We start from the raw sequence: 72,089 nt of genomic DNA on the forward strand, positions 1-72,089 counted from the left end.
ATACAAATAATTGATAATCCATCACAAATAGAGATTATTAGTATTATAGTTTACTATGAACCTAATTTCACTGAAATATAAATGATTTTGGAATGATAAGAATATGCAGCAATTTTTTACATCTGGGATAAGGACCTCAATCTTGTGCTCATTAAAATTAATGGGGCTTTCGGTGTTGATTTCAGTGGAAGCAGGACTTCAACAGTAATTGGGGGCTTCTGTGGAATTTGTGTGTGGGCAGTGGCAATACAAGTGATTTTTTGTGCGTCTATATTTTTATGAAGGTGAACATTTACCAGTTGCTGGATGCATAATGTGCAATGATTAATGACAAATGATTCAATATCATCCACCATCAATAGCAGGCAGTGCAAGATGTTGCTAATTTGCAACCCGCACACACACTGCAGGTACCCATCATCCAAGAGAGACAGATGAATTTTCTGACCTTTCCTTTAAACCGATCAGATGTACTTTGCATTCCCAATAAGCTTTTCTCTCTTGCTAGATTACTCACTTGTATCTCTGTGTGCAAAATGATTTCACACCTTGTAAGATTAATTCTCTGCTCCTGATTGGCTTGATTAAGTTCAGCAAACTGTGCTAAATGTGGCAAAACAGCCATGACACACAGACAACTTCACCTCCCAAAAGCAAGGTCAAAAAGGCAAAGTTACAGATTGCTGCCATTGTGAATTGCAGGGGGTTGGAACTGTTTTCTGCAAAACTAACAAACATCTGCTGTGTTTTGGAATACTGTCTATGATTTAAAAATCTATTTCTACAACTGCCAGATTCTTTAGTTATTGGCAGCAAATTTTGATTGATTAGCTACAAATGTACAACATTTTCTTCTCTGGGTAGTTTTCGTCTGGCTAAACGTTGAACCCAGATGGTGATATGATGTTTTTTGATTATGCACTGAAACTCCTGCGATTTTGAGATAGGTCTGATACAGACACACTGTAAAATTAAGGACCTGATGATACAAACCTATACTCATTCAGTGATACTATTTACCTGAGTAAAGACTACTCCTGCAGTTAAAGCTTTATACAGGCTACTGCGAGTACATCAGACCTGTCCCCTGCTCTCTGCTCTGACTTCCTATAGAATTTCAAAGTGAGTTCAAGGTCTCAGTCCTTATCTTCAAAGTGCTCTGTAGCTGGGCCTAGGATATTTAAAAGACAATCTAAAGCTCTGAAGACTGTGGTTGACAGCTGTGCGTCCCTGGCACAATGGAACTCTCAAAGGTAAGAGTAAAACTTGTCTGTTCAGGACACAAAACCTTCTCTGAGCATGGCCTGAGACTGTGGAATGAACTCCTCCAAGAACTAATGACCACACAAACCTCACCGCTTTCTGCTCCAGGTGCCAGGCACATTTCTTTGCCCTGCCTACTCTAACATAAACACAGAGCAATGGGAACATTAATACACCCCTCCCGCAACAAAGCTACCCAAAGAAGACACTCCACCACACATGCTTCTCCGTCTGGGGACAGGATGAGAGAACAAAGTACATGTGACAGATATGTAGTGACCTTGCTTGGCACGACTGGAGGGCGCTCCGATAGTATGGTGATGAGTGCTCTATAAGAACTTACATCATGATGATGGAGTCTCACATTGGTGTCAACGTATAAGAATTCAGCAAACAATAGAGGTGAACACATATGTGAGAGGTCAGACCAATGTGAGAACCACCAAAATGGTGACACGTGGGACAGCCAACGCTGTTCATGACCAGTGCAGGCTGTTGTATCCTTGCTTGCATTGTTCTGGTTTTTCCCACAAGCTGTTAATACACCTTGCTTCACATGGTTAACATGTTAACATGCAACATGGCCAATCTACTACCGCCTTGGTCTGTGTTGGCTGTTGCTTCCCAACTGCTAGAGTCAATCTGATATGCTTTCAAATTTGACTTTAGTGTGCCTTTCTGTTGTCTGTACTGACCACCATGAGAATGGGTGCCTTGCTTTAGCTGACCTAAAATATGGCCTTGGGTGTTCTTAGGTCAGCCACATGTCCAGACCAACACAGCTGAGCTTTCATGAACATACTTTGAATGCCAGGCATCAGACAATGAGTATGGATTTCAATGTTGGGAATTTTGTTCCCCCATTTGAACATCCAAACAGACCGAAGCCGGTGTGTATGAAACTGATCAAACTTCCTAATGTGGCAGCAATATGTTGTCCATGTCTCACAACCATATAGAAGCATCGTAAGCATGTCTTCCAAAGGGTGCTAATGACAGACTTAAACTCCTTTGCAAGAATTTATATAGAAGAGAATATGTAATCCAACCCTAAATGTGATTTTTCTAGCATGTTTTATGATGCAAACATCTGAGACTTTACAAAGCAAGTCAAAACACATCCAAAAAAGTCAGTTCACGTTATTTTTATCAGGGTCCAAAATATTTGTTAACGTGACTGCCAGACTCTCAGATAATATGGATTTGCACTAAAATTATACAATAAACTGTTTCACATATTACCAGAGTATTTGTGTCATGCCGGGCCTGATCCAACGCTGATGTTGGATCAAATTGAAGTGGGTAGTGGTCGTCTTTCATTAATTTCAATGAGTGTTGCAATGGGAACTCAATGCATTCATGAGATGTATGTGTTTGTTAGAAATCCTATACATGTGCGCTGGACTTTAACACAAATATCAGCATTTATTCATGTACATATTTGTTTACAAGCATAACCCATAAAATGATTTCATCTTGCTGACAACTTGGTTCTGATGTCTGTTGTTAATTTGGGATAATTATAAATAGGGAGCGTCAAACACTGTAGGTTGACATTGGACATTTCTAAATCTGTCTATTGCCATTTCAGTTAAAGGTAAGGTAAATATTCCATTAAGTTGTTGTCATGAAACATTGCTCTTGGATCCCCTGCCCCCCGTGAAAAAATTAGGATCCACTGGTCTAAGTCCCATACATAGATACAATATATATACAATATGTATCGTAATTGACAATCCCTGTTCCAAAGAGTTTACAATGTAAATAGGCAAGGCAGGGAGGGAAAGTTGCAGTTGCAGTTGCAGAGAGGAGAAGTGACATACCCAAGGTCATACAGCAGGTCAGTGGCAGAGGTGGGAACAGAATCCAGTTTTCCTGACTCAATCCGATTCACTGGACCTCATCATCTCTCTAATCTAGATCCATCATTAGTGTCTTTCACAGAGGGCAAAGTTTTTTGTTGCCTGTTGACATTCCCTACAGCAGTAACATTGATCCCATTGGTGTGTAACTAGAAATATGCCAAATGTTGGCACTGACCTTCAGGCCTGTTCAAACTGAGCCTTTGGTCTGAGGCTTGGTGTGATTGTGAACTTCAGCCCCCAGCTCAGTGAACGTAGGCTGAGGATGTTCAGGGAGCAGGAAAGGTGACAAATACCCCCTGTCTGAGAGCTGACCTCCTTGCCACGCTGCCTCCCAGGCTCCCCAGCTAGTTCTAGGAGCCCTGGTGAGAGCTAAAGCCCGGATCCTGCGATCCATTTTGGGCGGATAGATCTCTGCACTTGTGGGGAGACCCACTGATTTCAGTAGGGTTCCATGTGGGTGGAAGGGTCTATTCACATAGAACAACTTGCAGAATTGGGGCCAAAGGTAGAAGGAAAGGTGTCCTTTTGGATTTATTATGGGAGATAGGGTGGGTATGCAGGATGAAGGGGCCAGGCGAATGGGGGCATGGGGTTCCTTTATAGATTCAAGTTACTTTAACTCAAGCCTTCAAACGAATCTACAAAGAATCATTTGCTCCCAACTCCAGGCAACCAACTGTATGGTGAACATCACACAACCCCCTTTACTCAGCCCCCCGAATAGCTTCCAGTCTCAGTTCAAAAATCAAAGTAACTGCGACAAACCAAACAGCTTTAACACACTGTATTTGGTGCATAAATTAACATAAAATGAATATCTGACGACTTAAAAACATTAATCAGATTGGGAGCCAGCAAAAAAGAGCCGAGCAGAATTCATAAGTGTTCTCTGAACCTCCTGCCTCCAGTCGCGCTTCCTGCTTCCTTGCACTGATAGATCGCTGTCCTTCCTGCAGGTTTGGAAAATCAGTCCATTAACAATTAAAGTAATGGCTAGCCCATTATTTATCTCACACACTTTTTGATGCACTGACCAAGAAAATGTGATGAAAACATGCCCAGATGTGTCCCACTCTGTTTTGAGCTCACCCCTTTTGATGTCTGCTTCTGAGTCCAGAGACCAGTGAGTCTAAGAGTTGCTATTAAGTCCTAAATCATTATTATTTATATTCTAGTATCTTTTGAGGCCCCAGGGGATCAGAGTCTCATAGCGCAGGGGACTGTAAATGCATAGTGAGAGACAGCACCCACACCAAACATCATACACAAGACAAACAAAGGATGGGAGGGGAAGGCAACTGACCAAGGTCAGTGGCAGAATCCTGCTCCTTATGTGAGTGCCCATACCACCCTGCTGTCCCTGGTTTAGGATCAAAGTAAAACTAAGGGCTGATCCCACAAGATCCTAATCCTGCCCATAGATCTGAGTGGCAAACCCCTGCAGCTTGCCCAACTCCAGCTGCGGTATCTTCCACTGAAGTCAGGTTGTAAGATGGTGCTCTCAGTTGTTGTGCAGCATTGAAATGCCAAATTTACAAGCATCTACTGACCACTTGCTCCTAATGCTTTGGTTGTTTTCAAAAGGACAGTATTCTGCTGGGGCCAGATTTTTTAGAGGGTACTTTTGCGCATTTTGGGGGTTGCCTTAGGCAACCCCAGCTGGCCAGTCATGTGTACATGTGCAAACAGGTGCTATTGTTAATCTGGTCCCAGAGATCCTGGCCTGTGTTACAAAAACCTGAACTGGAATAAAAATAATTAAAAAAATCCACAAACCAAACAACAGCAACAAAAAACCCCAGTATACTGTACTTCCCCCTTGTTATGCTGCTTCCGGTTCTTGGGCACTAGCACAGGGCATAATATTTGAATCACAAGGAAACACTGCAGGGGAATGTTAATTTGTTAAAAAGAAAAAATAACCCAGTTTCCATTTGAGTTTTAAAAAAGAACCATGGGGACATTTCCATTGGTCTCATGCTTTGTATAAGCTTTTTTCTTTGCAAAATCCATTTTGGGCCCACTTTGGTCTCCCGCTCTCCCCTCAATGTCTGGTAGATTTTTCGGCCCATCTCAAACTCTGTTGTATTTCTTTAAGGTGGCCATCCCAATAAGAGTACATCATGTGGCTTTGTCTGGCGCTGAGCTCCAGCTCTGGTCTGTGGTTTGCTGGCAGAGAGATGCATTGACACTATGCGAAGGGAGGGGTAAGGAGGTTGGATTGCAGTGCAGTGGCAGCGTGACTGGCCAACAGGAGACTGCTTCCCCAAGTTTGCTTCGCTCTGCAACTGGTGGAGAGGTGATGTAAGCAGAGCTTAGCTGGACCCACTAGAAGGCTTTCAGACTGGGGTGGACAGTTATACATGGGAATGAAGGGGAGGGAAAAAAGCCCCTCAGGTGTTTTACACACTGGGAGAAATCACAGTCCAACTGGGCTAGACTGGAACTGCAAGCCAGTCCCTCTGCACCGGGAGACCTAGAACTGCAGACAGCCCTGGAGCAGCTTTGGTTAGCAGATCCGCTCTGCTCAGCTCACACCTCTCCTCACCTCCCCGAGCTTAGAAACGTGTGCATGGGTGTGAGATTTTCCCCTGTCAAAATATCTTCCTTCTCTGTGAGAACCACATTCAAATGCCTGCTAAAGCAGCAGCAGCATCTCACAATCAGGGAGACAGAAGGCTGGGAGAGCTCTCCTGCATTTGCTTTGTTTTTCTTTTGTCATCTGGATTTAATTGATGGACCAGAGCACTGCTGAAGCCAAAGGGGGGAAGATCTAGTTTCCTAACAGAAGGGAAAGGAAGTGTGTGCATTGAGGTAAGGCGCAAGCATCCTTATTTAACTTTACCTAGTGCAAGATTCCAGCTGAATTATTTCTGTTACGCTAGGACTGCATGCAAGGGCAGCTTGGGGCTCCCATAGCAATGAACGGAGACGACAGACAGCAGCTGAAAATGGGCATGCAAACAACAATGTATTTTCTGTATGTCGTCTCACCTGCCAGAATACAGAGGTGTTCATCTAGTCAGTTCTGCAGCAAAAAAGCAGGCAGGGCAAGACAGATGCTATGTGTGTGTGTGTGTGTGTGTGTGTGTGTGTGTGCAAAGGGACTGATGCTACAGTAGATAGGGACATACAGTACCCCCAAATGAGTGCAATGTTTTTGTGTGTTGTATCTCTACATTTGTGTGTGTGACACAGAACCATACATAAGATGACTGTGCCTATCTTGCAGAGGCAGGGCTCTGCTTGCTTGACCATATCTATTTCCCTAAGGGTTTGCCCCCGGTGTATGGTTATTGCTGGTCTAGACATTTATTGATTGTTATTAATCCCATTTTCATTATTGCTCTGTTGGTGCCCCAGGTCTTTGCCACAGGCTGGATAGGTTCAGGATGGATCCTCTCTTTCCTGCTCATATTTTGGAAGATCCTGATCTGAGGAAACTGCTGAATGACTCCTCAATCCTCAACCTGAGCTTCCCCAGTAACTGGTTTAACAATGGCACAGGGGACAGCTTCCTGCCGTTGGGCATCAAGATCACCATCGTGGTCGTCTACTCCATCGTGTGCATAGTGGGGCTGGTGGGCAACTGCTCGGTCATGTATGTTATTGTCAGGTAGGCAATGCACACATCTCACTAACTCCCTTCCCCTCACTATTCTTCCTGAGAGTGGGGAATGAGCAGAGGGCAGTGGGGTAACTTTAGACTGCAAGTGGAAGTGAACTGATGCCCTGGGTGATAGAGACCATGTTTGAAACTCTTGCACTTCTCCAAGTTCTTTCCTTTGCATTTTAGCTAAGGAGTCCCCCCACCCCCAATGGTTCCTCAGGGATGATGAAGGTTTTCAGCCACGGTTCATATTAAACAACCCTCTGGTGCCTCCTAAAGGAAGCAGAGTTAACCCAGAGAACAGAACAGAGAGATAAAATATATTTCAAAAGGTGGACTCTGCAAATTGTGTAAGGCGCTGCACTGGCTGTCAGCAGGCAGAGCAAGGATTTGGAAATAATCAGCTGGCAGTCTGTGAAGGTCTCTTGGGGACCACGGGCACCCCCGTTTCACACCGCAGCTCCTGTGCCATGTTAGGGTTTGGATTTAGACTGGAGAGGGAGTCTAATCCCTTCCTTTGGTTCTATGCAAAAGGGAAATGAATTGCTTGGGCGGCCTCATATCTCTGTAGGGTACAAATCTTAAAGTTCCGAGTGTCACTATTTTTAAAAACGCCATAGAAATAGAATGCACCACAATGTTCCAGAGATGAGGGCAGCATCTCTAACTGCAGATGAACGTCCGGCTCTAGATAAATTGAATGAATTTTCTACAGTCTTTCTACAGAAAGACCTTTGTGTATGTGCGGGGGGGGGGGGGGGAGAGCAATGAGCAGATGTTGTCCCCACCAGGGTCCATCTCCCTGTGTTTAGTGACATGTTTCTGGTCTTTAATATTTAATGTATCAATAGTTTTGATGATTCTGTATGTAGAGAAACTCAAAAAGTAAAAACTCTCATTTTCTTCCATGATTTAAACTACCTTGACCCATGAATCCGGAGCAAATCGTTTCCTGTAAAGTAAAATAAAACTTTGCATCAAGAGGGGGCATCCCCTCTGTTGATAAAACCAATGGGTCACTTTTGACTCAGGTCACTGCTTATTTAGGGCTGGACTGTGACCCCCTTTCTATTGGAAATGGAGTCACTCGGGTGAGTAACTGCTCACTAATGTGAGGGGGTTCACAGTCTGGCCTTGAATTTGGAGCTTTAAATGTTGGAGTTATTTTATACTTGTCTGAGCACATCAGGATGGATAATGTTTTTTGAAGTAAAATAAAGGGTTGCATGATTATATTTTCTTTATTCTGGGCCTGATGCTGCATCTCTCATTCATGCTGAGAAGCCCTTACTCTTGTGAGTAATCCCAATGGGACTACTGTGAGTAAGTGCTGCTCAGCAGGAAGAAGGTTCGCAGAACCTGGCCCAAAATATCACAGCCATTCAAATGAGTCTGGATCTTTGAGAACAGGGCAAAGGCTTGCTTTTTCTGAGTAGGCAGCCTTTCAGTGCTCTTACGGCAGGGAAGTTGGTGGATGGAAGGAGGCGATCATGATAAAACCCCCTGGACGGGAGGGGCTGACCCTGGAGAGTGTGGAGACATGGGGGCCATGCTGCAGCAGCTGCACCATGTTTACTTGGTCTGTTGCGAGGGGATCAGTGTTCAGCTAATCTTTGTCTTTCTGATCCATTTATGTTGTTGTTAGTATTATTATTCAATACCATCTGTTTAGCACCAGAGTTAGGCATGATGCTTTTTGATAGCCAATCAGGCAAGGCCTTCTGCATCCCTCCCCATTCTCCTCGTGCAAGCCCCAGGATCAAGAAGTCTCTGCATTTTCAGGAGCATAGGATTGCTCCTGCGATGCCCCTCCTGGGTCTAATCCACTCCAATTGGTATAGGGAGGAGATAGGGCTAGGGCTGTGGTCCCTCTTCCTTTCCACCCTGACTGGGTGCGGAGAGGGGCATAGACTGTAGCATGCCAAGAGCAGTCCCCGCACTGGGAAGGGCTGTGCCTCCGAGGGCTTCCCCAGGGGTTGTTTGGCTGCACACCTCATCCAGTGCAGGCTGGGGCCGTCATTGCATGACCTGTCTGCAAATGAAGACCTACATCCACTGACATATTAAATACTGCGCATGACTGAGCGGAGGGTGCCGGGAGAGGAACTGTTGGGTGACAGAAATGGGAATGGGGGCAAGTTTTGGGAGAGCTTCTGAAGTTAGAATGAAGAGAACCCTGTAACTCTCGGACTGTCATTTCAAAATGGGGCACATGGGTGTTCTTCCCCCCCCCCCCAGTGTACTCGTCTGTTGCCTCTGCAGAGAGCCTGCATGTAGTCCAGTTGGGGTTGCAGAGGCCCCAAGTGGTCTGGCTCAGAAGAGGAGCATGGGGGTGGGGCAAGCCAGGGCCATTAGATGTGTCTTAATGCGCTCGGGGCTGCAGCCAATATTCCAGTCTAAGAGCATCGACCGAAGGCAGCCTGCAGGTTGCGGGGAGTGGTTTCTGTCCCATGGAGTTCCCCACACAAAGTCAGACTGTTGATGAAATTTGGTCTCAGTAACATTCAGAAGGAGACGTGCCTACAGAACTGCATGGTGTGCAAATGGATAGAGTCATTTCACATAACTCCGCACTCTGGCTAACAGCAGGAGCAAATGGAAGTAGGCAATTTGATGCTTGTTTACTGCACTGTGGTTGTGATATTGTGCAGCTGGCCACATTTTGCCTGCACTGCTGAGTAACTGGAGAAGGGTCCCATACGGTTTCTGTGCCACGCCTTGGCTAACACTACCATGCACTCGGCCAAGCTAAGTGCTGGATCGAAATGGCTTCACAGGTGATTTGTTTGATTTGTTTTTTAGGCCCTTGAAAGCTGTATTCCTTCCCTGCTGAAATGGATCCCTTCCCCACCACCCCCGCCTGAGAACTGCCTAGGAAGTTTAAATCCTTCTCCCAGTGAAAAATATGTGTAGGAATGTTTTATGACTCCAGATATTAACCCCCGCCCTGGATCTGAACAGCCTTGAACTCTAGGGAGCTGGAGAAGGGGTTTCAAAATCCACATCCAAAGAGCCCCGATTTTGATAAATAGCCAATCCCAAACCCCGGATCTTAACACTCCTGCAGTTTAAAGATTCAGAATCCAGATGCAGCATTTTGGGGTCCTTCAGGGAAACCTGAGCTCCAATATGGGGTGAGGAGGGTCTGTGTGCAGGGCACAGGAGGGGTGAACTGGCTAAACCGGTTGACGAAGGGACACATGTCGTGCTCCCACAAAAAAGAACATGGGAGGCTTTTATACATAGATCCCTCCAGCTCAGGCACCCTACAGACTCAGGTTGCACTAAAGCTGGATGAAAATAAAAGCATTTTTATTTATTTATATATTTATTAACATATTTATTTCCATAAAAGCATTTTTTCAGTGAAAAGTGGGGGTTTAGATTAAATAAAAAAATTTCACAGAAAATATTTGCTTTACTTGATCATTTATCTTTGTGTGTGTGTGTGTGTGTGTGTGTGTGTGTGTGTGTGTGTGTAAAACTAAAAATGTTTCCAGTTTTGGTCCAAAAAATGCAGTTTTTGGCATCTGAAAACTGAAAATATTTTGGCTTCTAGGTTTTTGAAAAAAAAATACAGCTGAAATTTTCAGTGGAATCCCTGCAACTTCACCCATTTTTCTGACCAGCTCCAGTTTGTACCACATAAATAGCCTCTTCCAGAGCATCTTCACTCTTGCAATTTTAAAAAAAAGTATATTTCAACGACCCTTTCTTTTAGGGTGATTAAAAACAAACATACAAACAACCCCATGCCCCCCCCAGTATTGTGAGTTGTGATTTGTCTGTAGAGTTCCTGGCACAGTGGATCTCCGATCTGTGGTTAGGGATTGTAGGTGTTACCGTGATGGAAATAATAAGACTGAGTTTTCAATGGAAAGGTCTCCTGTCCTATCAGACATGGATGTCGCTACACTCCTCTTCCATTAAGAAGCTTGTGTTTAACTAAAGCAAAGTGTCATCTCATATTTGTGTCTTAGGGAAATGTGAGCAACAGATGCTAATTCTCTCTGCTTGCTAATAGAGCAATTCATGCCTAATGTAAATTGAAATGTATGAAAATTTGGGGGGAAACAACCCATTCTAGTTTCGACCGTCACATAAAGGAAAAGGAGAAGGCAGAGGAGATTATGCTAGTCCTGGTCAGCACCATCCCTGTGCCCTGGCAGGTAATAAATATATATTGGCTGGATTGAAAGGAGTGTTACGAGGACAACCAGGAACGTCATTCATTCATTCATCTCTCACAGGCAGTGTAGGCAGAAGAACATCAGCCTGAAACATAAACAGGCTAGGCCACATTTTCAAAATGGTGGCCATCATTTTGCTCCTGAAGTTTGCTCTGTGGATCCAAGATTGCAGGTGCAAATTTTTCAGAGGCAAAGTGCACCTACAGAAAGACAGGCGAGCCTCAGCATGATGCATTTAAAAGAGCATGCTGATGTTTTCCCTGTTTAGGGGGGTGTGGAAAAACAGAGGCAGGATATTTTGACCAGTAGTGACCCTTCCATCTTCACTGAATACAAGACCATGAACACTAGAAAAGGGAGCAGTACCCCAAATCTCCCCAGAGGTCCATGGAATAGTTTCATGGAATTTTCATGGCTTGCCCGCATTTGTGTTTTCATAGTTATTTGCATCTGGCTAGTGGGTGATGATGTTTGTTCTGAGGAGGTAGCATGTAAGTAAATGTAAGTCTGAAAATAGTGTATATACACACTGTATATATTCCATCCTTAACCCCTCCCTGAGGATTGGCTTTAACTCAAAAAATAGTGATACAAACCTCAGTTTCCTCCCTAAGCTTGATTATTCCTAGGGTTTCCTTATAGCTCCCTTTCTGTCTCCAATCCCTGCTTCCCGCTGTCTCTAGAAATGCTCCAGTCTCATTTATATCCTAGTTGGATATGTCTCAGCACTATGATTCAGCCGTAAGTACTCAACATCTTTGTACAGGGTTCAAGCACTAGGCATGAGAGTGACTGGAAGCAGCCCTGCATCCCTATGAAGACTCTCAAATCTGCCACTTTCCTGCAGTATTGTTCACACCCACTAAACAGACAGACAATTGCACCAAATAAACAATTTCTGCCACCTGTGATGTTTACAGGGTGTTTGTTCTTGAAGCTGTTTATTTCTCATACTTCCATCCTTTGTACTAAACTGATAAGCGGTTTGCTGTCACCTCTGACAAGAGCTTTCAAATGGAACACATCTTTAACTCCCTCGCACTCACTCTTTCTAGGTACAGCAGCCACTCAAGATTGCTTCATGATCTGCTGACACTAAACTTCCAGCAAGGCCAATAACAACTTTGTGCACAAACACTGCCCCTTACTGAGACTTGCAAAGAACATCTTAGCCAAAGTTGCAGAGATTTTGCTTATGTTAGGAGAGCAATAGGGAGAATTTAAATGTGATCATGATTTGTGGCTATGTAATCTATCTATTTCACAAGGTCTTAGCCATGAATCATAACAAAGACTCACAGAACATAGAAATGAGCAATACATCAATGAGTCCATCTCCCTCTCATCCAGGATTGTTCTTTACAATCCAATGTTTTCCTTGGTTTAGTTTTAAATGTTCCAAGAGATGGAGCTTCTAGCTCTTCCCTTATGAGATTTCCCCACAGCATTATGTATATCTCCCGTCTCTGAAATTTTCTGCTGTATCTTTTAAGCAACATTCTTCCCTCTTCCTTTGAAAGTTTCTTCTACCTTCCCACCTAGACAGATGCAAACCTGGCCATTCTTTGCTGAGATTTTCCTATATTATCATCTGGTTTTCCAAGGAATGACCCTGACAAGGTTTCTTGAATAGTGTGTGTATTGTGGAAACCATAAATCAGTCTGCACATTTGCCTGCAGTGCTGCTGTCTCCAATTTATCCTTTTCATTCGACATCTACTGGTATTCCAGGATCCTGATTCTAAATGAATAATAATGGATAGTGTCCAGTTGAAGAATTCTTCCTTGTCAACTGGGTAAATAAAACTGCTTCTATCGTGTCTGGTCACGAATCTATCCCACTTTCTCAGGCCTCATCATGTCTCTTTGGTTTTTCAACAAGCACCTTAGCCAGTAGTGTTAGACAGAAGGAAAGTTTTGCAGTACATTCACTTGCTCTGCTGGTCAGACAAAGAAGGCCACTCGAGTCAACACAAGGGATGAACTCGGCTTAGCATTTACAAACTCTGGAAGCTGGCCATTTGTCTGTAAAGAGTTATGGTGACAAATTAGCTTAAAGCAAAAGGCAAGCAGAGGTTTGGCTCTGTACCATTTCCTAAGATAGCTAATGGCTGTGATGACACAAGAAAAGTGATTCACCTTGGGACAGAAGAGAATGTCAATGCTTATTAGCTTCAGGACTTGACTCTTGACTTTAATAGGTTGAAATTTGGGTGCTTGCTAATGGAGCCGGGATTCAGCTTTCAATAACCTTTGCGTGAGCTCCCACTCACAGTCTTTCTGTTTATGGAGAACAGAAAGGCAGATAAGAGCCTAGTCAATTATAACAATATATTTTGCCCAAACTCTACTCTTTTGCAGAAGCAAGCTCTTTGTTCTAGTGCTCATGTTCAAGCCGACACAGCCAAATTTTATGAGATTATTCTGCTTGCATTTCTCCTTGAAATTTCGAGTGACTGAAGCTTCTCTGCTCTATCTTATAATGCACACAAGTGTTTCCCTGTATGAACTTTGTGGGTGACATGTTTACAGGGAAGGAAAGTTGAACTGCACAGGGGCAGCAGAATCATCCAGCAATGTCTAAATAAGGCCAACAAGAACCAGCAACTCATCCACAAGAAGCTCATAGATGGTGATGGCCTAGTTGGCAAGAGATCATGCATGAAAAAGCATGACCTGAATCTTGGTCTCTGCTTATTGATGTCCCTCAGATAAGGCCATTGGAAAGAACACTAAAGCAGATAAAAAGTCAAATGTATAGTCCAAGTGATGAGAGAACCTGTTTCCACATGGCTCCCCTTTTCTGGTCACAGTCCACCCAATAGCTATCCCTGTGGAGAAACACCCCAGGAAAGTAATAGGAACAGCCACTCACACTTTCTGTCCACCTGTTCTTACCTCAAATCTGGCGAATAACACTGATATGCAGGCACTGTCAAACCACTGACAGCTTGAAATGTGATCACCTTATCTTGAGGTGTTTGGGGATCACATGGGATAAGAAGAGTGGGGTTTGTACCCTCACAATGACTCACATTGAGTCACAAACCAATGCCCATTTTCAGTGCAATGCTTAGACCTTAATATAGCACTTTTCACCCCTGTATATGAAAGCACTTTACAAGAAGAGGAATAAATATCATTAGCTACATATAGGGGAAACTGAGGCACCAGCAGGTGAAGTGACTTGCCCAAGGTCACACAGGAAGTCTGTGGCAGAGCTCAGAATAGAACCCTGATGTCCTGCCTCTCAATTTGATAATTGTGCTACTGGATCCAAGGGGTTACTTGGTCTTAAAGGTGCATAGTAGACTTTTGTAAATCATGTGGTACCTGAGGAATAATATATACCAGGGAGTTACCACAGACCCCCTGCCACTCCACATCTCCCATGAAAGGAACCCAGATCCACTGTATCATGAGCCAGAGAATACTTCTTGCCCATTTTTCAGTTATTAGTGGAACACAGAGACTCTAATGCTCACATTTCAGCAATGTTAAGGCTACAGGGTGGTTTGCTGTTTCTCTCTTGAGGGGAGATGAGGATGAATTTCCTGAGATACAGAAGGAAGATTCTAAAACTTCTTGGTGTTTCTGAAATGACCTGGAGCCATTTAAAAAAAATCCCAAAGCTTCCTCTGGGTTTTACTTTCCGTCGTATGGCTCACCCTCTTATATTTGGAGTGACTGAAAAGGTGAGGTGATTAATTTGTTGGTATTGTAATCATATGACTGTCCAATACACTTCTACTGCTGAGCTGTACTAATTGGAGAAGACTGAAAAGAGCTCTCCGTAGGAGTTCTATTTCCTTTACAGCAAAGGGCTATTGTTTTAAGTTGGCTGCCTCTTGCTGCTTCATATTACTAACCATTGTTTGAGTTTCCTGCAAATTCAGATAATTTCTCCCCCACCTCCAGCCCCTCCGTCTCCTTAGTGCCTTTAAGGTGTTACTTATGCATGTGTTTTCCCTACAGTTTCCAATGAATTTGAAGCAGATAGTTGGGGAGCAGCAGAAGGAAAGGGTTATCTGAGAAGGGAAAAGTCGGCACATTAAACTCGCCTGAATTCTTCTATTTCCCAGTAGTTTGATTAAAGGGGGGGAAAAAAAACCCGGTTTCTAATGATGCTTCCAAAGCAAGAAGATTCAGAAACAACATCCAGCCTCTGTGACCTCCTATTGCCTATTACTCCCAGACACCCATATGTGCATGTAACCCACTGGTGAGTGCATGTTATGAATCCCCCTATGTGCCAGGCCAGAGGCTATGAGTTGTAACTGTTCTAGCTCTGGAGGTTCCAAGGTCAGTCCCCCATGTTTTGACCAAGAGGGTGACCATCACATGTGCCTATTTAACCATGGGGCTTTAGGCACAAGTACCTGTGCCATTTTTAACTTCCACAACTCCAGGAATATGCAGATGGGTTAGGACTTGTAGCCTTGAATGTTGATCTCCTTCCAGAGCTCTTTTCTTTCCATGCAGCTCCTATTTCACACACACCCTCTGAGTAAAGACATTTGACTGGACTCCTTGAATTCTTCCACCAGTTTGTTCATACTTTGCTCTTCCTTCTGTGGTGAATTGGACTCCTTTGCAGCCCAGTCAACTCAATAGCGCATTCATGGCCTTTCAATTCTACTTACTTATTCATCTCAAGGGCAGATTTAAAAAAGTATTTAGGCACCTAAAAATACATGTAGACATTGACTTTTATTTACAGCTTTAGATACCTAAACACTTAAAAATCTGGCCCTCAGTCCCTAACGCAGGAATCAGGATCAGAGGCCCATTGTGAGAAATTATAACATTTCAATTACATGACGTCTTACGGGAAGGCTCCCTAATGGGAATGGTTTAACAAGCTATACTTCATGGAGTATAAAGTAACACAAATCCAGTGGACATGAATGAACCCTTTGAGACCTTCTGTCTCTGTGTCCTTTGCTTTCCTTTTCCCTTTGCAAGAGGCAATTGGTGCAGATTGGATAGAAATGAAATTCATATTGAGTGGTCAGTACTGTGTGGAGTAATCAAAAGTTATTATATCATAAAGAGAGCAGAAGAACAAGAAATACAAATGATACAAATGGATAGAAAGTGAAATCTTTTGGTTATTACTGTGGTACAATGGCGAAGGAAACTTGATTTTTCCAAGATCAAGGCTGAAATATGCATGCTTGCAACTCACAGCTTGCATATGCTCATACCTATATGACTAACGTTCCCCTCTAGTGGCTGGCCCATGGAGAGTATAATAGCCCATCACTGCTACCAGCTGATGGATTTACTTCTTTAGCTCAAGTGGTAGATGCCTGTGCTTTTGGAGCTGAAAGGTTCTGTCCCTGTTAGTATCGCATGTTTGGTGGGTTGTCACACATGCAAATCCTGGCCGCACACTGTCTTTGGGATGTGCGTGAGCACAAGTCAGTTGCACACAAGTGCATGCGTGCTATTAAAAATCTGTGCCTAATGTACACCAGCAGCTGCTTTCAATGTCAAGAATGTTACAGGCTGAGTAGGATTTTCAAAAGCGCTGTAGGACTAGCAATCTCACATCAAAACCCAAACATAGTTAAAAATCCAGACTAAAAACACTGAAATGACAAACTTTGGTGAGGTTTCTAAGTCTTGTTTAATTGGGACTAAGTTCACAGCACTTTTCAGGTCAAGTGGCAAGAAGTTCCAGAGGCCAAAGGCAGAGGTGTCAAGTTCAAGATGGAAGTGGAATCCTGGTAAATGTATCAGGAGGAGAGTAGATTGCTACAGAATATTTTCAAACATCCATACTCCTTAAACCAAAGCAGTGTGGCTCATAATGTGCCACATGGCTGGTTATGAATCTGTCTACGTTTCTGAAAGGGCCTGGTTGCCAGGCCTGTGGATTAAAGTGCTCTGCTCATCCACAGAACAGGCATGGCACAGGTAAGAGCAATGAAATTGTCCTGTGCACTAGCCTAATAACGTATTTCAGTCCTGTCCCCAAGAGATGGACAGAGGGAAGAGTCAACTGCTAGGTCTTCATGGCACATTCAGTCCTTTGCCTATCTTCTGAAGCTAATAGTAAAGAAGACACTTGTGCAGGAGTGGTGTTTGTTTGCATTCTTCTATGGAGAGTCTTCTGGCTCATTAACCTGGTTAGTAGATTGCAAGCAGCTTGGTAATTAATTGGGTCTTGTTTGACTATAAAGTTGGCAGTTTCTGTTGCGACATCTGGCTGCTTAGTCCAGGACGGTTAAGCCCCGTGTGGGATCCATACACCCATTGGGAACAGAGTGCTGTTGAGCTGCCATACAGGCCTGAATAGGATGGAAATCTGGGGGACAGGATAATCATGTGATAGTAGTAGCCAGGATAAGACAAAGGAGATTGGAGTGATTGTAACATCTACAGAGGAACCTCTCTCCTTACTGTTGCTGGTCAGGTATTTGCATAGGTCATTCTCAAAAGACTACAATTTCTTGCTGAACATGTATATCCAGAGAGTCAGTGCTGGTAGATCAACTATCCTCTTGCTCTTCACACTAAGGCAACTGCAAGAAAAGTGTCAAGAACAAGGAAAACCTCTCTACATGGCTTTCATGGATCTTAGTACAGCTTTTGACCTCATCAGCAGAAAGGACCTTTGCCAATTGCTAGATAGAATTGCTTGCCACCCAGTCACCCTCAGTCTGATTTAGTTCTTCCATGAAGGCTATAGTCCAGTATGATGGTGACAGCTTAAAAATCCACAGTGGTGTCAAACAGGGATGTGTTTTGGTACATTCTTCTCTTTGCTGCTCCATCATGCTTTTTCATTTTGCACCGAAGTTGTACATCTCCAGACAAGAGCAGATGGAAAACACTTCAACGCCGCACATCTCAGAGCACAAAACAAAGACAAATTCCTGCTGCTAAAAGAACTTCTTTTTGTTGCTGGTGCAGTGCTCATGGCATGCAGTAAAGAGGACCTCCAGCAACTTGCAAGAGCTCCGCGCTAGCTTGTGACGAGTTTGGACTAACCAACACTCTAAAGAAGACAATGGTTATGGCACAAGTTGTGTTGATGGTGCTAGAAGTTGTGCACAGGTAATGCTACATGGGATCAATTGAATTGGATGATTTATCTCTAGATGATAAGCTTAATTCTTGCATCGGAAAGGCAGCCACCACATACGGTCAACTGACCAAACACATGAGAGAGAACAGGGAATTAACATTGAACATGAAGATACTGGTCTACCATATGTGTGTTCTGAACATGCCGCGGTATAGTGGTGAAGCATGGACTGCCTACGGCAGATACAAAGGAAGGCTAAACACCTTGCACACTCACTGTCTTTGCCATATTCTAAATATCAAGTAAGAAATCAATGTTCCTGACACTGAAATACTTGAGAAAGAAAAATTGCCATGTCTGATCACTGTTCTCAAAGACATCTCCGTTGGCGTGACCATTTGCAATGGATAGACAATTCTAAAGGATCTCCTGTATTGTGGATGCTTCAAGGCCACTGGGCCAGCCAAGGCTCAAATTCAAGGACATTTGCAGGAAGGACTTATTGAAAATCATCAACATCAACATGGCAAGCTGGACAGATGTAGCTAGCAACAGGCTGCACTGGAGGGCTGGGCTGCACCAGAGTGGTTGAGAGAGAGGAAAGCAAAGCGAGTGAAGAGGAAAGAGCAGTAGGCTTCAAGCACTATTAGTGCACTGGTTTCATCTGTTAGCCCTGTGCCTTGTGCCTACATTATCTGTTGCTCGGGAATTGAGTGTTTTACCCATGTATGGCTGCAGCATGACATTTAGTACCTGAATGGCTTTGGCACGTAAACCATTGTCTTCTGAGACAGACAGCTGCCGTACAGTAACAAGCAGGAATAGCAGGGATGAAACCAGAGTTAGTGACGTGGGACAATGATAATGCTGACGGCATGTGATAGGGGTTTCCAAGATCTGATCCAAAATACACGGGCCAGTCCCTCGGCTGATTTAAATGGGAGTGCTGACTTCCACAAGGCTATGCTGACTTACGCCAATGGAGCTGAGAGATGCGAAAGAGCAGTGACCTCTTTTGTCTGTTTCGTATCCCTTGTCATTCCAGACACTGCAGCCCTTACTGAACACGACTGTCTGCCGCAGGAGGGGAAGAGGAAGTGTGTCATTGCAGCTAGAGGTTTAGTGGGGGAAGGAATGCGTACAAGCTGCATGCAGATGGATGGCACCGTCTGGGTCTCAGTTAGATGGGATTATGAATAACCTAATCAAGAGAATCAGGAACCAGAGCCAAACGGTAATGCTAATAGCTCCCTAGGGCGAGAAGTTTCAGTCTATCCCTTCCCCCTGCCTCTTCCCATCCCAGACATTTGTATTCAGTTTGTGACTGTGATGTCAGTGAACAATCTGTTCAGAAGTCTCATTTTTGCAGCCTGGCTGTTAGTTCAGTGACAGGGCCTTATGGAGCTGATCGCTAAGCCCACAGGCCCTGAGGCTGGTAATTGTGGGGAAAGGTAGCTATGCCATCAGAAGGGAAGCTTTGCAATATGCTGTGGGGATGGGCTAAAGAGCATCAGAGGAAACATTATGCATCTCTTTGAAAGTGGTAAGACCTCAAAGTACAGGTGCAGGAAGGGACATTTCCATCTTCTCTTACCGCCTGCCCCTTTGCGAGCTGCACCTCTACCCAGCGCACATGCTTTGGTCTAACACTGTTCAGGGCTTGCTTGGTGGTGGTAGTGGTGGTGGTGGGGTGAGACAGAGCTGTAGGTTAATACACCTGGCTTTTAGTTCTGAGAGCTTCGATTTAAATAGTGGCGAGAACAATACATGAGTCTGATCTTAATTTCCTCCCCAGTGGTAAATTAAAGCGTGGGTCTGAGTGTTATATTGGGAGAACAGTACAAGAAGAGGGAAAAATAAAGGCAAAAATAGGCTGAAAGGGGACAGGGAACATGGCAAAAATAATGAGAGAGCAAGCAAGCAAGGAGCTGAGACAAGAGAAAATGTAAGGGCAAAAGGGAGAGTTGATACACTGTATCCTGGGCTGCCCTCAAATCAGGTTGAGCTCACGAGGGCTCTTACCCATAGCACAGTTTCCCTCTCCTTAGTCATTGAATGACCTAGCTAAAAACAAAATTGCAGGAAGACAAGGTTGGCAAACTCCAGTCTAGCTCCTGATTGAATCTTCTTTCAACTCCTTTTCCCAACCTCCTCACGGTAGCACCAGCGCACCTTCCAGCAATGTATTAACTGACGTGTCCAACATCTGCCAGGTGTGATTCTTTCTTTGTCCCTCTCTCTCCCCAGGGATAAATTGTTGCGTGGGGTTTTAAAAATATCCACTGTAGCAGATGCATGCGGTGCTGTGTGTTATTGAAGAAAAGGTTGAAGACGTGCACTTGAAATAAAGGGTGGTGGGTGTTTCACGTACTATGTGTTGGGTAATAGCCTCAGAGAATGCCATACTTGTGAAACTAGACTGGCTTTTTATTAAGAGAATGATTTATTGCAGCTAACATTCCAGCCATATGCACACAGACCAACTTCCTAGTGCCTCCTCCAGACTCTTCCTTCCTGCAACCTGAGTTCCTCCATCCAGGTCCCATGCAGGTTGCTATAGTGGGATTTGTGGTAGTTCTTTGAACCTGGAGACAACAAAGTCTGGCTCAGGAAGGATGTGGTTTTGAGCTAACTTTGCACTCCATCAATCTGGGAGCCAATGGGGTAAAGCTGGTCCCTCTGTACCTCTTAGGGAAATGAGCCAAGGAGCCATTCCAATTCCAGCAGCTGGGGATTGCAAGACTGTAAGGCCATGCCCTCTGTGCAGGCAACTAGGAGAGTGGTGTTGCTATGGTAGCTATATACTACTAGAGAATGCCCTTGCATAAGAAGAATTCTCAAGTGGCTGAATTTGCTGGGTTTAATTAACATTTCCCCTGTCCCACCCCACTCCTCAAAATCTAAAAAAACTAAAATACCCCACAGCAATTTGTGGACTTTGAGAGTTTGTAGACTAGGAAAGTTCAACCATCTCCTGATTACCACATCCATTTTATAGATGGGGTCCAGGGACTGGTAAATGACTGGCTCAAAACTACCCAGCAAATCAGTAGCAGAACTGGGAATTCCCAGTACCTCACTCTGGCCAGTAGGTACACTGCTCCCTTCAATACATTTCCTGTTCAATCTCATGCAAAAGCAGCAGCTCTGGTTGATTGCTCCTTCCCCAGCTGTGTTCATATGCTTATTTGCATAGGGACTGTGTTAATAAGGGAAACTGTCTCTATTTCTTAAATCTTACATTTCATTTCTGCCTTTGTTAGGACAGATTTAAGGATCTGTTGGTCTGAGTTCCTGGCAAAAAATAATCCACAAAAGATTAATTGATTTTGCTTGCACTGAATATTCTGGAAGTGTTTGCGAACATTGGTCAACTGGGGAGATGTTTGCTTTCTTGGAGGCTGTCAGAAAGCAGAAAGAGTGAGCCAGCTGGATTAGCATGGGGTGAGAATTAATTCATTTTATTTTTTGATCATCTTGTAAGAGAACAGCCAATGCCATCTCCTCTTTCAGAAACCACTTAGCTTCCCCAACTCATCTTTAAGTGCTGGGCCAGATGATCATTCATTCTCATCATCCCATCTCCTCTGTCCATTGTTGCAGAGGGATGAAAGTATGGGAAATCTGTTAAAGGGACCCCAAAATTTGATTGGCGGCAGAGAACCCACATGGTATCATCCCCTTCTGACTGCACCTCTATGTGTGGGGGGCTCTGCAGGATTACTGAGACATGGCTGGGCAGGACAAGGGCACATCTGGGGAAAAGCAGTTCTACATAGACTCCCCTCTAGAAAACGCCCATAGGAATGAATGCTGATTGTTCCCCTCTCTGCCCTGTGCTGGCACAAGATCTCAGAAGGACTGGGGCAACAGCCAGGGGCAGATGGAACAGCTTTGGCAACACAAGTGCAGAAGGAAACATTCTGGGCAAGGTGGAAAGGGAACCAGAGAGTAGAAATGAGAGTCTGGCCATCTATATAGAAGCACCAGTCCTCCAAGGATACTTTGAGACTCACAGGATTTCTCAGTGGGTCTTGGGACAGGGGTGGAGTTGGGGGGCTATGTCCTCTGCTCAGTCCATGGGGACACAAACCCCACCTCTGCTAGATTTTTGACCCAGTCTAGCTAGTAGTATGGGGAGGTGCATTATTGTTCTGTGCACACAGAGAAACAATGGCTCCCCCACCCCCTTGGTAATGTAGTGGTTTTTCTTTGTTGTAACATACAGGTGTTATGAATCTGAACAATATTCCTTCAAGTGATAGCATTTGCAAAACAGGTCTAGGATTTGGGGGAGGGAGGCATTAAGCTATTGACAAATTGCCTCAAATACAAACTCCCCTGAAAAGATCACTTGGATGAGCTTTCATGGTTTATCACTCAGCAAGACTATTTCCAAATATATCCTTCAGATGTCAAAAACCGCTGTCCCAAACACGACAGGTTTCCTCCCTCTCAGAATGCTTAAGGTGTCAAGGGATAGTCAATTATGGTTTGTTCATGTAAGAAGTCTACTTCAGTCTTTTTCAGGCCTTGGGTCAGCCAATGGATGGGTGACCAAGGGGCATTGTTACAATCTAGTGGAACAGACAGAACACCTACTGTAGGGCAATGACTTTGACCTATGGAGTGGCACAGGGAGGGTTAAAATCATGGCCAAATTGTGCAAGAGAATGCTGACTTTTTGCAACATGCTTTGTAATGCACAACAAATCTGTCTCAGGTGATTTCAGAGTAGAGATTACCCTGTGCTCTAGAGACTTTTGACTGTTAAATACCAAGGTTAAAGTTAATCTTAAACTAAGTATTTGTTTGCCACATTAGTTTCTGGAAGCTTTGTCTTAAAGGCCAGCTGGAGTGCCATCTTTTTGGGCATCAAGGGTTTGATGGATGCTTAACAATTTTTCCTTTGAGTAGAGAGGGGCCTGAACTAAAACCCTGGATCTGAACAAGGTTGACCTTAGGATCTATCTGTCTGAAAGTTATTGGACTTTCCAGGGCCAGATAAAAACAATCCAGGCAACTAGACTCACCTTTTTGCTGAGACTGCCATCAAGAATTGAAATAAATTCGTGTATCCCAGGCTGAGATTGCTAATTTACTTCATGTGGACAACATAACTGCTCAACAGATGATAGTGATTTTCTGTTACTGCCGAACTAGGCCTGCTCTGAACCATTGATCTTTATAGCCATTTTCCAATTTAACTTGGTTCCCAAATGTGATTAATTTCAAAATTCATGCCAAATTTTAAAAAAATTACACCTACCCATAGATCTGATTGCCCCAGATTGGATGACGTTCTTAGATCCTTCTTTAAATAGACTTGCACTGAAACAGAGCAAGCTCCAAATTGCACAGGGTCACCCAGCCTCCTAGGTATGTTGGGTCAACAGCTTTATTTGTTTCCCTGTCAAGAGAGAAAAGAAACCAATCTCTTTCCCCAGCAGATTTGAGTCATACTGGTCTATCTGAAGTGAGCTGGAGTCTTGAGAATCTACCTTCTCGCTTGGTGTTTCTGTTTCTGCACCAAGAGGGGTTTTGTGCTTACCAGACGTGGTCCAATGCTTCTTCTCCCTGGCAGATTCCTTTGATGATCAGTCAAGCATTAAAGCGGACAGCTTTTTGCTTTTTAAAGCCAAAGACCTTTTTTTCCATATTCAATTGCATTTCTGTTGGAGGAACAGTCACATAAGCATCATTTTCAAGAGTCTGCTGTCTATGAAGCTCTGACATCGAATATGTACTCAGCTAAGAGCCCTCTCCAAAAAGAAAATAGACTTGGTTTTTTGGAGTGTTCAAATGCTGGCTGAGTGCATTGTTGAGACCAATATCATACAGCCACATTCCTTAAGGAGGCAGTCACACAGTCTTGGAGGGTCACTGAATTTCTGTAGACAAGAAACCATAGAGACAGCTATGGGCTGGTGAGAGCCCCAGGACAGGAGGAGGATGCAGGAACATTTATGGAACAGGAAATTTCCCTTGGCAATAGAGCTATCGCCAATTAAAATGAGCTCAGTGGGTTAATACAGCAACTTTCCCCCTCTGGCCACCTGGTTGTAAAACATATTCAGACCACAAGGGAAAATGAATTTAGTGGTGTCAGTTCCATCTCTTGTAGCCAGATACGTGGCAATATCTCTCCAGGACTGGAATACCAGTGGGTTGTTGCAGATCAAGATTAAGAAGCATTAGCAGAGCTTCTTGGGCAAAATTCTTCTGCAGGCCACATCCTCAGCTCCTTGATTTTCATCAGCATTCAACTGTAACTAATAAAGTTGAGTGAAATCTGCAATTTCTGTTCTGTGGGAAATTCTGACATTTCAAGTTCTCTTTTCATAGAATCATAGAACTGGAAGGGACCTCGAAAGGTCATCTAGTCCAGTCCCCTGCATAGAAAATATCCCATAGAAAATATTGATTTTGCAGAAACTGCATTTTTCATGGGAAAATCATTCTGATGGGAAAATCTAGTAACTAATGAGCTAGTTCCCTACTTAATAATGATAATTGTTGTTATCTATATTACTGTACCACCGAGGAGTCCCAGTCATGGACCTGGACCCTATTGTCCTAGGTGCAATACAAAACCACTTCTTCCCCCTTTCCTAGCTAGCTGGGGTCTGGTCACTGAATCAGTCTTTTCCAGGCTTGCCAGTCCAGTGCTCAGTCCATAGCTACTCTGTCCTTGCATAAACAGTCTATCTGTTGATTTCTTGGCCAACCTCTTGTTCTCAGCCTGCGAACTCTAGTCTCAAAAGGTGCCCTAAGAGGACTCACTTAATCTATCCTGGCGTACATGCCCATGCTATCTCAGCTTCTTCTCTTGCAACTTCTCTCTCATACCACTAACCCCAGTCTCACTCCTGATGACATCATTCCACAATTCAGCAATGTCACTCCTTTCCTCTTCTCACTGCCCTCAAACATCTCCTTTCAATGGCTTTAAGTCTTCGCAAGTGCCTTTCTTTGGTCCCCCAGGTCTCTGATCAGTACAGAAGAGCTGATCTTACCATGGTTTTGTATAGTGGTCGCTTAGACTGTATGGGCATCTGTTTATCACAAATCACTCCACTTATCTTGCACCAGACTTCCCCTCTGCTCAGCAGATTTGCTTGCAGTTTTGCTGCTTTCTCCATTTGCTGCTAACCAGTCCCCCTGGTATTTAAAGGCAGAAACCTGATTTAGATGCTGACCCTCAGTGTTGACATTTTATCTATTTTGGTTCTGTACAAGTCACCCACAGGACTTCAGTCTTTTCTTTACTAATTTTGAGGCCATAGTTTTAGTTTGCTGCCTATAGGACCTCCACATGAACAGGAAAGCAAGCAGTCAGAAAGGCAAGAAACCTAGCTTTAGATGAGCTATATAATGAGCTGGAACAACTGTCCTCAACTAGATGCTATACAAATATAGAATAAAAGGACAGTTCCTTCCTGAAAGGGCTTACAGTCTGAGTATGGTATGCACCACATGCATGGTGCTTTGTATAGGCTATGTGCTCCTCCCTTCCCCTCTGTACACGTTTGTGCACGCATGCACACACACTCTTTCTGGTTAGATTTTAAAAGTAGATTGTTCAATAAGCATCTCTGTTGCTGCCGGTTGAGTCCAACTCCGACTGAAGACGGAAAATCTCAATCGGCATTACGGACAGGAACTCGAAAGAGAAATGTGTTTCAGAAATGTATCTTACATATATCATAGGGTGAGTGGTAATATTCTTTGCTCCCCCAATGTGACTTTGTTATATTATCACTCTAGGATTACCACCCATTTCAGGCCTTCCTTTCATTGCCAAAGTCTACTGAATAACAGATCTAAACACCTGAGTCTCTTTTCATGTGTGACACCATAACAGCCATGTCCTCTTCCCTTGTCTGTGCATGTCCCCAGAACAGGTATCCATTTTTTTGGGGGGGTGGGGAGAATAGCCCTGATCCTTCCCCTCCCAAGTGTTAATGTCCCTAGGAATATACCAACATATCCTCCCTTCCATTTGTTGGCATATCGGAATACCTCCTATTCCCTTCCCCTGCCAAGTGATGTGGCAGGGGGATGTCCCACCATCAACATGCATTAGCCCTCTCATGTAGTGTGGCTGCCACAGAGCACCCCCTGCTGGCTGAGTGTGGCACTGCAGGTGATCCTTGCCTGAGTTTCCTCTTCCCCTGGGTTTTCTGTCTGTCCCGGAGTTCACGTAGCTGATCCCTCCAGCTGGATTCCCCTTTTGGGGCACTCAAAGTCCCAAAATAAACACTATATTCGACAAGAGTCCTAGATTGACATGAACACAAGGTCTTTTGCCTCTTCTGGGCTCAGCTCACAGTTCTTCTCACTCTCATCAGAATGCTGACTCCCGGCTTTCCCCCACTGGATGTCCAAGTACAACCAAAACCACCATAGTCTTCCACCCCTCCAGGGCTTCTCCTCGGTTCCCTGTTCCTCTTGAAAAACACCGTCCACATGACTGCCTCAATGGACCCTGGCTCATGGAATTAGTGCCACTCCTGTGGCTTGGCTGCCCCCCACAGCTAGTCCCAAACTGCTGGTCTTCTCCCTTTTTAAAGTCCCACACCCAGCACAGGTGTGGCAGGGCTGGGCAAATTAAACAGGGTTGGCCAGCCCCAAGTCTCTTGGCCTTTAAATGGTCATACCACCCTGTTACACCCTCTATTCCCCATCCCGGCAAACACTGGGAGGCAAGTTATGCATTTGTAACTGAAAACAAGAATAGAGAGCCTGTTGGAGATTCAGATTTCCATTGATCCGGTTGTAGCAAAATGAGACAAGTGTAAATCACTTTAGCCTCTTCTGATTACTTGAAGCCTCTTGAGCATAGGGGAACACAGGTTCACTCTCATCTCTGGCACCCTTGTTGTGATATTATTACTTTGCCTTCTGACATTCCTTTCCTGTTTGAAGATAGAGATTGGTCTGAGGTGCTAATCAGTATCAACAAAATGGGAAAAGGAGCATGCGCTGGTTAATATCACACATTATTCGGTCTGTTACCAACAGGCAATGATGCAGCAAACACCCATTAGTGTGGCAGATGGCCGGACAGGACAGGACTCATTTCAGATTGGTAAGATTAAAACCTTACATTAGGATTGTCATTGTACAAAGGAGAAGTTGGTTTTGTGGTTAGGGTGCTGCACTCAGGAATTCTGCGTTCAGGAAGGTGTGTGGGATAGGATATTTCAGGCGAGGTATTTCTGGTCGAGCTAGGGATGTATTAATGCCATTGTACAAGGCACTGGGAAGACCTCATCTGGAATTCTGGTCACCCGTGTTCAGGAAAGATAAATTCAACTGGGAACAGGTAAAGAGAAGGGCTGCTGGGATGTTCAGGGGCATGGAGAATCTATCTTACAAGAAGAGACTAAAAGGGGCCAACTGGAATGAATGCCAAAGCACCCAGTCAAAACCCTAAATATCGCGCCTGTGAGGGCAGTGGTGCATGCCTGATGGACAGGGCTGTTGGGTGTGTACCTGAGGGACGAAAATACATTTCAATAAAGCAATAATCTTCAGTTTCACATTTTCAAGATGGGAGGAGGCTATAAACAAAGAGGACTTTAAAAATGATCAAATCGCATTACCTTGGCTGTGACCTTATGTAACGTGAATGCAAAGCCTGATGCCGAGGCTTGCCCTAATGGTGCATGGGCATCACACAGATTCCTTCTACAAAAGTTCCAAGGCTCTTTTAAATGTATTTGGAGGCCAAAGCTACCCCTGAGAGCCTAGGGGATCCTGAGAGTGCAAAGTTCACTTGAAGGTACTTTTGCCTTCCCTTTCCGTTCAGCTGTGCTGGGTCACACTCTGGTGCATTTGAGCATCTGGCTCACTGTGTATAAGAACAATGTACAGGACCTTGAGAAATAGGCCAGCTCTCTAGACGGCCATAATTTTTCCTAAATGACATGAGTGGTGCAGGGTGGTGGTGGGTGAGGATTTGTATTTCACAAGAAGAGCTGCTGGGGTGTTTGCCCATTGTTAAAGGGGAGGGAACAGCCCTTTAAGTGCAAAGAAATCGTTTGTCAGATTTGTTTGGAGATATTTGTTTGTGAATAAAATAGTATTTTGGGAAGAAGCCGCCTGTGTTCATCTGCATCAGGAGACTTTCTATCCTGTTGTGTTTTTCTGCTCTGTGGATCATGAAGCAAGGCGTCTGTAATCTCCAGGAGATGTTTCTTCCATGGCATGATACTGGCCTCTCTTCCTTTTAAAGTAAAGCAGTTTATGAACCTTTAACATGTAAATAGTTGAGGACTGGTCTTGCATTGAGCAGGGGGTTGGATGAGATGACCTCCTGAGGTCCCTTCCAACCCTGATATTCTATGATTCTATGATCCTATGAAATATAACCCCACCTGAGACTTGGTAAGGAGGGCAGATGGTAAATGCATATAACTCCAACATGCAATCTTTACTTTAGGATCAGTTACTACCAAATTTAAGGTTTTGTTCATCCCAAAATTTGAATTTAACACCTGTAATCTTTAGATCAACTAAATTCTTATATTAATCATTTCACTATTGACCAAGAGCCTGATCCGAAGGCTATTGAGATCAATGGGAAGATTGCCACTGAATTCTACATGCTTTGGATCAAGCCCCTAATGTACAAGAATCTCTGCAGAAGTTATCCAGAACAATGCCTATTAAAATGAGTGGAAACAAAGGAAGATCTGTTTCAAACCTCACCCCCCCATTTCAAGTGTTACTCCTCATGCCCAAGAGACAGCACTGGCCAGTCCGCCTTGCTGAATGTTGTCAGATCATTCTCGGAAACGCAACCTAGGGACAGCACTACTGAGAATGCCATTTAATGGAATCTAAGTCTGCAGAAAGGATGGCTGTGGGGGAATGCTGCCCTGCCTTTGTGATAAATGATTAGAGCCTGCCTTTTATTTACCAGTGAGCCAATGAAGTGGCGCTAGAAATAATCATAGGCTTTGTTTAGCTATTTCAGCTCAGCTAGTGGCCAAACTACTGACTTCTGAGCCATTTGCTGCCTTGCAGATAGCTTATCGGGTAAAATTCAGAGCGGCATTATCCTACCTGGGCGATATGTGATAAACTACTGGCTTAAGCCTTACTGAGACTATGTCTACACTTGCAGAGTTTTGGCACTGTCAGTTTCACCAGTGATAGTGAACCGGTCAAAGAAAAGCACTGGTTTGTGTTCTCACTTACTTCCACAGGCGTCAGAGGGTGTTCGCATTTGCAGCACTTCCATCACCGATGAGAACAGCGCCCTTGGCAGCTATCCCACAGTGCAGCTCTCCCATTTTGATGATGGGTCTTGTGGGAAGGGGGGTGGGTGATTGCGAGGCATCCTGAGTCCCTGCACAGTCTCCTCTTCCCAAACACTGATCAGCTCCAGTCGTTCAGCATTGCTCCAAGCAGGGGATCTTTTGCTCCCTGGAGCAGGATTTGTCACCTGGCCAGATTATAAGTGAGCACTTGCCAAGAAAACAGGAAGGAGAGTTTCAAAGTTCCTGGGGCTTTACGGGGGGAGGGGTGGATGTCTGTTTACCTGGCGTCAGAGTGGTCACCTAGGCACTGTGGGAGATCCTGCAGAGGCTAAAAGCTCTGTAAACAGGAGGAACATGTCTTCACTTGCACATCACCACAAAAGCATCACCAGTAAGAGCTGTCCGCCTTTCGTGGAGGTGGTTTTCTTTCTTTCTGAGTTTCACTGCAAAAAGTCATTGGCAAGTGTAGACGCTCCCACGGTTTTTGCGACAAAAAGGGACTTTTTCCGCTTTAAATGGCAAGTGGAGAGATGCCCTTAGTCATTCTTCAAAAGAAGTCATCTGCACCTTCTCAATTGGTAATAACCCAGTTTACCCTGGCCGGGATGTGCTTGCTGTATCAGTACATTGCGGCATGCTGGCAGTGAATACATTTGGTAGTACTGAGGGAGACTTGGGGCAGGCTCATGTTTGTGTGTGTGTGTGTGTTGTTCGTGGAGTGCATCTCAGAGTATGTAACCAGCTCATGTATTCGGGAGAACATGTCTGTCTTCAGAGCTGCTTCACCCTTCCTTCCTATTTATTAGAGAGTTGAAAGAGAGTGTGATGGGGGGTGAAGTCAGCTGGTTGTCACCCTTACACCACAACAATGCATACATTATGCATTGGGATATTGGGGATATCCACCATAAATATACAGCATGCTGATCGGGGTCCTAGTTTTCTGTGATAACCTCCCCCCCAAATTCTCCAATAAAAATATAAAAATCCATGTTTTTCCATGATTAAAGTGAAATCTGATATCTGGAGCCCCGCCACCAGGGGCCAACAGCTGGAGAAGCCCCACTGTCTGGGACTCTGGAGGCATCAGTCCAAGCCCTGCCGCCTGGGTCAATTTCCCATATTCCTGTGTGTGCGCTGGTGGCATGGGGTTCGACTGTATGTGTTTTTATTTTTTCACAAAATATTAAAACTAAAGATTCTCTGTAAAAAGGCAAATCCCAGGTTTTTCTGGGGCAAATTGTTTTCTAGGATCCCTGATGATGAACCCCAAAGCAAAAGAATGCCTGGGGCAGCTGTGTGATATATGGCACCCCATGAGATGGCTCTCTCAATATTTCCAGCCCACTTCTGCAAACTCAAGAGGTTTTGAATAGTTTGGATGAGATCTGAATAAGGGGATCTTACCCAAATCGAACCCCACAAATGATTTGAAATTCCCCTGTGATTGAATCTTACCACCAATCCTTTCCTAACACTGGGAAAGATTAATTCCACCTGTCTGATAGCCGGAGAATGACTTATTTGGCTGATATTATTAGTGTGGGTTTCCCCCTCTGTTGCTGGTGGGCATAAGTTAGAAAAGCTGATGATATTCCATCTAAAACTGCTTCTATTATGTGAGAATATTAATTCCAGGCTCATCTCACTGGAGTTAAAAACAATTTAATATTTTGTCTTAATTATTATGATTATTATTGCTTTTAGAATATTCAGTCAAAAATGAAAAATTCAGAGCCTTTGGGGGCGTTTCAATTTTTCTTAGCTGTCAGACAGTAAAATTAGTCCCATAGGAAAGAGCTGAAAGAATTTTGAAGCAGAAATAAATACCAGAACTCTGTTGTCTTTTTGCTTTTTCTGATACTTGAGAATCTATAAACAACATTCCTCTCCATGGAAATCTGTTTGTTACTACAAATTACTGGAACATGTTCCCACCTTTAGTTATCTCATTACACTCCACAATTGCATTTTTTTAAAATAAAAAGAATTCATATAACCTCTTTGCAGTGTTCCGGAACTGCTTTAATAATTTAGATGCATAGACAGGTTCCTATTAAATAAACCACTAAATAATTGGGAATTGATCAGGGAGCAGTTGAGCTTGAAGAGAAAATTATGTCATATTTGAGGTTGTTAATGGGCTGTACCTCCCACAGCATTTTCCAGTTAATTTTTACAACCAGAAAAAAAAAGCCACGAAAATTATGTCCCTTGCCATTGTTTAAAACATTTAAATTCTATCTATAGTGGTCTGCAACAATGATGAAAGACATACAGTTGTGGCTTTTTTATGTAACCTTCACTGAGGCAGATGTAGGTGTCCATGAATTTGTTGATCTCATCACCACCCGCAGAAGGACTCAAAATTCTACTTTTTAATGCAAAATCAGTCAGACCAAGAAGCTTGTTGGCTCCTGATTGTGGAGTAACGTGCACCTCCAAATTCAATATCCTGTGAAGAAATCCATCAGTGAGAAATCATAAGACAGTCTGAGGGAGGCATGGCCATGTGCTAACTGCATGCATGCAGATATAGACAGGAGATATATATAAAGTAGGACATTTAGCTGTGTAGGCAGAGTCAATCAATATTCAGAGCCTTCAAGGCTACGATCAATTAGAGATCTTGAAACATAGACCTCAGGGTCTGCAGAGCCAGCCAAACCCCTTATTTTCTAATGTTTTCTGGTATTTTTCTGAGCCTTCTGGATGATTGAGGTTGTGCAGTATTGTACATATACTTTACATACATTGAAGTATGTTGGGGGATGAATGGCTGAATACAACGAAGAATGAATGAAAATACCATGCAAAGTATTTGACTTCTAGCTTCAAATTCTGTTCTACATGCATTCTTTTATCACCCTCATCAACATAGCATCTGATAGTTTTCCAGTAGTGCATAAGTGACACAACTAACATCTGTCACACATGGTTCATGAGAGCAGCGTAATGTTATGGTAGGCTATTGTTTTTTTTCTTTGTATGTCCATGGTGCTCCATGTCTACATGAGAGAAGGCAGGTCAGAGAAATATGCCTTGCCTTGTGAGTGGCATTTTGACGTTTGTGACGGTCCTTGGTTCCTCTGGGAGTTTGTTCCATAGTCTCAGACAAGCCTCCAAGAAAGCTCTGTTTCCTGCACAGATGAGCTTCACCTTTGTGGAAGAAAGTTCCATTGTGCTCCAGAATTCAAGGTGTTAACCACCTTCCTCATATTGGAGCTTTAGGCCCAAATCAGCCCAGGACAATAGTAACTAAAAATGGTTACCACCTGATCGAGGACTGATTACCTTTGCGAAATGGATGGGTGGTCTCAGAGCCATGGCCAGCAGTCCACACTATAGTTGACATTAATTGATACCTCTTTGGGCAGTCAAGGCTTTAATGGCTGTCTTCCCAGCCCTGCAGCTGATGTTCTACAGAAAAGTGCTTTCACTACCCCTGTAGCTAATTATGGAGGTGCCATTTACAGCTCCATAGTTAAGGATAAGTTTTGTGCAGTGCAGAGGGAGTCAACCTATAGTTATATATGAAAAAACACAGCTTATCCTCCCCAAAATTACAGCTCTTACTCTTTAATAACTCTCCATATATAGAGCTGTTATTCCAGCACCTGTCACCAGCACTGAACATGAATAGAGCTGGCTGCAACGTTTCAGTTTTCAAAACCATTTCAAGATATGTTTACTGTTTTTTCAATCAGCTTGAGAAAACAATGATTAAAAGTGCCACCTACACTTACTTTCCAAGGGAGCAAAATGAGACAGGTCACCAGCAGTTGTTGGTTCATGGTTCCCAAGCCCTTTCATATTTCTATATCACATACAGATGATTTCCAGGCTTAAGGAAATGTTACTGGCCCAGTGGGAACTTGTGGTTCACACCTGAGCCAATTAGTTCTCAGTTCACTCACTGGCCACTGCTGCTTGTGCTTGCAATCAGTGAAAAGTCTAAACACTCTTGAGCCTTACCACTGTTACCACTATTTACTTTTAGCTGCTTTGCACTGCCTCTAGTTTGAAGAACTGCTAAACTTTTCATACACACAATCGGTGTGAGAGTCCGATCTAAACATGCTCCAAAACAGAAAGAACAATTCAATTTCTATTAGGGCTGCTACCTGTCCCAGTTTTTCCAGGATTGTCCCCTTTTTTAAGTAGCTGTCCTGGGAAATCCTGTAAGTCTTTCTGGGACCTTAAATGCATAAGTACCAGAACTGGGAAGACTAGGTGCCTCCACTTTTTAAGAAAAGAAACATAAGCGCAGAAGTCATGTCCCCCGCAGATTCCCGCCCGTCCCGCCCAGCAGATTAACAAATTCTGCTGGGGAGGTGCTGCAATTACATCTTTTGCCCAACAGGGGCTGCTGTGGCACCAGAAAAGAGGGCAGCTGGCTCACTACCAGAGCAGCCAATTGAGGAGAGAGAGGGGTCACTTTGGCCTTGCCCTTGCCCCCCAATTCTAGAAAGGCTCCAGTGCCCTTGCTTTAAACTGCTGGCTTTTGTCCGTTATGAGATCTCTGGCTCCCCCGGTCTCTAGTGGTTAGAGTGGATAGTCACCTGTAGGCTTGGTGATTTCTGATTTCCACAACATTTTTTAATAAATACAATGCTGTAAATACTGAGCACAAAAACATGCTCACAAGAATTAGCAGTGCTGATTTCTAAAATTTGCCACATATTCATGTTCTTCCCTTTCTAGAAGAGGCTGCCAAGGTTTTTATTTAATTTTTAACCTCTCTGTCAAGATTTAAATGTCAACAGATGAAAGAGCTTTATTTACAGAACGTCATCTGCTTTAAAAAGTCCTCTATAGTCATAAATATGATTCGACACTGATTAGTAGAAAATGCAAACATAAAGCCATCATCTGACAATTTGATGTTTGCGTTTGGTAACAAACTGTCCACAGACCACACTTAGGCCAAGTTGGGGATTTGTAGGTTATTAGTCCACAAGTAAGCAGTATTTTGAGCTATTATCATTCATATTTGCTTTGCATTGAATGGAGTGTTTGGAGATCTCTAATGAAACCTGCAATGAACCTTTCAGAGTAGCAGCCGTGTTAGTCTGTATTCGCAAAAAGAAAAGGAGCACCTTAGAGACTAACAAATTTATTTGAGCATAACCTTTTGTGAGCTACAGCTCACTTCATCAGATGCATTCAATGGAAAATACAGTGGGGAGATTTATATATACACACAGAGAACATGAAACAATGGGTTTTATCATACACACTGTAAGGAGAGTCATCACTTAAGATGAGCTATTACCAGCAGGAGTGGGGGGAAGGGAGAAAGAAAACCTTTAGTGGTAATAATCAAGGTGGGCCATTTCCAGCAGTTGACAAGAAGGTCTAAGGAACAGTGGGAGTGGGGGTGGGGGTGGGGGAATAACATGGGGAAATAGTTTTACTTTGTGTAATGACTCATCCACTCCCAGTCTCTATTCAAGCCTAAGTTAATTGTATCCAGTTTGCAAATTAATTCCAATTCAGCAGTCTCTCATTGGAGTCTGTTTTTGAAGTTTTTTTGTTGAAGGATAGCCACTCTTAGGTCTGTAATCGAGTGACCAGAGAGATTGAAGTGTTCTCCGACTGGTTTTTGAATGTTATAATTCTTGACGTCTGATTTGTGTCCATTCATTCTTTTATGTAGAGACTGTCCAGTTTGACCAATGTACATGGCAGAGGGGCATTGCTGGCACATGATGCCATATATCACATTGGTAGATGCGCAGGTGAACGAGACTCTGATAGTGTGGCTGATGTGATTAGGCCCTCTAATGGTGTCCCCTGAATAGATATGTGGACAGAGTTGGCAAGGGGCTTTGTTGCAAGGATAGGTTCCTGGGTTAGTGGTTCTGTTGGGTGGTGTGTGGTTGCTGGTGAGTATTTGCTTCAGGTTGGGGGGCTGTCTGTAAGCAAGGACTGGCCTGTCTCCCAAGATCTGTGAGAGTGATGGGTCGTCCTTCAGGATAGGTTGTAGATCCTTGATGATGCGTTGGAGACAGTTTAGTTGGGGGTTGAAGGTGATGGCTAGTGGCGTTCTGTTGTTTTCTTTGTTGGGCCTGTCCTGTAGTAGGTGACTTCTGGGTACTCTTCTGGCTCTGTCAATCTGTTTCTTCACTTCAGCAGGTGGGTATTGTAGTTGTAAGAATGCTTACCCACCTGCTGAAATGAAAACAAATAAATTTGTTAGTCTCTAAGGTGCCACAAGTACTCCTTTTCTTTTTGCAATGAGCCTAAAACTGCTAAAGGAATTAGAAGCCCCTGTACAGAAGATGCCGCTTAATGGGCAACCCTCTCTCTTAAGAGATTGCCCTCAAAATATCCACAAACATGATAAGCACAATTTACTGAGCCTTCATTAGAAATCCTTCTCTGTTAAACAACTGATTTTTCCAAGTCCTTAGCTAGTTGTGATTCACTGTTATTTCAGCCCTGAGTGCATTTTTACAGAGAAATTATACATTTGAAAATAGAGATTTAAAATGGAGATGTTGAACCCAAAACGTGGGATGCCCAGGTTAAAACATTTTTAGACCTGATCTGGCTGTCCATGAAGTTAATGGGAATTTGGGCATTGCCTTCTATGGAACAGGATCAATACCCCAAAAAGCACATTTCTTCACTCCTTTTAATAATAATACCTTAGATTCAGAGAATAGATTTTTAAAAATATTATTTGCTTTTGACCATTAATGCCGTTTATATTTTGCACTACAATTAGCCTGGGAAGACAATGAAAATAGATTGGTCAGTTTTATCTTCCGGTTCTCCTGCACTAGAACATTGACATCTGTGGCTTGCAAACATGGCAGGGGCTTAAGTCCTCTCCTTCAGATCTGGTGTTGCATTGGAATTTAAAAATCTAGAAGTGTGTTAATCAACACTGTGCTTGGGAGAAGCCAGCAGACCTTTGGGAGGAAGAAGGTGTCTCCTGCTGGGTTATTTGGGCTGGGCATTGGGAAGGAGGTTTTAGGTATAAGTCTTGATCCTGAATGGATCTGGATGGGCAGTCCCATTGACACCAGCAAGAATCCACACAGGCACAGGGCTCTGCCTATGTGGATTTGATTGCATGATCCGGGTCACAATTTGTAAATGGTCTTGTGTTCCTTCTGGAAGAAAGGTGCCACATAAGTGTAACTCATTGTCAATGGTAGTCCTATCACAAGCAGTGGGGCTGGAAATCAAGTGGAAATCTGTATATCGATCTCTCCTTTGTTTTAGATTCACCAAGATGAAGACAGCCACAAACATTTACATCTTCAATCTCGCCCTGGCCGATACCCTGTGTCTGATAACCTTACCCTTCCAGGGTACGGACACGTTCTTAGGGTTCTGGCCATTTGGAAACATCCTCTGCAAGATCGCCATCTCCATTGACTACTACAACATGTTCACCAGCACTTTCACCCTGACCATGATGAGCGTGGATCGTTACATCGCCATCTGTCACCCCATCAAGGCGCTGGATATCCGTACCCCCCACAAGGCCAAAGTGGTCAACATCTGCATCTGGGCCCTGGCTTCAGTCTTCGGTATCCCAGCTATGGTGATGGGGTCAGCAGAGAATGAAAATAATGGTCAGTAAAAATGAACTAACGGGATATTCTCCAAACTAGACTCTGCATCCATGTGATAGGTCCACAATCACTAGCTCACTAAGTCTGGTACTTAACACCCCTTCCCTCCTGGGTTAGAAGCATGTTTTGAACCACAATCTTCATCACCACAATATAAAATGTTACTTGAGATAAAATACTAGTTCCATTAGCTAGTAACTGTAGTAGGCTTTTATCCTCTGGTGATGAGAGCAATGCCGGATGTGATTGGGGAAAATAATCCTTTCCTACCCCAGTGGCACTCAGTTTACAATCTGAAGCATGAGACTTGATTTCCCTAATGTCTGTTAGTCAGTACATAAGCATCTGTTATCCATCCTCCTGCATGCAAGAGTCCCTCTTACAATCTTAAAGTGGGTCCTTTAAAAAAGAGTGTTAATTGTGATCCTTTAGTATGGATGGATACAGACGGATACAGTAATTCTCTGGCAGCTCAGTTGTTGGATCCTGACCAATCAAAAAATGTAATGACAATCTCAAAGCAATCTCTGCTGGACGAGAGTCAGAAATGCAGTACCTTTATCGCTGTCTTCCTAGCCCATTTCCTTAGAATCTTTCCTTTTTTTGGAAATTCTGAAAATCCTCCTGGTTTCCCCCAACTTAACCCCTCTTTCCTGAAAGGCTTTCTATCACAGCCACTACTTTTCTAATTGAAGGGGACTGGATGCAGGATCCCTTCAGAGCCCACCGACATTGATAGTCAGTATTCACAAAAGCTACTAGAAAAGGAGTACTTGTCGCACCTTAGAGACTAACAAATTTATTAGAGCATAAGCTTTCGTGAGCTACAGCTCACTTCATCGGATGCATTTGGTGGAAAAAACAGAGGGGAGATTGATATACACACACAGAGAACATGAAACAATGGTTTTATCATACACACTGTAAGGAGAGGTTTCAGAGTAGCAGCCGTGTTAGTCTGTATTCGCAAAAAGAAAAGGAGTACTTGTGGCACCTTAGAGACTAACAAATTTATTAGAGCATAAGCTTTCGTGAGCTACAGCTCACTTCATCGGATGCAACTGTAAGGAGAGTGATTACTTAAGATAACCCATCATCAGCAGCTGGGGGGGAAAGGAGGAAAACCTTTCATGGTGACAAGTAAGGTAGGCTATTTCCAGCAGTTAACAAGAATATCTGAGGAACAGTGGGGGGTGAGGTGGGGTGGGGTGGGGTGGGGTGGGGGGGAGAAATAACATGGGGAAATAGTTTGACTTTGTGTAATGACTCATCCATTCCCAGTCTCTATTCAAGCCTGTTAATTGTATCCAGTTTGCAAATTAATTCCAATTCAGCAGTCTCTCGTTGGAGTCTGTTTTTGAAGGTTTTTTGTTGAAGGATAGCCACTCTTAGGTCTAAAGAAAAGGAGTACTTGTGGCACCTTAGAGACTAACAAATTTATTAGAGCATAAGCTTTCGTGAGTTACAGCACACTTCATCAGATGCATTTGGTGGAAAAAAACTCTTAGGTCTGAAATCGAGTGACTAGAGAGATTGAAGTGTTCTCCAAATGTTTTTTGAATGTTATAATTCTTGATGTCTGATTTGTGTCCATTCATTCTTTTATGTAGAGACTGTCCAGTTTGACCAATGTACATGGCAGAGGGGCATTGCTGGCACATGATGGCATATATCACATTGGTAGATGCGCAGGTGAACGAGCCTCTGATAGTGTGGCTGATGTGATTAGGCCCTCTGATGGTATCCCCTGAATAGATATGTGGACAGAATTGGCAACGGGCTTTGTTGCAAGGATAGGTTCCTGGGTTGGTGGTTCTGTTGGGTGGTGTGTGGTTGCTAGTGAGTATTTGCTTCAGGTTGGGGGGCTGTCTGTAAGCAAGGACTGGCCTGTCTCCCAAGATCTGTGAGAGTGATGGGTCGTCCTTCAGGATAGGTTGTAGATCCTTGATGATGCGTTGGAGAGGTTTTAGTTGGGGGCTGAAGGTAATGGCTAGTGGCGTTCTGTTATTTTCTTTGTTGGGCCTGTCTTGGAGTAGGTGACTTCTGGGTACTCTTCTGGCTCTGTCAATCTGTTTCTTCACTTCAGCAGGTGGGTATTGTAGTTGTAGGAATGCATGATAGAGATCTTGTAGGTGTTTATCTCTGTCTGAGGGGTTGGAGCAAATGAGGTTATATCGTAGAGCTTGGCTGTAGACAATGGATCGTGTGGTATGATCTGGATGAAAGCTAGAGGCATGTAGGTAGGAATAGCAGTCAGTACCCTTCCGATATAGGGTGGTGTTTATGTGACCATCGCTTGGAGGAATTCCACCATGATTTCAACAATTTCCATCGCACCATCAAACTCAGCCTGGACCAGTCCACACAAGAGATCCACTTCCTGGACACTATGGTGCTAATAAGCGATGGTCACATAAACACCATCCATAAAAGAATGAATGGACACAAATCAGACGTCAAGAATTATAACATTCAAAAACCAGTTGGAGAACACTTCAATCTCTCTGGTCACTCGATTACAGACCTAATAGTGGCTATCCTTCAACAAAAAAGCTTCAAAAACAGACTCCAACGAGAGACTGCTGAATTGGAATTAATTTGCAAACTGGATACAATTAACTTAGGCTTGAATAGAGACTGGGAATGGATGAGTCATTACACAAAGTAAAACTATTTCCCCATGTTATTTCTCCCCCCCATCCCACCCCACGCCCCACTGTTCCTCAGATATTCTTGTTAACTGCTGGAAGTAGCCTACCTTACTTGTCACCGTGAAAGGTTTTCCTCCTTTCCCCCCCTGCTGCTGGTGATGGCTTATCTTAAGTAATCACTCTCCTTACAGTGTGTATGATAAACCCATTGTTTCATGTTCTTTGTGTGTGTATATCAATCTCCCCTCTGTTTTTTCCACCAAATGCATCCGATGAAGTGAGCTGTAGCTCACGAAAGCTTATGCTCTAATAAATTTGTTAGTCTCTAAGGTGCCACAAGTACTCCTTTTCTTTTTGCGAATACAGACTAACACGGCTGCTACTCTGAAACAAAAGCTACTGTAACACCTACAGACCCCAGTCATTGGTGGGCGCAATCGAACCTGGGACCTCTCTCTGTGCCACTAGATGGGATAGAACACCACAGCCAGGAGGTTTCTGGCTATCTAACACTATCACCCTTTAAAATCTCTGCAGCCAGCAGTTGCCATGTCCACATTAGTGAAACCATAACAATTACTGAGCCCAGGAAGTTAATCCTTATCTTGGCACCCAGAGTATTTTTTCTAAGCAAATAAATAATTAATTAAAAAATAAAATAAAAGCATTGGTCCGGCCTTTGCCGAGTCTCATTTCAAGTAGGCTGAGAATGATGAAAAGACCATTATCTTCAGCCTGTTCTTTCCACTTGCCCACAAGCCTCAAGGGACGAATGAGCTTTCCTGACTGCTTGCCCATCTTGAAATGAGGTGGGGTAATCTTGGGCTTCCGGGGTTGTAATTTTCACTTTAATACCGTCCTTAGCATGCAACTCAAATGATCAGCACAATTTTTGGAATTAAGAAGGATGAATAGACTGTATCTGTGTTGCCATAAAGCGCAATGAATCATATTTCATGACCTTCTGGTCAATTAAACCTGACACATTTCATGATCTTGAATGGTCCCTTTCGAATATGTGTTCAGTACTTATGCTAAACTATTGGGTCAATCTTTTATTTAGCTGTGACACTCACTACCTGTCCCAGACCTGAAGAAGAGCTCTGTGTAGTCAAAAGCTTTTCCCTTACACCGGCACACATTGATCCAATAAAACATATTATCTCTCCCAAGTTGTGTCTCTGCATTTCATCAACATACTTTCTAAAATTCTTCCTAAGCACTTGTCCTAATTTGTGGCTTCATGGGAAACTGAACACTAAGGCAAGATGCCTAGATCTGTTAGCTGTCCTTATGATTTCACAAATTTGGTGAAAGGGTCTCTTTCTTAACATGACAACTCTTTTTTTTTAAAGCTCCTTTGAGACAGCAGGAGTTGCATCACCTACATAGGCATTTATTCTCAGTGTGACATGGAAAGTTTTAGCCCAAAGGGTATCATCCTTTAGACATGGCTTTGTTAATGAATTACACTTGGAGTGCCTTTACATTAGAATCATAGAATCACAGAATATCAGGGTCGGAAGGGACCTCAGGAGGTCATCTTGTCCAATCCCCTGCTCAAAGCAGGACCTAATCCCCAACTAAATCATCCCAGCCAGGGCTTTGTCAATCCTGACCTTAAAAACCTTTAAGGAAGGAGATTCCACCACCTCCCTAGGTAACCCATTCCAGTGCTTCATCACCCTCTTAGTGAAAAAGTTTTTCCTAATATCCAACCTAAACCTCCCCCACTGTAACTTGAGACCATTACTCCTTGTTCTGTCATCTGCTACCACTGAGAACAGTCTAGATCCATCCTGTTTGGAACCTCCTTTCAGGTAGTTGAAAGCAGCTATCAAATCCCCCCTCATTCTTCTCTTCTGCAGACCAAATAATTCAAGTTCCCTCAGCCTCTCCTCATAAGACAGGTGCTCCAGCCCCCTAATCATTTTTGTTGCCCTCCACTGGACTCTTTCCAATTTTTCCACATCCTTCTTGTAGTGTGGGGCCCAAAACTTGACACATTACTCCAGATGAGGCCTCACTAATGTCGAATAGAGGGGAATGATCACGTCCCTCAATCTGCTGGCAATGCCCTTACTTATACAGCCCAAAATGCCGTTAGCCTTCTTGGCAACAAGGATACACTGTTGACTCATATCCAGCTTCTCATCCACCGTAACCCATAGGTCCTTTTCTGCATAACTGCTGCCTAGCCACTCAGTCCCTAGTCTGTAGCGGTGCATGGGATTCTTCCATCCTAAGTGCAGGACTCTTCACTTGTCCTTGTTAAACCTCATCAGATTTCTTTTGGCCCAATCCTCTAATTTGTTTAGGGCCCTCTGTATCCTGTCCCTATCCTCCAGCATATCTACCACTCCTCCCAGTTTAGTGTCATCTGCAAACTTGCTGAGGGTGCAGTCCATGCCATCCTCCAGATCATTAATGAAGATATTGAACAAAAACGTTCTCTAGGAATACTGATATTTCTAGTTTAAAGACACTTACAGTGAGACAAAAGGGTGCTGGAAGAGAGAAGGAATGAAAACTTCCTGTTTGACCTTGGGCAAGTTGCTTATCGATCTCTCTGTGCCTAGTTGCCCATAGAAAGCACCATACTTTAAAGGGTAGGTCCCTCGACTGGGATTCCAGAGACCTGGGTTTTATTCCCAGCTCTAAAACTGAGCTGCTATGTCTCCTTGGGCAAATCACTTCTCCATGCCTCTGTTTTCCCTCCCACCCTTTGTCTGCTTAAATTGTAAACTCTTAGGGGCAGGGTTGACTCCTGCTCTGTGTTTGTACAGAGCCTAGTGCAACGAGGCCCTGAGCTCTATTGAGCATTAATAAAATAAATTAAATTAGCAACAAAAGTGACTGCAAGTGAATTATCGGATTTACAGATGGTACCATGTTGTTCTCAATACAAGTTGTTGTCTTTTTCTTTTCTTTGCAGAGATTGATTGTCTAATTAAGCTCCCTAAACCTGTGGATTACTGGGATCCAGTATTTGGGATTTGTGTCTTTCTCTTCTCCTTCATGATCCCTGTGTTGATCATCACCATTTGCTACAGCCTTATGATCCGGCGTCTTAAGAATGTTCGCGTTCTCTCAGGCTCCAAGGAGAAGGATCGGAATCTGCGGCGCATCACTCGAATGGTCCTGGTGGTGGTTGCTGTCTTCATTATTTGTTGGACCCCCATTCAGATTTTCGTGCTGGTCCAGTGCCTGGGTGCAAAGGCCGAAAGCGAGCTCGAGTTAGCCATCTCATGCTTCTGTACTGCACTAGGATATGCCAACAGCAGCTTGAACCCTGTCCTCTATGCTTTCTTGGATGAGAACTTCAAGACGTGCTTCAGAAAGTTCTGCTTCCCCACTGCCTTCAAAACAGAGCTCCAGATGTCCAACAGGATGTGCAGCATTGCAAAAGATGTGGTTTATGCCTGCAAGAACTCAGAGGGGACTAACAATCCGGCATGACTAGGCATGGAAATTCCCATGGTGGCTGTCAGCCAGCAGAGCCCAACGACCCCCACTTCAGAGCTAACTCAGATAACAGCTCTTTAACAGGAGCTTTCTGACCCAGAATTGGAGACTGGAAACCTAGGGGGCAAATAAAAGAACTGCAAGAGCATGCAGAAAAGTGAGCCATTTTGACACCTTTCTTATTAGACCACTCTCCCCATTAAGTACTATATTTTAACTCAGTCCTCCCCTTAAGTCCTAGGAGCCACTAATGTCATGCACGGTGCCTATGGTTACAAAGAATTCAGGAATTAAAAAGTCAAACTCAGACTTTGCTCCTGAGGCTTATTTTGCCATTGCTGCTGGAAAGCAGACAAAATGCTAATAACTTTTCTTGGTTGAGTTATTTCAGTGGCTCATCAAATAATATGGATTGCCAAGTGCTTGTATGTGAATTTTAGGCCAGTCGCATCTCTCTGAAATGAGGCTTCATTGACGCCAAAGCAAGGAACAGCAGTGAAACAAGACAAAGATCATTTCCAGAATTCTTATGACTGGGGTGGGTGGGGGGAATTCAGACACTCCAGCCAGGAAAGAAAGAAGACTGGACAGCGTCACTGCATGGCTGGATATCTCAACTCAAAGCCACTTAAAGAGAAGTGGACAACTTCCAGTGAAGGAACATACTAAAATCAAACCGTGTGCCACAGAGGTGGGGGGCAGGGCGGGAGGGGTGTGAAGGGATTGTAAAAAATGACAAACAATAGCTTGGAAGGGGTAGAAGGCAAGACAAATAAAACCAATGTCAATTCAGAGGAAAGAGCTGAAATTGCTTTTTCTATATTTTCATTATAACAATGGATTGTATTTTGTGTGTGTGTTTGTGTGTGTTCGTGTGTATGTATATATACACACACGTCTATATAGATATATAATTAATATTTCAACTTGCCAGACATTTCTCAGAGGCATTTCCCAGTGGAGTCAAGATGAGAGGTTAAATCAATGGAGTGGCTTAATATGGAAAGACATTTCAAGTTAGTTATTATGATGGCTGTCCTGAAGAAAGTACTGATATTTTAACAGCAAGGCATCCGAAAACACTCCAAATTCCTCTGGTATCCTCCCTTCTGGTCCCTGTAATATGGACAAACAGTTCTACAATCAGATAAGCGTTGCCGACAGAATTCTGGAAGAGGGAGCCTTTTCCTCCTCAAGTGCTCTGGGCTAGTGGGCACCCCCACACAGCTGTGCGTCGCTTTTATGTCACAGCAGACTTGTCACCTCAAGTGAAACCATCTGCCCTGTTGTGTCATTAAAACATGAACATGTTTATGAAGAATAAACCACTCAACTCTCCCTCCACGAGGTGCCTCTGAAAATGGAACCTGTTCTTTCTGTAGCACAAGAGACCAGGAGATTTGGAGTGGTGGAGATTGGAAAAAACGTTTCCTGACTGGCTGAAAGCAACAGACTTTTAAAAACAGTTTGAGCTGGGGGCGGTAGGCTCCAACTGAAGGAGGCAGCAACTCTTGCACTTCATAGCGATTGTACAGATTTTCTTGTGCTCTGTTCTGCGAAATGATGTATTTTTAATGTGTTGATATGCTGACATTTTAATGCTGCACTGTTCTTTATATATATATGCTGGATGAGAACACAATGTTATATTTCTATGTAAAGTTTTTCTTTTTCGGCAAGGCTTGGAGAACAATTACAATTCCTAAATCACACACCTAGGAACCAGACCACTTGTAAACTATGCTAAATTGAACATGGTCTGGGAACCAGAAGGAGTCTCAAGCATTTGTCATGGGATTTAAAGGGACATAGTAGAAAACTTTGTAATTAATGTTTTCTATCAAGAATTGAGGGGGGGAAAGACAGGTCCAGTAAGTACTTTGCAATGGATAGTTACCCCCAAACAATTGCAACAGCAATGAGGACTGATATGATTACCCATAGTAAAAGATCAAGCATGCAGAGAAGTAACACCTGAAAACAGCATATCTTAAAGCCATTGCTGGCAACTGCATCCATAACCTTGGAAGACAAAAATAAGTTTTCTTTCTTTTTTTTTTAAATTTTTAATGCACGTAACGACAACACTACTGTTCAATGAGGAATCTTGATTTTTCTTAACTATTAGCCGTCACCTCTTTTGATAGGGTCGTTTACATGTTGTACACAAAGTGTGAAGAGGTTGAAATTGATGCACAATCACTTTCTGAAGTGCTGTTAGGGGACCCAACCATATGAGGTTTCTGACAGGAGAGGGTTCAGCTAATGACTGATCAAAGAGCCTCAATGAACACCTTTGTAGTTCTTGGTTGGATTGTTAAATACTTTTATGTCCTTAAGAAAAACTCTGGGGTTTCTTTGATCATTTGACACATGCACACGTATATATATTAAAAGTTGGGTGGCATTTTTTAAATATAAATGATTTTGTTATCTTAACCTATGTTCAACAATCCTCCAGAAACAATGTACTCAGTAAGTGTCTGCCTACTTAGCTTTTGGATAATTCGTGGCCTTTGCCGTGAGTGTGTTATACATTCTGATTTATGCTCAATGGAATTTGTTATAAGAAGAGCAACTACAACAACAATAGAAGCTTTATTGTACTGTGCCTCTGGAAGTAAAGAATCATGGCTGGCTGAAATGCAAGCCCTTTAATTATCTTCTGAAATTGTTGTGGTGGTAGGTTTGAGCTTATGACTATTGCAGTGTAAATGGCAATTTCCTACATGGTTACTTGTGCTTTAATAAAGGAAAATAAACTCCTGCACTTTTGAATGATGTGGAATGTGATGGCTTAATTCTGTGAATTGCCTGGTTGTTGCCACAGCGGAACTACCAGAATATTTACTCTTTAATACATAGGCTGATTTAAAGGGTAGTAGCCATTTATGGGTCAATCCCAATCAGTAAGATTGATGGGGTTGATCCCAACACCCACTGAAGTCAACGGGAGTTTTTTTTATGTTGACTTCACTTGAAGCAAGGCAATCTCAAAACAGCTAAAATAGAAATGATAGAAAATAGGCAGCTAGATGCTAACAGCCCAAGTTCAACTGTATCTGTTCATTAAATTAATCAGTAAGGGACTGATCAAAAAGCTGTTGAAGCCAATGGAAAGGATCTCATGGACTGGGATCTGGCCCATAGTGTACAATTGGGGAAAGAGTCCATAACTGCTGATTGGTCATTAGAGACAAAACCAGATGGCCATTCTATAAGCAAGATAATCCCAGCTACTAAAATTTAGTCATACCCAATCACTTCTGGCTCTTGTGCTGTTAAAAGTAGCCATATCGTAATTGGTCTAGCTGTAGGAAAGAATGTTAATACTTTGGAACTGGGAAAGATGGATCATTTGGTAAGACATGCAATAAAGAAAAGTGTCTGCTATCAGCACGCTGTTCAATATTCTTCTCAAGTCAAGGAAATGTCAGGATTGGTTTTTGGGTTTTTTTTCTAAAAGAAGAACGAAAGCCAGAGTGTAAAAAAATAAAATAAAATAAAAAGGACGCTTGTATTTCCCCCTAAAATATATTTCATTTTAAGCACCCAGATATCTGATCTCCTGGCATTACCATAAAACCAACTGCCTTATTTGGTACTATGGAATTTGTTAATGATTCCAAGAGCTCTCCGTGCCAGAGATGGCACAAATTAGGTCACTTACTAGCAATCCAAGTGGGAAGGACAAGGAATAGTTAGACTTAGACTGAACTTTCATTCCTCATGGTCCTCCCTTTAGGTCAGGGTCAAGGCATGGTTAGATGATATGCTGGTGGGGAACTTCCACTTCTTAGGTGGTCTCTGCTCTGTGGATAATGGAATATTTTCCACCACAAAGTTGTCAGTCTGTCATCTCTCACTAGCACTAGACTTACAACTTAAAAACTAGAAATAAGGTGGAAATTTTTAACTGTGGGTTTTAATCACTGGAACAACTTGCCTGGGGAAGTGATAGGTTCTCCATCACTTGAAGTCTTTAAAGCAGGACGGGTTATCTTTTTAAAAGACATGCTCTAAATCCACCAGAAATTATGGGCTTGATGAAGAAATTCCTGGGTGAGTTTCTCTGGCCTGTGTTATTCAGGAGGTCAGACTAGATAGTCCCAATGGTCCCTTCTAGTCTTAAAAATCTATGAATCCATGAAAAAAGGTAACAACTTCTCCCCCATACTGAATTCTCAGTATTCCAGTGAACCAAAACCCCAAGACACACGAATAGTACCTGGAAGAAAACCTGACTGTGAAAACGTACAGCTGCAGCTTATCTATGGAAGAATGCTTATTATTTATATTTCTTCTAAAGATGCACCCTTAGTGAAAACATCCTCTGATGCAGACAAAGCACAGTCTATAAAGATCTTCATGTTAATGCAGAAATACTCATTAATGCTCAGATTTCCTGTTGAAGATTTGTTAAATCCCCAAAGAACTGCACCTCCGCCTCTGCACTCCAGTCTCTGATCCGTTATTGCTAGACGTGATAATATGTGCATAGAGACTCTGGGATTCTTCTCACCGACTGCTGCTTTATAGCTGCACATTTAAAGTGAACGCAGTTGATCGCTATTGTTTGTATATGTTAATGAAACAGACTTCTCCAGAAGAAGATTAGAGCTACAATCTCTTTTATTTCACATTAAACAGAAAGGGATTTTAAAAAATGGAACAAAAGAGAGATCAGCTATAGCAAAAGCCATTAACTTTCCCACTAATTTTCTGTATTTCCCCATAGATTTCTGAAGAACTTTCTCTCATTTATGCCTCTCTATTCTATGCAGAACATAGGACCTTCCCTCTTTGCTGCAATCTTAGCTATCTACCCATATCTTTTTGATAGCTTTCAGTTCTGTTTCTGTTGTGTGTTTCCATGTTATAGATTCATAGATTCATAGATATTAAGGTTCAAAGGGACCATTCTGATCATCTAGTCCGACCTCCTGCACAGCGCAGGCCACAGAATCTCACCCACCCACTCCTATGAAAAACCTCACCTATGTCTGAGCTATTGAAGTCCTCAAATCATGGTTTAAAGACTTCAAGGAGCAGAGAAGCCACCCTCAAGTCAACCATGCCCCATGCTACAGAGGAAGGCGAAAAACCTCCAGGGCCTCTCCAATCTGCCCTGGAAGAAAATTCCTTCCCGACCCCAAATATGGCAATCAGCTAAACCCTGAGCATATGGGCGAGATTCACCAGCCAGATACTACAGAAAATTCTTTCATGGGAACTCAGAACCCAATCATCTAATAACCCATCTCAGGGGATTAGTCCTATTTACCCTGAATATTTAAAGATCAATTACTTACCAAAATCCCATTATCCCATCATACCATCTCCTCCATAAACTTATCAAGTAGAATCTTAAAACCAGATAGATCTTTTGCCCCCACTGCTTCCCTGGGAAGGCTATTCCAAAACCTCACTCCTCTGATGGTTAAAAACCTTCATCTGATTTCAAGTCTAAACTTCCTGGTGGCCAGTTTATACCCATTTGTTCTTGTGTCCACAATGATGCTGAGCTTAAATAATTCCTCTCCCTCTCCTGTATTTATCCCTCGGATATATTTATAGAGAGCAATCATATCTCCCCTCAACCTTCTTTTAGTTAGGCTAAACAAGCCAAGCTCCTTAAGTCTCCTTTCATAAGACAAGTTTTCCATTCCTCGGATCATCCTAGTAGCCCTTCTCTGTACCTGCTCCAGTTTGAATTCATCCTTTTTAAACATGGGAGACCAGAACCGCACACAGTATTCTAGGTGAGGTCTCACCAGTGCCTTGTATAATGGTACTAAAACCTCCTTATCCCTACTGGAAATATCTCTCCTAATGTATCCCAAAACCGCATTAGCTTTTTTCACAGCCATATCACATTGGCAGCTCATAGTCATCCTATGATCAAGCAATACTACAAGGTCCTTCTCCTCTTCCGTTACTTCTAATTCATGCGTCCCCAATTTATAACTAAAATTCTTGTTATTAATCCCTAAATGCATAACCTTACACTTCTCACTATTAAATTTCATCCTATTACTATTACTCCAGTTTACAAGGTCATCCAGATCCTCCTGTACAATATCCCGATCCTTCTCTGAATTGGCAATACCTCCCAGCTTTGTATCATCTGCAAACTTTATTAGCACACTCCCACTTTTAGTGCCAAGGCCAGTAATAAAAAGATTAAATAAGATTGGTCCCAAAACCGATCCCTGGAACTCCACTGGTAACCTCCCTCCAACCTGACAGTTCGCCTTTCAGTAGGACCCATTGCAGTCTCCCCTTTAACCAATTCCTTATCCAACTTTTGATGTTCATATTGATCCCCATCTTCTCCAATTTAACTAATAATTCCCCATGTGGCACGGTATCAAATGCCTTACTGAAATCTAGGTAAATTAGATCCACTGCATTTCCTTTATCTAAAAAATCTGTTACTTTTTCAAAAAAGGAGATTAGGTTGGTTTGGCACGATCTACCTTTTGTAAAACCATGTTGTATTTTGTCCCATTTACCATTGACTTCAATGTCCTTAACTAATTTCTCTTTCAAAATTTTTTCCAGGACCTTGCATACTACAGATGTCAAACTAACAGGCCTGTAGTTACCCGGATCACTTTTTTTTCCTTTCTTAAAAATAGGAACTATATTAGCAATTCTCCAATCATTCGGTAATACTCCTGAGTTTACAGATTCATTAAAAATTCTTGCTAATGGGCTTACAATTTCAGGTGCCAATTCCTTTAATATTCTTGGATGAAGATTATCTGGCCCCCCGATTTAGTCCTATTAAGCTGTTTCAGTTTCGCTTCTACCTCAGATATGGTAATATCTACCTCCATGTCCTCATTCCCATTTGTCATGCTACCATTATCCCTAAGATCCTCTTTAGCCTTATTAAAGACTGAGGCAAAGTATTTGTTTAGATATTGGGCCATGCCTAGATTATCTTTAACCTCCACTCCATCCTCAGTGTTAAGCGGCCCCACTTCTTCTTTCTTAGTTTTCTTCTTATTTATATGGCTATAGAACCTTTTACTATTGGTTTTAATTCCCTTTGCAAGGTCCAACTCTACTCGACTTTTAGCCTGTTTCACTTTATCCCTACATGTTCTGACCTCAATTAGGTAGCTTTCCTTGCTGATCCCTCCCATCTTCCACTCCTGGGTCTACCTTGTCGCTTTTTGCCCTAGGAGTTCCAGTCCAATGTCTGTCTTGTTATATTAATCAGGTCTTTCCTCCATGTATGCCCTAACCATCTCAATTTTTGTTCTGTAATTTCCTGCCCCATTGGTTTCTGTTTTGCCCTCCTGCAGAGTTCATTGTGATTTTTTTTTCTGGCCATCTGATATTGAGGAATTGTCTAAGGCAGCTGTTTATGAAAACTTGGAGTTTAGATGGTAAGGTCTTAATAAGTCTTCAAGTTTCAGTAAAACTGATTTTACAATGTATGTTAAATATCTGAAGTTTAGTTTGGAGAACAAGATTTCTGTTTCTCCATATTGGCTTTAGAGTTACATAGGCATGTCTGGCTGTCACTATTCTGGCTTTAAGGTCTTTAATTTGTTTCAGGAGTTGTGCTGAAAATGCTGCCAAGATAGGTGAAATATCAGACCTCTTCTATATCAGCCCCAAAAAGCATTACCGACATTTCTTGTTGTATGTTGATTCTCAAGATGCCAGGACTAGACGACAGGAGATGGATCACTTGATGATATCCTGTTCTGTTGACTCCCTTTGAAGCATCTGGCATTTGCCATTGCCAGAAGACAGGATACTGGGCTAGATGGACCATTGTTCTGACCCAGTATGACCATTCTTAGGTTCTTATTTATTAGTGCAATTCTAAACTCCTGTTGTGTTGTAATCTGTTTTGGCTTCGTGGTATTATAATGTGGGCATCTATGTTGTTCAGATCTCTTCTTTGTTCTTATTTTTATTCCCAGTTGAGAATAAAACTGTACGTGTCTGTACGTGTACGTGGTCTGTTCCCACATCTGCTCTGTTTCTACTGTATACATCTTCTAAATTTACATCTTTGTATATTTCTGAAGATATTTGTTTAAAAAAGAGCCTTGTTCTTCAAAAAGAAGAGTTTACTTTTGCTGCATCTTGAATTGAAACTCTATGTATTCCTGACTTCATGCTGTGTTGCCAGGCATATGCTGATGATTGTATAGATTCATCATTATGACTTTGCAGAATTCAGCACAACTTTCACATTCTGCTCACTGCATTAATTCCTCATTGCTTACATGCAATTTAAGATTATAGTCCTCATCCTCAAAACCCTGACTGGAGGCTACATGAGGCACTACCTTTCTCTGTGTGCCACTCCATGAATACTGTGCTCAGCAAGGACAATGCAGCTGGCTGTAGAACGGAAGAGATAGGAACTGGAGGTGTGTTCTGGATGGTGAAAGCAGCAGAGGGGAAGTTTCTCATACCAACAGCTAGAAGAATGTTTGAGAGGGGAATGACAGTTAGTTAGGGCATTAACCTAGCTGTTAGGTGAGCTGGGTTTATTTCCTTGCCCTGCCACAAACTTCTTGTGAGACCTTGTGCAAGTCACTTAGCTTCTCTGTTCCTCTGTGCCCTATCTCTAAAATGTGGATCATACCACTTCCCTACCTCATGGGGCTGTTGTGAGGATAAATACATTGAAGATTTGGAAATGCGTTGAAGCCTACTGATGAAAAGTGTTATGTACGAGCTGGGTATTATAAGTGCTAGAAAAAGGGAAAAAGGGGTGACAGATGGAAGTCCATGAGATAGGCTGAAGTGAGTCTCTGGAGAGCTACATCAAGAAAGCAAGCTCCTGAAATGACTGATAAGCCAGTGGTGTGGTGCAGAGGTTGGAGTGATCTGATCTTGCTTCTTTGCACATGAGAACTGGGGCAGTGGCAATCTGTCACAGTGAAGTCTGGAAGCTGGGGAAACCTTGGAGAAGTGAGCTGGAATGGGATAGGTAAGAGGAGATGAAGTCATGGATGTGGACTTCAGTGGGGGATTAGAGGACATATCCTAAGCAGTCAATAATAGGAGGATGCACAAGTATGGGAGGAGAGTCAGTGTCATGATAAGGGGAGGCGGTGAACTGTCAGAGAGGAAACCCTTATCCCAAACCACGTGTTTATGACAACTAGCAAAACAAAGGAAGAAATTCCTGTAAACATGCACCATAGATCTACACTGTTAAAATGTATTCTAAGGGTTCCCTTCATGTAAAGGTCGCTATTCAAACTGATGTTTGAAGGGCCAGGCAGTCAGACTTGTATGTGTATACTTGTGTATATAACAATGTGTGTACCTAACTGGCACTCAGCGTTCCTGTGATGGCATGAGAGATGGTGGGCCAAGTGCAGGCAAATGAGCAGTTAGATGTCTAGCTGGGTCCTTGTACACACAAGGGTAGTAATTGCAAATACAAATGGGATATGCCAAAAGGCTTTCAGCAGTGTGTACAATTCTGAGGCTAAAGAAATCAATGATGCCTAATATTGGCTATATATTTGCCATGTCATTTTTTCTAATACCCTGATTCCTGGGTAGGTTGCATAATGTACCTGAAATAGTTAATACAGAAATAGTATCAAGAGATGTTACAAATCTTGGCAACAACGTTAATTAATTAATCATATAAATCCACTGTGACGCATCTTTAACCTAAAAAGAGTAGATCCTGGATATGGGTGTGTTCAAACCTGGCAGTGAGTCTCTACCTGCAGGGGAATGCAGATGGCCTTTTCACAGTCTCTTCTGCAGAGCAATTATTCTTCCTCTGATGGCAAAACATTGAGCTTCCTGCTTCAGCACCATGGAAACTCTAAACACACCCTGGAGTAGCAAGCACACCATAATATCAGAAACAAACCGAGATCATATTCACCTCACTCATGTTCTGCTTCTTGCTTATTGGTTCTTCATATTCTCAGTGTCAGGAGAGTTACCTTGCTGTGGCTCTTGCGGCCCTCTGCACCAGACACCCGCCCACGCATTCTGGCAGACTTCATTACTCTCTGAGCAGGCTTGCAATTCCGCTCAGACCACAATTTGCTAGGCTTGAGTAACAGGCGTGCTGGGAATTGCTCCCTGATGCAAATAGCTTTCTGCAGAAGTTACAGTCACAACTTCAGGATGGAAGGAATTGTTTTTACACTGACAGGAACTATACGCCTTGGTGTAATGACTGCCCCACAGCCCTGCCGGGTAAGGGGGCTGCTGACGTCTGCTTGCCTTTTAATGTGACAAGATGGCAGGTGGGGGGGAATGATATCTTTTACCAGACCAACTTCAGCTGGTGAGAGAGACAAGCTGAAGAAGGCAGCCTGAAGAAGAACTCTGTGGAGCTTGAAAGCTTGTCTTGGTACAGTAAAAGATATTACCTCACCTACCTTGTCTCTCTAATATCCTGGGACCAACACAGCTCCTTGCTTTTTAATGTGTCCTGGGGAAAGCAGCTATCACTCTTCAAGCCACAGTCAGAAAACCCTCTCTCGCATTTTGGGGCAAATCCTGTCCTTCGTGACAAGCAAGAACATGGGGACTTGGCATGGGAGTCAGCAGGGGCCTTCCCAGGCTGTAGAGAAGGGGTGGAGATACCCACAGCCCTGACTGCCACAGGACTGCTGGGGCCTCTGCTCCATTTGCACAGTGAGGGGGGCCAACAGCTGCGTCTCTGAGTAGTCATTGATTCCCCCCCCCCAGTGCCGTTTCGTCCCACTCCCCTGCCTCACCTCTCAAGTCCTCCTAGAGCTGGATTCCACAAAATAATTGGGCTATTCACACAGCCGCAACAGGGCCTTCTGTGGGAGTGGAGGAAGGAGCAGTATTTGCCTTATAAAGAATGTAGCTAAAGACAGGCAGAGACAGGAGGAAGATAGTTCACACCCACTGGGAGCCTGCAGATGAGCAATAAGCCCTCCCTGGCCGTACTGGACAATGTTCCAGCCCTTGCTGGGGGAAGGATGGTCCAGTGGTTAGAGTACTGGCTGAGGAGCTGGGAGACCTGGGTCCAATTCCCTGTTCCACATGGGCTTCCTGTGTGACCTTGGGCAAGTCACAGCCTCTTTGTGCCTCCGTTCCCCCTCTCTGCAATGGGGATAAGAGCACACAGTCCAAAAGCTCAACTGGGAGCTTACGAGTCAGCAGCCAAGAGAACCTTCACTGCAAGGCCCAGCAGATGAGAGCTGGAACCGGTTGTTTTTTTTAATTCCTGCAAAAAATTGTAACAAACTGAAAAAGGTTTTGTTTGGTTACAATTGTTCTTTTCAATGTTCTGTGTTTTCATTAAAAAAAAAAATGGAATCCCCCAAACTTGCAGCTGAAAACATATCGGTTCTGCAAGCCTGGTGGCCGGGCAAGCCACAAGCTGGCGAGCGTGGCCGCAGGGCATTGCAACAGCCCATAAGCCAGGAAGCCTGGGATGGGATGGAATTGACCTGTGCTCATAGAATGTTGTGAATCTCTTCAACCAGCATTTTTTGGTGGAAAACTGTCAAAAAAATTTTGCCCTGCTCTCTCCAGTTTACAATGTCATGCTTTTGACCATTTTCCTTTCCACAGGCTCTAGATTCCATCCTCTGCAAACAGTTTTGTGGAGAGACTGCGCCAAACTGCACCAGATGTATTGATTGGCTCAACTCTCCAGAACAATGCTGCCAATACGTAACCATGCTTAGTGGCTGTTTGGCTTACCTTCGTCCATGTGAAAACTCAATCCAGGGTGGTGACTTGGCTGGCAGATTTTGCTGTTGAATGTTTATTTAACATGAAGCATTAGAAGTGCCCCCGCTGCATGTTAATGTCATGCCTTTGTATGATATTTTGGATTTGTTCTAATCGCACTGTTTCACTGTATTGGCTTTGCTTCACCACTGAGAGTATTCTGAGAGATAATCACCCTCCTCCAAGGAATAAGCATAAGAAAGCAGAAAATGAGCCTGACCCAGAGAGAGATTGTTTTTGTGCCCCGTTTCTTCATGGAGAAGATGGAAGGCTGGGAATGGAAATTGTAGTGATGAGATACCCTCCTTTTTGCTTCAGCTGCCAGACTATGGCTTAGCTTGAATGTGCTTTGCTGGAAAACCGCCACTAGATTTTCATTAGGATGTATTAGGGAAGCAACTGAGTCCTTTTGGCTTGTAGCGGTTGGCAAGATTGGTGTGTGGTGATTATAGTATCATTATTTGGATCAGAATCAAACCCTTCATCACCTACGATCATTGCAAACTAACCAGGGCCACCTCACACACTCCTCATAGCATCACATTAAGGACACAGAGGCCGAATCAATGTAAATGCCACCTATGCTTTACCTCAGTTCAAAGGGTTGCATGCAAATAAGATAGCTGGAGTGCACTAGTGGGCTGTGGGGGGGCTCTCAGTTGACAGTTCCGGCTCACAGGAGTCAATTAAATGGGTGCATTACAAAGTCCTGTACAAGGACGATAAGGCCTTGTCTTGATGAGGAAAAAAGGCGTGTTCTTAACTCGCGTTAGCTAACACGAGGTAAACTCCTTCAGAAGACAAGGCTGGTTCTAGTTTTCACATCATTTAGCTGGTCAAGGCAAACCCTAGGTTCCCTCATCATTTAAAACTTGACCTGCTAATATGTGTGAAAACTACAAACTGCCTCATCTCGACTGGATTTGACCTCAGGTTAGTTACCTCATGTGAGCCAACACAAGTTAAGAACGCACCTTTTTTCCCTGAGAGAAGATGCCCCCTAACGGGTGGTGCATGACAGTGGTGGCCAGTGGTTTCTACTGGTAACAGGCTTGTTTTCATCTGCAGCACGACTCCATTGATTTGACTCTGAGATTGACAGTCAGAGTCTGGTGGGATTCAGAGCCATGGCACACCCTGATAAAATGGCTGCTTAATTTGTAAGATCCCAGGAACAGGGACTGTTGTCTCGTTCTGTGTTTATCCAGTGCCTAGTGCAATGGGGTCCTGATCTGTGTCTGGGCTTCTAGGTGCTATGTGTTAATACAAAGAAGAAGAATAATAAGACCTTCTGCCGTGTGGTGCAAAAGAGCGGCACAGAGTCAGGTTTCTCTGGAGGGATTGTATTCACCCCACAGTGCGCAGAAGTCTCTGGGAGAAGTCAAAAAAATTATATGAAATCAGTGGGAACTGAGGCCTATCCACACTTCTGAGTACACAGGAGGATATGAGATAGTTCGAGATGCAGGCGAACACATACGCTGCTGTCAGTAGCAAACATTGGCTGGCAGGGGATGGATGATGAACATGTTACTCCAGTTCAGATAAGCAGCAAAGTGCACTTGGTTTAAAGCAAATTGCCCCATCCCACCCCAGGATTCCTCCTATGTGCTGGTCGGCAGTGTCTCTGCTACCTCTTGCTTCTGTCTGTTCTGTGCTTTGGGATGAGGATGGAAGGTTGCAAAGTAACACGACTTTATTTCTTAGAATCCATAATCATGACACACAAGAACCCCCAAATAGAGAGAGACAAAGCAGGCTGCTCCCTAAAAACTGAGAGGCACAACTCACCTACATTACTCAAGGCTGGCTGTTTGCTGACTAATTGCTGGTAGGCCCAGATCTCAGGTTTCCCCATGGAGCCTCCTACTCTGCAAGCTGGACTAGAAAAAACACAGAAATTTAAAGTAATAGCATATAATTTTAACACAGTTTTCAATACACCACAGTCTCCTCTCAGAATTTTTTACCTACCACGAGATCAAAGCTCACATCATTTTAGCTCCACAAATCTCTCTCTCTAGGTCTCACCCAGTGTACCATCTGGCCACTTCGTCACCTGTTTTGTATTAATTTCTTTTCACAATTCTAGTTCAGACTGAACGGAATCAGATGGGAACACAAACTGCAGCTCAGTCAGAGAGAAGCCAGAAGGAGAGTATTGTCTGAATTACACTGATAAGAAGTGAAATGTAATTAACTACCTAAATCATTTACATAAATACAAAGCAGCAGAGGGCTGAGTTTTGAAGACCATTTTCATTACACTGAAATCTGACTTTATTAATGATCAATCTCTGATCTCTTTAGAGGTAATTAAACAAAAGAAGAAGAAGTGCCATACAGTCGAATCCCCATTTCTGTGTTTTAGTTATTAGATTTGCTCAACATATGTCTTTCTGAGTTTTGTCTACAGACCCTTTGGGAAATGCAGACTGTTGTCTTAGGTCACTGGTGGCTTCTTACAATAGCACTGAGAGTTGATACATAGCTATGAATGAGACTGATCGTATCTGCACTGCCTGAGTATTCAGACAACATTGATTAACTTCCAGAATCCTGTCCCAGAGTGTCCCTGGCGCACTGTCAAACGTGGGCTAAATCTGCTGTAGGTGATGTCTTCTTTGATTGGTTCAAAGTCCCTGTCAGGAACCCAGAGGGGACATCAGACATTATAGACATTTTTGGAGCTCCAGTAAAAAGTTACTTATTAGTCATCATTTTTAGTATTTGTTTATTACAGATGGCTTAAATCCCCAGTCAGGTTCTGAGCCCCACTGTGTTCAGGCACATGGTGAGAGACAACCCCTGCCTTGAAGAACTTACATTCTAAATAAACGAGACAGAGAAACAGTGGGAAGGGAAACAGAGGCACAGGGAGGGGAAGTGGCCCAACCATATACACATAGGAGATAAGTGGCAGAGTCAGGAAGAGCACCAATGTCTTCTCCAAGCCCAATCAACTGGGCCATGCTGTCTTCTCTAGTCGGTGCCCAATGTTCAAATCTCTGACTCTATGCACACAATGGCTGCATTTTCATCCCTCAGGTGTGTGCACGTGTTAATAAATTAGTAAAAGGCAAGTGATGTTTTCTGCTGAAATACACAGTTAGCTTCCTTGGACTGGAACTGCATTCTGTTGTGTTGGTTTTATACCAATATAATGCCATCACCTTCCATGGAATTGCCCAAGTGTTAACCAATGTTAAAGCAGAGAATAAGGTTTTGCTTCTGCATGAAAGGATAGTTTGATTCAAGGATTAAGGCTTTTTAATTGCAGTACTGTTATGTTCCTAGTATTGTGTTTATTTAAATATTAACTCCCTCGCTCTTTTTAAAAATAAAATGAAGGCCATGCTCAAATAAGCAGAATAATTCACAGTAACAAATCACAAGTGTATAGTAGATATAAATGCTTTGGCCAGTTTTGCAAGCTTAAAATGCACATAACAAGAGAAAACTTTTCCTGAACGGAGAAAAAAATCTACTTAAGCTTCACTGATTTCAGAGACCTAAATTAGTAGACTGTAAATGCTAATGACTATTGAATTGCTAACAGACTGTGATTCTGATTCTGCTTTAGATGCAAGTAAAGTGTGGTAGGCTATCATGCATGCCAAGTCATGTGATATTTGGTGCTTTTCTTAAAGCCTGAATGTCATAGTTACCAGGGGAACTGCATCTCTGACTCTTCCTGCTCTCCTTGAGTGCACTTCCACTCAGGTCTTGGGCTGTCATCTTTCCTGGTGTGGAATCACATGATACTCTCAGCCTGGACCATGGGCTGCAGTCCACAAGTACCAACTGCGATTACCTCAGGCCATCTGATTTAGGTGCTTACCTGCAAGGTCATTTCCTTTTAGGAGCAGTGACCAGTGGTATCCAGAGACCACACAGCCTTTTACAGGAAAGTATTATTGATCAGCATCACCTGAGCTGTGGCAATGTAGCTTTTTCTTATTTAGGGCACAGGGTTTTTGAAGATCACGACATTCAAACAGACACCAAGCTTCTTGTTTATCAAGCCGTTATTCTCCCAACACTATTGTATGGGCTGAAACTTGGACAACCTATAGACACCACTTGAAAGTCCTTGAGAGGCACCATCAACGCTGCCTTTGTAAGATTCTGAAGATCAAATGGAAAGACAGGCGCACCAATATTAATGTCCTGGAAAAGGCAAAGACCATCAGTAACAAGGCAATGATAATCCACCAACAATTCCACTGGACTGGTCACATTGTCCGGATACCAGACCACTGCCTCCCAAAACAGGTCCTGTTCTCTCAGCTGAAAGAAGAGTACCGTTACGTGGGTGGACAACAGAAATGATATAAGGATTTACTGAAGGACAACCTAAAAAAGTGTAATATTGACATTGACACTTGGGGGACACTTGCCCAGGATCACTTAAAATGGAGTGAAGTCCTATGTGATGGTCCCCTGCATTTTGAACTTGTTCGCCAACAAGCTGAAGAGGACAAGGGGCGCAGAAGGAAGAAGAGACTTACTTCCAGTCATGGTCAACAGCCTCCTGTTTAGCCTGAAAACATCTGCCCTCATTGCAATAGAACTTGTAGTTCAAGGATTGGCCTTATTAACCATCTGAGGATCCATAACTCCCATGGAAGATGGTCATACTCGGTAACGAGTGATCGTCCATCATCATCATCAAGTGAGCTGTAGCTCACAAAAGCTTATGCTCAAATAAATGTGTTAGTCTCTAAGGTGCCACAAGTACTCCTTTTCTTTTTTGTGAATACAGACTAACACGGGTTGCTACTCTGAAACCTATTATTGATCTAGAATCATTTAAGAGAAAAAGGTCTTAAAACAATAAACAGCCTCTTCACATACCTGTCTTTCCTTAAGGCTTTCCATTCTCCGGAAGCTGGGAAAGGCCCTAGCTCCTTCAAACAGTTCCATTTTACCTGTTCATTCTCATCAAGAACAGCTTCTTGACAATTCCCACCTCCCTCTCTCTAGAGAGGCTCTGGAATCATTTACTGTCCTTTTAATCTCCAGGTTGCAAGCCTTGGCAAAACAGCTATGGAAGTTGCCTCTTCACCACTTATAGCTCAGCCATTGTCTCATACTTTCCCCCACATGTTTTTTTGGGAGCTTGCTTCTGTAGATTCACTGTGTTGCCTTCCTGATTGTTTTTCCAATAGCCTCCCTATTAAGTAGATCAATAGATTCATAGCTCAGTAACCCAATAGAACTATATACAGTATAACTATATAATGACTATCTCACTGTGCATCCTAGTCATTGAGCCCCAGGTCAAACAGGAAATGATTGCAGATCAGTATTACGAGGGCCCAGCCCTACCAATTTCTCGGATGGTGAAATAAGTCGTTCCCCGTGAAATCTGATCTCTCCTTTCCTGCTGGGAGTGAGCTGCAAGTCCTAGCTGGGCTGGGGAGGAAGAGGACTTGTCCTTCCCCTGCAGGGCCACTCTTGCTCTCAGGGGGAGATCAGATCCACCTCGGAGTTCCTCCCCCTGCTGCAGGAAGCTCCAGTCCTGGAGGTTCCTGCAGCTGGAGGAGACTTGTGGAGGTGGGTCCAATATCCTCCTGCTCCTGGAAGTGGCCCAGCCAGGGAATTCCTAGCTATGAGTCCCTGCTGGGCTGGGGAGAGACAGGACTTGTCCTTCCCTTGCATGGCAGCTCTGAGGGAGTAGCTGGGGGCGGGGGGGGGGATAGGGGACATCAGACCCACTTCTGGGTACCTTTTGGGTTGGGACACAGGTAATTTCAGAGGTAAACAACTGAAAATGTGAAACTGACAGATTTTAAAATCCTCTGGCCCTGAAATTGATAGGGCCCTAAATATTACACAGCAGCTCCTATGAGCTCCTGTTATTATTTGAGACTCTCAGCATTCATATGTTTCAAAAGTAAGTATCAAGCCATAACAGTTGTCGAGAAAAGCTTGAAAACAGGGAACCTTAAAGCAGTGGTTCTCAGCCAGGGTTATGTCTACCTTTGGGGGTCTGCAGAGGTCTCCCCAGGGGTACATCAACTCATTTAGATATTTGCCTACTTTTCAACAGGCTAAATAAAAAGCAGTAACAAAGTCAGTACAAACTAAAATTTCATACAAACTATAGACTATACACTGAAATGTAAGTACAATATTTATATTGTAGTTGATTTATTTTACAATTACAGTATATGGTAAAAATGAGAAAGTTAGCAAGTGTTCAGTACTAGTGTGCTGTGACTTGTATTTTTATGTCTGGGTTTGTAAGCAAGTCGTTTTGAAGTGAGGTGAAAATTGGGGGTACGCAACACAAATCAGACTCCTGAAAGGGGTACAGGAATCTGGAAAGGTTGAGAGCCACTGCCTTAAAAGCTCAAAAACCTGAAAGGAGAGTGCCCCTTAGTGGAATGAAAAGTGAAATGCAAGAAATTTCTACATGCTGTAGCTCAAGCAGAAGTTGCGGGCATGATGCAGGAATCACGGCTGGAGCAGGCTCTTTCTAGTTATGTTTAAAGGACATAATTAAGGAGAATCCTCTTAGATATGTCAAGAAAGCCCAGAATGAGATTTAGCTGTGATGGCTCAGGTGAAGTACTGTTGCTAATGAATTACTCTAAGGGGATGAAGAGCATGTAGGAGTCCTTCCCACATCTGACATGTAGTCAGGCATCCCAAGCAAACATTTCCTAGCTGTGTCGGGCCCAAGAATCCCAGACTGGAGCTTCTTGCTTAGTCTAAAGGGATTCTGATCACTTTCCTCTTAATGGACATTGTTATGCTGGGAGAGCTCTCAGCTGCATTATTTTTTCTCTTATATCTCTTTGAAAAGTCACTGGAAACGGTGTGTCACACAAACACATTTAAAATACTTGTCGATAATGTTTTTTTTCAACAATAATAGCTAAAACACAGTATGTTACCAAATGTATAAAGATAACACCTTGGGCTAGGCCCGCTGAATGTAATGGACTTTGGCTCATGCTTCTTGATTCTGATCTCCTTCTAGGACCAGTAATACCATAGTGCTTGTACATTTGGCTAAAGCAGATAAAAGGGCAACATCCCATTTGAACAGCTTTTGAAGTGACGGCACTTGAATTCTCTTTGTGACACATTGGTTGAGTCAAGCTAATTTTCTCCACCTTGATCTCTGAAGCTTCATTTTGCTTAGGTTTATTTCCCTTACTGAAGATCCTTTTTATATGGGAATATACAGAATATAGATGTATATTTCCCACCAGGGGGCATACTTGCTAAAGAATAGGAAATCCTCCAAAATGCCATGTCCCTTCAGGCTGAGACATTTGTTAAATAAATCTGCTTGTCGATCTGGGCCTAAAAGACTGTAGTCACCTAAGGGCCTGCACTTCCCTTGCACAAGGCTCCTGCATCTTCCTCAAGCTGCTGCTAACACTCTTATGCTCCCATGTCTGCTGCCTTGGAAGATTAACCCAGGGGTCAACAGACCCCAAACTTCCAGTGACAAACTCCCTTTCCAGCCTCTAAGGAAAGCAATGTAATCATAGAATCATAGAAGATTAGGGTTGAAAGAGATCTCAGGAGGTCATCTAGTCCAACCCCCAGCTCAAAGCAGGACCAACCCCAACTAAATCATCCCAGCCAGGGCTTTGTCAAGCCGGGCCTTAAAAACCTCTAAGGATGGAGATTCCACCACCTCCCTAGGTAACCCATTCCAGTGTTTCCTAATATCCAACCTAAACCTCCCACACTGCAACTTGAGACCATTGCTCCTTGTTCTGTCATCTGCCACCACTGAGAACAGCCGAGCTCCATCCTCTTTGGAACCCCCGCCCTTCAGATAGTTGAAGGCTGCTATCAAATTCCCCCTCACTCTTCTCTTCTGCAGAATAAATAAGCCCAGTTCCCTCAGCCTCTCCTCACTTTCCTAGCAAATGCTCATCATCTATCTATCTATCTATCTATCTATCTATCTATCTATCTATCTATCTATCTATCTATCTATCTATCTATCTATCTATCTAATTCTTTGTTCCTAGCATAACACTTCTGGCATTCACCTCCCAAAAAGCAACTCGTACTTGCTTATCTGCCAAATCTTCCCACGCTCCTGCAGGAGCTTTGAGGGTCATTGAAGTTAATGTGGGATCCTTGCACAAATTACCTAACTCAAGACCTCAGAAAACTCTGCTTTGACAGATTTCTTAGGTTTCTAATAAAGAGCATTCTGTCCAAATGAAACACAAGACAGCTCCTTGTCCAGTCGCACATCACAGCTAACTAGGAATGGAACTAAGCCATGAAAATTGGGTCTGGATTTCACACACTAAAGGTCAGGGAGTTAATCATCTGGGATTAAAGTTCAGCCCCATTTCTACAATTAGCTCTGCATGAGGATTCAGCACCTATTTTGTGACAGGTTAATAATGAGAGCTGGTCAAAATTTTCCCACTGGAAAAGTGTTGGAACTGACATTTCGCCCAGGAAAATGTTGGTTTTGACACAGTTTCTCAGTTTCCTGCCTGGAAGAACTGAAATGATAATTGTCATTGTGATTCATCACATCATTTTAGAACATAAGAATGGCCATACTGGGTCAGACCAAAGGTCCGTCAAGCCCAATATCCTGTCCGCCGACAGTGGCCAATGGCAGGTGCCCCAAAGAGAATGAACAGACAGGTTACCATCAAGTGATCCATCCCCTGTTGCCCATTCCCAGCTTCTGGCAAACAGAGGCTAGGAACACCATTCCTGTCCATCCTGGCTGATAGCCATTCATGGACCTATCCTCCATGAATCTGTCTAGCTCCCTTTTGAACCCCGTTATAGTATTGGCCTTCACAACACTCTTTGGCAAGGAGTTCCAGAGTTGACAGATTTCAGAGTAGCAGCCGTGTTAGTGTGTATTCGTTGACAGTGTGTTGTGTGAAAAAATACTTTCTTGTGTTTGTTTTAAACCTGCTACCTATTAATTTCATTTGGTGGCCCCTTGTTCTTGTATTATGAGAAGGAGTAAATAACACTTCCTTATTTACTTTCTCTATACCACTCATGATTTTATAGACCTGTATCATATCCCCCCTTAGTCGTCCCTTTTCCAAGCTAAAAAGTCCCAGTCTTATTAATCTCTCCTCATACGGAAGCTGTTCCATACCCCCTCATCATTTTTGTTGCCCTTTTCTGAACCTTTTCCAATTCCAATATATCTTTTTTAAGATGGGGATGACCACATCTGCATGCAGTATTCAAGGTGTGGGCGTACCATGGATTTACAGAGAGGCAATATGATATTTTCTGCCTTATTCTCTATCCCTTTCTTGATGATCCCCAACATTCTGTTCACTTTTTTGATGGCCGCTGCACATTGAGTGGATGATTTCAGAGAACTATCCACAATGACTCCAAGATCTTTCTTGAGTGGTAACAGCTAATTTAGACCCCATCATTGTATATGTATTATTAGGATTATGGTTTCCAATGTGCATCACTTTGCATTTATCAACATTAAATTTCATCTGCCATTTTGTTGCCCAGTCACCCAGTTTTGAGAGACCCTTTTGTAGCTCTTCGCAGTCTGCCTGGGACTTAACTATCTTGAGTAGTTTTGTATCATCTGCAAATTTTGCCACCTCACTGTTTACCCCTTTTTCAGGATCGTTTATGAATATGTTGAATAGGACTGGCCCCAGTACAGACCCCTGGGGGACATCACTATTTACCTGTCTCCATTCTGAAAACAGACCATTTATTCCTACCCTTTGTTTCCTATCTTTTAACCAGTTACCAATCCATGAGAGGATCCAATCCCTCTTATCCCATGACTGCTTATTTTGCTTAAGAGCCTTTGGTGAGGGACCTTGTCAAAGCATATTGTCAAAGGCTTTCTGAAAATCTAAATACACTATATCCACTGGATCTCCTTTGTTTGCATGCTTGTTGACCCCCTCAAAGAATTCTAGCAGATTGGTGAGGCATGGTTTCCCTTTACAAAAATCATGTTGACTATTCCTCAACAAATTACGTTCATCTATGTTGTCTGACAATTTTGTTCTTTATGATAGTTTCAACTGATTTGCCCGGTACTGAAGTGAGCTTTACTGGCTAGTAGTTGCCAGGGTCACTTCTGGAGCCCTTTTTAAAAATTAGCATCACATTACCTGTCCTCCAGTCATTTGGTACAGAAGCTGATTTAAAGTTTTGTTTTGATTGGAAATCTCTACATTTTCTGTTTTAATATCTCTGACTTAAAACTTTTGGGAATTTTTCAGTATGCAAAAGAAAAAAAGGCATTTCGACTTTTCATTCCCATTCAAAACAGAACGTAATTTTGGGGAATGTGGAAATTTCCCACAAAAGGAAAATTCCATTTTTCGACCACCTCTGTTGATGACAGAGCCAGGGGCAGAGTGTGATTGTAAGCAATGCTGTGCACTTCAGCATTTCCATGCACCAAACAGTAACCCCGCTACTCTGCACTTAAATAGTGCCTTCCATCCATGGGAGGTATGATACAGACATATAAGGAAAGGTATAGAGAACGAACAGGTATCCTGATTGAGTCAATGTGATATTAGCACAAAGGAAAACTCAGTGAAACTGAATGGCAACAGATTTTTCTCATTAGGCTGTCTTAAGCTATATCTATGCTTATACTGCAGCAGGGAAAGGCTCCAGCAGCACGGAGGCAGCAGGACACTACTTCTAAAAACAGCAGTGTAGCTGGAAGACACTGCTTGGACGTGTGTAAGGCATACACACCAGGGACAGGCATATGTTGGGCACTCTACTCTGCTTGTCTAAGCAATGCCTCACCATCTACAGTGCTGTTTATACCCGCGTTAGCTGGGTATGCAGTGTGTGCACTCTGCATGCCAATGTAAGTATAGGCCTACTGTGGCAGGATGCTGCTGGGGAAGCCTCAATCAGGTCCTGGCACTCCAGCCCCAATCAGGGAAAATGGATTGAGTCTGAGTCAATTGCCTAGGTTTGCCTAATCACTGGCTGCACCTGGCAGCCTCATTGGGTAGGAGCTATATGGCTGGGGGGCTCACAGAGAGGTAGGAGCCTGCTGCTCTGTTGATGACCAGGCCTGTGGTAGGCCAAGCCACTGTAAATAGCCTGTATATAGTAGGAAACTGGTGGTGGGAAATGGACACAAATAAAGAGCATGGATATTGCACCAGCTGGGAGTGTCCCTGAGTATATGAGGAGCGGGGCCAATGGGCTGAATACACAGGGGCACGCTGTGAACCCTGTTACACGTGAGGGCTTGTCCAGGATCTGAAGCCACTGCCGGGGAGTGACAATCCAAGAATGGAGGGCACCATGCAGTGGCTCGCTAAGCAGCAGGAGGAGCTGCAGAAGACCTTTCCAGCAGTCCCATCAGGCAGAGAGACAGGCCTTACTCACCTGGCAGGCTGAGCAACAAAAGACCCTCCAGGAATTCATCTGGGAGCAGGCCAGTGTACAAGCAGCAGCTCCTGCACCGGGTGGTGAGTCCCCTGGAAGGGGATGGCAACGAGGCGCTGTTAGAAGAACAGGAGGACCCAGAGGCAGATTGAGTAGACGGGCTGCTTTATTGTGGTACTTGTTCCCCTCGATACTCTTTTATTTAAGTTAGGATATAAATACCCACATTTACTATGACAGGTTTCAGAGTAGCAGCCGTGTTAGTCTGTATTCGCAAAAAGAAAAGGAGTACTTGTGGCACCTTAGAGACTAACAAATTTATTAGAGCATAAGCTTTCGTGAGCTACAGCTCACTTCATCGGATGCATTTGGTGGAAAAAACAGAGGAGAGATTTATATATACACACACACAGAGAACATGAAACAATGGGTTTATCATACACACTGTAAGGAGAGTGATCACTTAAGATAAGCCATCACCAGCAGCGGGGGGGGGGGGGGGGGGGGGAAAGGAGGAAAACCTTTCATGGTGACAAGCAAGGTAGGCTAATTCCAGCAGTTAACAAGAATATCAGAGGAACAGTGGGGGGTGGGGTGGGAGGGAGAAATACCATGGGGAAATAGTTTTACTTTGTTTAATGACTCATCCATTCCCAGTCTCTATTCAAGCCTAAGTTAATTGTATCCAGTTTGCAAATTAATTCCAATTCAGCAGTCTCTCGCTGGAGTCTGTTTTTGAAGCTTTTTTGTTGAAGTATAGGTCTGTGATCGAGTGACCAGAGAGATTGAAGTGTTCTCCAACTGGTTTTTGAATGTTATAATTCTTGACGTCTGATTTGTGTCCATTCATTCTTTTATGTAGAGACTGTCCAGTTTGGCCAATGTACATGGCAGAGGGGCATTGCTGGCACATGATGGCATATATCACATTGGTAGATGCGCAGGTGAACGAGCCTCTGATAGTGTGGCTGATGTGATTAGGCCCTATGTTGGTATCCCCTGAATAGATATGTGGACAGAGTTGGCAACGGGCTTTGTTGCAAGGATAGGTTCCTGGGTTAGTGGTTCTGTTGTGTGGTGTGTGGTTGCTGGTGAGTATTTGCTTCAGATTGGGGGGCTGTCTGTAAGCAAGGACTGGTCTGTCTCCCAAGATCTGTGAGAGTGATGGGTCGTCCTTCAGGATAGGTTGTAGATCCTTGATGATGCATTGGAGAGGTTTTAGTTGGGGGCTGAAGGTGATGGCTAGTGGCGTTCTGTTGTTTTCTTTGTTGGGCCTGTCCTGTAGTAGGTGACTTCTGGGTACTCTTCTGGCTCTGTCAATCTGTTTCTTCACTTCAGCAGGTGGGTATTGTAGTTGTAGGAATGCATGATAGAGATCTTGTAGGTGTTAGTCTCTGTCTGAGGGGTTGGAGCAAATGCGGTTATATCGTAGCGCTTGGCTGTAGACAATGGATCGAGTGGTATGATCTGGATGCCAGAAGAGTACCCAGAAGTCTCCTACTACAGGACAGGCCCAACAAAGAAAACAACAGAACACCACTAGCCATCACCTTCAGCCCCCAACTAAAACCTCTCCAACGCATCATCAAGGATCTACAACCTATCCTGAAGGACGACCCATCACTCTCACAGATCTTGGGAGACAGGCCAGTCCTTGCTTACAGACAGCCCCCCAATCTGAAGCAAATACTCACCAGCAACCACACACCACACAACAGAACCACTAACCCAGGAACCTATCATTGCAACAAAGCCCGTTGCCAACTCTGTCCACATATCTATTCAGGGGATACCATCATAGGGCCTAATCACATCAGCCACACTATCAGAGGCTCGTTCACCTGCGCATCTACCAATGTGATATATGCCATCACGTGCCAGCAATGCCCCTCTGCCATGTACATTGGCCAAACTGGACAGTCTCTATGTAAAAGAATGAATGGACACAAATCAGACGTCAAGAATTATAACATTCAAAAACCAATTGGAGAACACTTCAATCTCTCTTGTCACTCGATCACAGACCTAAGAGTGGCTATCCTTCAACAAAAAAGCTTCAAAAACAGACTCCAGCGAGAGACTGCTGAATTGGAATTAATTTGCAAACTGGATACAATTAACTTAGGCTTGAATAGAGATTGGGAATGGATGAGTCATTACACAAAGTAAAACTATTTCCCCATGTTATTTCTCCCCCACCCCACCCCACCCCCCACTGTTCCTCAGACGTTCTTGTTAACTGCTGGAAATGGCCCACCTTGCTTGTCACCATGAAAGGTTTTCCTCCTTCCCCCACCCTCCTGCTGGTGATGGCTCATCTTAAGTGATCACTCTCCTTACAGTGTATATGATAAAACCCATTGTTTCATGTTCTCTGTGTGTGTATATAAATCTCCCCACTGTATTTTCCACCGAATGCATCCGATGAAGTGAGCTGTAGCTCACAAAAGCTTATGTTCAAATAAATTTGTTAGTCTCTAAGGTGCCACAAGTACTCCTTTTCTTTTTGCGAATACAGACTAACACGGCTGCTACTCTGAAACCTGAATCTTTTGAGTTTCTCCAGGGCTAACAATAAAGCACTCCCTGCCGAATGTGTTGCTTAGGACTGTATTGGTCTCAGGATAGCTTGTCAGCACAATTACCCATAGTTACTGTAGTTCTTCAACACAGCATTTGATTCCAGATCTTTTGAATCTCTCTTTCTCTCTCTGGTCTCGATTCAGGAAAACACATAGGGTGTGTCTACACTGCAATTAAACACCTGCGGTTGGCCTGTGTCGACCAACTTGAGCTGCGGGACTATAAAATTGCAGTATAGACGTTTGGGCTCAGTCTGGACCCAAGCTCTGGGACCCTTGCCAGGTCTCAACTACACTGCAGTTTTATAGCCCACAGCCCGAGCGCTGCAACGGTAAGGCCAGCCATAGGTAAGGCAGTGTACATATGCCCGTAGACATGTACTTCACTTGACCATCATCCATTAATAGGACAACTCACCTATTTCAAGTTAAGCATTTGCTTGGCTCAATGAAGGTCTCTATGTGCCACCTTTTCTAGGGCTTTCCTTGTGATTTGCAGCACATCTTTGCTATATTATAAGCAACAATGCAGGGTTATACATCAGGTAATATGAAATTTACAGGGCAGTGACATTGGGACAAGTAGGATAACACAGAGTTTCTTATAAAAGTTGCTTCTAGTAGAAATGCCAGACACTTTTCAATGTGATTTATTTCATCAAACACTTTAAAGTATTTGTCTTTTTAAACATTAAAAAATGAAAAGAAAATTCTTGGCACTGATAATACAAACATGATTTTTTCTACAGTCATCACAATATTTGTATATTTTCTTGTTTGGATATTGTAACTTTCAGATGCTTTTTAAATTTTTGGTTTCAATGTGAATCACGTTAGCAATTCAGGAAAGGAGAAATCTTGGGGAAAACAGACTCCCGTCCAAAATCAAACTATATCCAAGACACATATGCACACAGACAGGGATGCATTTTTTTTCTCAAATGCACCATTTTATCTCATCACTAAAATCCATTTTTACAATGTACAACTGTATCTGGTAGCTCAACCTGCTCCATTGTAACAATTCTGCACACAACATATAGATTAATAACTCAAAGTTACATTAATCTTTAAAAGGCTGGTCTTTTCCAGTAGCATTATAGCTTCAACCCTTTAAGAGACCCAGTTCTTCTGTAATTGTACAGTAGGTGGCAATGCAAGACAATGAAATGACAAGAATACACTCTATAAAAAGATTGTCATTCTTTAATATTTCAGGATTTTCCCCCTAAACAAGATACAATCAAGCAAAAAACAACAAACCAACCCCACAACTTTGAGTGAGTGTGAGATTCGTACAAGGAACATGAAAGATTTATTATTAGAATTGTGAAAAATGCAAAAGAAACACACACACACACATACATACATACATACATACATACATACATATAATTAAACAAACTAAAAGGCTAGTTAAATAGCATAAAGCTTGTCTATTCCTCAGTCATACACTGAAAAGTTTGTAAGGTTGCCCCTGCAAAGCCATGAGAGGGAAGGAAACAAAGAGGCATGGTCCATCTTTTAAGCAGCTCTGCATTCCAGCATCTTTTTGAAACTTTTCCGAAAACTGTCATCCAAGAAAGCATACAAGAAAGGATTCAAGCATGAATTGGCATAGCTCAAACTGGTGATGAAGTAGGAGATACCTATGACCACAGAGGTCTGTGCTAAGTCAGTGGTCAAAGCCACAATGGTGGCCAGGTGGAAGGGGGTCCAGCAGAAGAGGCACACAGCCAGGACGATGAAGACCATAATGGTGACCTTCTTCTTGGCTTTGTCCAGGGCTTTAGCATTTGAATTCAAGTGCATGTTCCTCAGTTTATACAGCATCATGGTATAGAGAATGCAGATTGTGGATACAGGAATGGCAAAGCCAAGGATTAGGGTATAGATCCTGCTGGCCTTGAACCAAAATCTCTCAGGTTTGGGGAAATTGAGACCACAGCTCTTGATCTCCAGGCCATCTACATAGACATTGGCAAAGATGATGAAAGGGAGAACTATGATGGTGACCAGGGCCCAGATGCACAGACTGACAATTCTGGCTGCTCGGTAGGTACGATGGGGCATCCTCTTGGACCGGACAGTGGCCAGGACAACCAGGTACCTGTCTATGCTCATCACCGTGAGGAAATAGATACTAGAGAAGATGTTGTAGTGGTCTATGGACAGGATGATCTTGCAGAGGATTTCTCCAAAGGGCCAGTAGTGCAAGAGATGCTCAGCAATGTTAATGGGCAGGACCAAAGTGAACAAGTCATCAGCTATAGCTAGGTTCAGGATGAACATGTTGGTCACTGTCTTCATCTTAGGGGCCTTGAGGATCACGTAGATGACAGCAGTATTGCCTGTGAGCCCCACTGCACAGATCACAGAGTAAATAACTGGGAGGACCACGTAGAAGTCAGGAGTCTGTTCATGGAAGGTGAAGTTGGACCTTGTGCCATTGTCCAAGTACCTGCCATCACTTGTATCATTGCAGGTGGTGTTCAGATTGCTTACCCTAAAATTATTTTCCATGCCTGCTTTCAGGGATAACGAACTGTATTCAGATTTCATTGCAGATCTTTACAGCTTGACAGGGAGAGCACCACATTGATGGTGAAAAGAGGCTCACATTTCAGCTGGACATTGGTTATTTTCCGAAGGAAGGTGGGAACCGTGGCTGGAATTGGTTCTAGTTCCCTTGTAAAAATTCAAATTTTTAGCTCAGCAGTGGCAAAAAAATGCCATTAAACCACCCCCCTGCTGGTGAAATCTAGGGTTCCTCAAACCAAATGAGAGAGGGAAATAAAACACACAAGAGCTCTTCAATCTTATGCACATCAGTCTGAGTGGTAGCTTTGCTGTGCTAGAAAAGTCAGACAGCTCCAGATGAATTGGCTGGAGCAAAGATTCCTCTTGGGTTAGACGGGAGCAAAACACTGCAGGCAGGGCGAGCTTTGTGCCCAGCAAACTATTTACAACAGGCTGAGGATTCATGGGAAGTTCTGCTGTCTTTACTTGCACGGGCAGCTGCTTGCTTTTCCACACCAGAGAGCAGGAGCATTTTAGTTTTTAGTTAGTATGTTCCTCCAGGTCAAGGGGCTTCCAGAATCTTTTCACCACCAGCGAATTCACCAATAATGAGGAGTCTGCTTTCTAGCCCAGTCCAGCTGGAGTCTGGCCACTGCATACATCCCTGTCACTTCCTAAAGCCCCTGCAAAAAGAAAAAAAGACCAGTGTGATTAAATGGTCATTTTTGAAAAGGAAAAGACCTCAAGTGTGGCTAATTTTAGCCCGAGAGTCATTTAGGACCTTATTCAATAGCAAGAACATCCCCATGAAAAATAGCAATATTATAATATGTGAGACTCAGCACACACAGAGATGCCTGAAACTTCTTGTCCCCAAAGTTCAATATTTATACAGGAAAAAAGAAAAAGAAGCACCTGCAAACAAATGAACAGCTTATAGTCATA

General features: G+C 43.3%; 2 protein-coding genes across 3 annotated transcripts in view; one reads left to right on the forward strand and one right to left on the reverse strand.

Annotated features, from left to right (window-relative positions):
- Positions 1-5,312: 5,312 nt before the first annotated feature.
- OPRL1 (opioid related nociceptin receptor 1) lies at positions 5,313-45,714 on the forward strand. 2 transcript variants are annotated; one of them, XM_038370485.2, is made up of 4 exons: positions 5,314-5,942; positions 6,492-6,744; positions 36,471-36,826; positions 42,413-45,714. In XM_038370485.2, the coding sequence occupies exons 2-4, from the start codon at positions 6,521-6,523 to the stop codon at positions 42,934-42,936; spliced, it is 1,104 nt and encodes a 367-aa protein (XP_038226413.1). In that variant the 5' UTR covers positions 5,314-5,942; positions 6,492-6,520; the 3' UTR covers positions 42,937-45,714. The 2 variants fall into 2 exon arrangements, with proteins under 2 accessions (XP_043351858.1, XP_038226413.1); XM_043495923.1 differs by lacking the exon at positions 6,492-6,744 and having other exon boundaries at positions 5,313-5,942.
- A 23,545-nt stretch (positions 45,715-69,259) lies between these two features.
- Positions 69,260-72,089, reverse strand: part of NPBWR2 (neuropeptides B and W receptor 2) — a 3,729-nt gene continuing 899 nt past the window's right edge. The window contains exon 2 of the mRNA XM_038370033.2: positions 69,260-71,827. Within this exon, the coding sequence (XP_038225961.1) occupies positions 70,149-71,186 (1,038 nt within the window). The 5' untranslated portion in view covers positions 71,187-71,827 and the 3' untranslated portion in view covers positions 69,260-70,148. The remainder of the gene's footprint in view (positions 71,828-72,089) is intronic.

Source organism: Dermochelys coriacea, chromosome 13 (assembly GCF_009764565.3).
Source record: "Dermochelys coriacea isolate rDerCor1 chromosome 13, rDerCor1.pri.v4, whole genome shotgun sequence".
NCBI classification, from domain to species: domain Eukaryota; kingdom Metazoa; phylum Chordata; order Testudines; family Dermochelyidae; genus Dermochelys; species Dermochelys coriacea.

Excerpts from the sequence above, each read along its gene's own strand:
- OPRL1 (XM_038370485.2), top strand. The coding sequence starts at position 6,521 with ATGGATCCTCTCTTTCCTGCTCATATTTTGGAAGATCCTGATCTGAGG. Across the intron at positions 6,745-36,470 it reads GTCATGTATGTTATTGTCAG|ATTCACCAAGATGAAGACAG; the intron begins GTAGGCAATGCA and ends CCTTTGTTTTAG. Across the intron at positions 36,827-42,412 it reads AGCAGAGAATGAAAATAATG|AGATTGATTGTCTAATTAAG; the intron begins GTCAGTAAAAAT and ends TTTTCTTTGCAG.